This window comes from Gigantopelta aegis, chromosome 8 (genome assembly GCF_016097555.1).
Source record: "Gigantopelta aegis isolate Gae_Host chromosome 8, Gae_host_genome, whole genome shotgun sequence".
Taxonomy (NCBI): domain Eukaryota; kingdom Metazoa; phylum Mollusca; class Gastropoda; order Neomphalida; family Peltospiridae; genus Gigantopelta; species Gigantopelta aegis.
The window spans coordinates 62,407,037-62,463,520 of NC_054706.1; the positions used below are offsets into that span (position 1 = coordinate 62,407,037).

The following is a 56,484-nucleotide window of genomic DNA, read 5'->3' on the forward strand; positions in this document are numbered from 1 at the left end:
TGGAAGAATAGGACACCCATTTTAGTATAAACGTACTCGTCTTGTCTAGCTGGAAAAGCCCTCTATTACTGGGCTCTGATTCTTCTTGTCTCACCCCCCCCCCCCCCCCCCTCCATTGTTTTGCACCTTCCCACCCCTTATTATAAGCTAGGCTCGACCCTGATATTATTAACCATGATATTTAGCGATATTCTGTTTTACGCCTTGATCGTCTAGGTAGCACTATGTTACGTATCTCCCATCTGTGGAGTACTAGTATGGTCCATGTAGCGAAAACGGATTCCACAAGATGTTGTGACGTCACACAATATGTATCGGGATTGTTACCTGCACACGCTGCCTGCAGAATGTACATGACCCCAGCAGAATGCGTCTGTGCTGCGTTCATTACACAAATTTTGTTACAAGCAGCAGCTAACGACTTCACTATCTGTCGCCCAATAAAAATCATTTAAAGTTATTGGCGTAAAAACAACAACCCAGTGACATGTTGAAAGGCCTGGCGCTAGCCCGAGTACTCTGACTGTAAGAGAGCTAGACGGACATTTGGACATAAATACTCTCATGTAATGAGAGCGTATTTATGTCCAAATGTCCGTCTAGCTCTCTTACAGTACTCGGGCTAGCCTGGCGCTTGCGGTCTCTTGTTAGCGCTAAAAAATTAAATGAATATATGTAATAAAATCTGCATATTGTACAGTCCTTTTGAGTAAAAAGGGAACCGATGGATTGGCATGTGACGCAGCCTAGTGGTAAAGTGCCTAATCTAGGATCGATCCCCGTCGGTGGGTCCATTGGGCTATTTCTTGTTCCAGCCAGTGCACTACGACTGGTATATCAAAGGCCGTGGTATGTACCTGTCTGTGAGTTTATAGTTTGTTTTGTTTAATGATACCACTAGAGCACACTGATTTATTAGATGGTGCATATAAAAGATCGCTTGTTACTAATGGAAAAATGTAGCGAGTTTCCTCTCAAAGACTATAAGTCAAAATTACCAAATAACTGACATCCAATAGCCGATGATTAATAAATTAATGTACTCCAGTGATGTCATTAAACAAAACAAACTAAGTAAATATAATGAATGGAGTTAAAATTAATATAAAAACATATTATTACGTTTTAAATAACATTTGTTTGACACACACACAAAAAAAGAGCAAACAAAAACGTTTCTGAACAAATTATCATCAAATTGCACAAGGTTAAATATTAATTTTTTGTAAAGGAACAGGCAAGGTAAACCACAAGCATTTCAACCTTTAGTATCTGTCTATTGCATTATCGATTATTTCAGTAACAAAAAAAGTTTGTTTTTGTTTAACGACACCACTAGAGCACATTGATATATTAATCATCGGCTATTGGATGTCAAACATTTGGTAATTCTGACTCGTAGTCAATAGAGGAAACCCGCTTTATTTTCTTAATGCAGCAAGAGAATCTGATCTTTTATATGCATTTTTCCACAGACAGGAAAGCACATACCACGGCCTTTGACCAGTTGTGGTGCACTAGTTGGAACGAGAAAAACCCCAATCAGTTGAAAGGATCCACTGAGGTGGTTCGATTCTACGATGCAAGCACCTCAAGCGAGTGCTCAATCGACTGAGCTAAATCCCGCCCTATTTCAGTAACAATGCAGATGAGGCTGCACACATTGGCTGTTCCAACATTTTGTCTTCACCCCTCTGTTAAAAATGAGATTTAATCACATAATTTGATGGTAATTTGTTAAGAAACGTTTTATATTTACATACAAAACAAAATTGTTTTGTAAAAAATGTTCAGAGTGTTGGTATGGGTTTAAAACTTAATTATTAATAATGTTTTTATATGAGTTTTAAGCATAAATTAGTATATAGTTATATGCAAATTCAACGGTTCCCATTTGACGTAATCGGACTATGCAAAACAGTTTAATTCTTTGCTAGCGCTAGCCAATCTGGGCCCAATTTCACAAAAGATCGTAAGCCTAGTTTTGCACGTAAACGTAAATCTACGACTAAACCACAATTCTTATTACTATTATAGTTAACAAATATAGTTTGAAGTACACATATTTCATTTTCGTTTGTCCTTAAAATAGTCCAGCTTCCGTAATGATGTAATTTTCCAATCTAATTAAAATTAGCTCCACTATTACATGTGGATCTAACACCAGCCAGTTGGAGCTCATGTCCACCAATCAAAACCTTACTTGCAGAATCCTGCCAATGATTTAAAAATAATTTGAAAACATTCCGAATTATCCTTAGGGTATACGACATGTTTCGTGTGAATTACGAATGCCTTAAAACATGTTTTATTTTATAAAATAAATAATTTGTAATGTAAAACTGAAGATTGATTTAGGTTGTGGTTTTTTTATAAATAAATAAATAATTTTTAATGTAAAATTGAAGACTGATAACCCATCCCGTACGTATTGGTATGGTTCGCTGTACTGCGGCCACTAAAATAGACTCGCCCGATATTTTTAGAATTTGTATGCTCCCAAATAACGTTATAAAAGGCGAAGTGTGATTGGTCAATATTTAAATTATTATTTACAGACAAAATGTTACCTGGACATTGGGGACTACGCAGTGTTGTTAGTTTTAAATCACTGGCAGGATTCTGCAAGTAAGGTTTTGATTGGTGGACATGAGCTCCAACTGGCTGGTGTTAGATCCACATGTAATAGTGGAGCTAATTTTAATTAGATTGGTAATTTTTGTGTAAACGCACAACCGGTGTAAAAGGAACGCAGGTCCTATTGGACCTCCATAGCTTAGAAACCATAGTCATACTTGGACTTTCATTCCTGGTTTATTTTTAAGTTGTTTTTATCCCACCGGACTTAAATTCCTTCTACAGTAGTGACAGAAATACTAGTCCGGCAAATTAGATGTCCGTTTATTATACTCTGCAGTTTGCACGAGCTGCCAGAAAGACACGAGAAAAAAAGTGAGGTTTTGGCAGCCTTCCATCGTAGTGTTATGGATAAGTGTACGAATCTCTTAAGATTACTGTGGGTTCAAATCTCCATTTCAAAAAATATTTTTAAGTTTGAGTATCAACTTTTTTTCCCTTTTTTTTACGTCATAGACTTGTGGATCAGACACGTGAGTGAATTTCTGTAATCGTCTTACATTTTTGTTACAATACTGAAGTAGGACGAATATCTTGTTTTTTTCAAAAGTATATAAAGCAACTACAGATATAAAGTAGTCTATATGTCCATGTGTTCAACACGAAGAAATATAACCCGCCCCCTCCCCCCCCAATATGTAGCCCAAAATTGTTTTAAAAATATATATATGAAAACTGGTAATTAAAAAAACCTAACATTTGGTGAACAACAAAAGACAATTTCTATATGCACCAACATAATTTTTAATAATATGTTTTGTAAATTTATATTTTGACGGTAAGTCACAATCTGATTAATTGTGATTTTCTAATCTTTGTCCGGTCGGACTTCTATTCCTCGGAATCCTAGTCTGTGGGACCTGTATTTCTAGGAATTTAAGTCTGTGGGACGTGCATTTCGAGGAATGTAAGTCCGTGGGACTTTTATTCCTGGTACTCCTAGTCCACATGACTTTCAATCCTAGTATTCCTAGTCCTCTGGAATTTATTTCCGATAGTTTGCTTATTACATATACATGATTCCTGAAAATCCCTGAAATAAAACTTTAAAAACTGTACTTAGTTCTAGTAGTTAGTACTTATAACTAGTACTATAATGACCAGTTACTACAATATAAAATAACAGGAATAATAAGCATGAAAATTTGACTTTTATTGATGAACAATTAAAAATAGCATCAAAACACTTGAAATTAATTATTACTGACTGCCTTATGTAGTTTCGACCATAAAAAGCATAAGATAGAGTCGGGGAAAGGGTCTCTGTATTATTAAACCTGGCCGTTAGGAACATCATAAGCGTTCGAGACTGGGTGGAGGTGTGAGTCGGGGGGGGGGGGGGGGGGGGGGAGGGAGGAGGAGACAATGGACACGTTCGGGCAAAATGAGCTGGCCTAAAATCTTCACCATGCATTTCCATAATTCCCTCACAATATTAGTTGTAATCCATGTAAAAATGCACTGATTTGTTTGGAATCCTATTTGGCATCTTCGACCGCCGAACACCGCTCACCCGAGCAAGAAGATAAGAACAGAAGAGGTTCCGGCCCCGGATGTTCCAGCTTCTCTGCCAACGGAAGAGCCGGAGACGGAGTTCGACATAGAGATCTGTGTCACACCGTACAACCGGCCTCCTGTACCACAACCTTCGCAAGCGCTTCCGGACATGTCGCCGATTAAACCGGCGACACCCGTTGAGGCGCAGGCCCGGAAGGTGGCTGTTGTCAAGAGGAAGGCGACCACTCCCCCGAGTGCCATACCAGCCAAGCCAAGTCGCCCCTCTCAACCGCCGAAGCCAGACGAACAACCAGTGGAGCAGTGGTCACTGCAGGCCAGCCGGCTCCCACAGCGTTTCCAACAACTGGTCAAAACCAACATCCAAGACGAACGCCACCTCATCAGCAGGCCCAAGGCCCTAGCACACCAACCTTTGCCAGACAATCCAGATGAAGGGGAGTTCGCCGTACAACGACTCAAGATGCGGGAGGGACACAACGCAGTTTGCGTCACCATCTGCCGGGGCGGAATATTCAGCCAAGGACTGCTACTATTGGAGATGGACAACCCGACATTACATCGCGTTCTGAAAACCGTCGCGGGGACTCACTACCGTACCATCACCAAGGCCTTAGCAGACTCCGCCTACCGGCAGTTCCTCCCGCAGCTTGAGACCACCGGGTACATCGGATCACCCTAGACGCCAACCTTTGCTAGGACAGGTATCAACCTCCTTTTTGGGCTAGTTGGACTTAAAACATTTCGATGATTGTTCAAAATTCTTATGTTTATTTTTTTATAAATAGTCCGACGCACTTTACTTTGGCGCCCGTTCAATTGCTCACAATCACCTTAAAAACCTTTCGACCGAGCAGTCTCAACTATTTTTGGCTTTAATTTTAGTGTCCAGTCATGCTTTTGGATGCAGTTATTCTCGGTAGTCGTAGTTTGTCAAGTTTTCACCAAGGAATCGAAATTCAGCCAATCACAGCTTGGCTCCACTTGGTGCTACGATTTGGTCCGCGCTTTCGCTGGATTCAAACTGCAGACTTAGACTTTTGACAAGTTTCCCAAGGAATCGAAATTCTGCCAATCACAGCTCGGCCTCACTTGGTGTCTGCTATTTGGTCCGCGTTCTCGCTGGACTCTACTAACTGGCTATTTTCCAAATTCTGCCCACCTCAAATTTACCCCCCCCCCCCCCCCCCCCCCCCCCCTGCTCCGGAGTTAGTCACTGGCGAAGTCAGAGGCTAAATCCGTAGTGGGCGTGCCTGAACCTTCGTGGATAGGGGCACGTAAATATAGTTGCCCATTGCCCATTGATATTTCTATTAATTGATAAACATGAATGAAAACCATTTAAGTCCGGTCGTACACATAAAAATTATTTGTTTATCGATGGTATGATTTGTTGGGACTAAGATATCATAGAGGCTAGAGTCTGATATGTCATATGTTAGACCAAATTAATTTTTAAAATGAGCAAACTGGACAAAGCAGGCACATGTTCAGTAAGCTATGCAGGGGGGAGGTAAAGACATTTGCTTTGAAGAGGGGTGTTTAGAACACGCCACCCCACCCCACACCCTATGTACACGCGCCTGCAACATTAGTGACAGAAAGGCACAAATTTAAAATGTTAACAAGATAATGTATATAACGTAAATATCACATTTTTATAGTTAAATTATTATTAATATTAATATTATTAGTAGTATTATTATTAGTATTATTATTATCAAATACCAATATATAACGTGTAACAAATAAGTGTGTTGGTATATCATATGGGCAAGTTATACTTATTTGCGAGTACTAATATGATTCCAATTATGGTAAATGTTTTTGAGGTACTTTTAAATGTTTAAACATTTATTAGTTGGAACAATACGCAATTAATAAAGACCTTGGTTCTGCTCATGTAATAAGGTCAACAAAATGTGTACAAACTCTTGCAAATTATATAAATGGAAAATATTGGAATAAATAGAAAATATTTAAATAAAGAGAGGCGCTAGTAGCCTATCCTAAGTTAATTAAATAAACCAAAAAGGAAACTGTTTTTCGTTTTGTTTACATTTATAATTTAATTTTTATGTGTACGACCGGACTTAAATTTTGATTGTCCAGGAATGCAAGTCCGGCCCGGACTTGATATCCTGGCAGTCAGACCAGTATTCCTAAGGAACTTAAGTCCTAGACTTGCATTCCTAGGTATATTAGACCTAGGACCTGCATTCCTAGGATTCTAAGTCTGGGCAGACCACTGCTCCTACGGACTTGCATTCCGTTTACACCGGTATAACTGCTAGTAGCAGACGTAAACTTACAATGTTTTAGTGAAATGGGCCCCTGATTCATACACCACAGTATTTAAAAGTACACTGACATATATGATCTATATGGTAATATTTCACAGAACTATCGGGGCGGTACGTAACCGAATGGTAGAGCGCTCGTTTGATGCGGCCGGTTTGGGATCAATCTTCGTCGGTGGGCCCATTGGACTATTTCTCGTTCCAGCCAGTGCACCACTATTGGTATATTAAAGGCCGTGGTATGTGATATCCTGTCTTGCTACTAATGGAAAAATGTAGCGGGTTTCCTCTCTAAAACAAAACTCTTTCACAGAATTATCATGCATAACACGACTCAAAGACAATGTGGGTGGGCCTCCAATATAAAAATTTTGGCTTCACCAGTGTCTACGACTTCAGCGGATCTAATAACAAACCAACCCCCATCCCCCCAAAAAACCCTTCAACAAACAAAACAAAACAAACAAACACCCCACACAAAAAAACAAAAAGAAAAACAACACTGGCGGATCCAGAAAATCCATTTAAGGGGGGCCCCAGTGACATGAGGCCAATGGAACTTTGGGGGAGGTTTGGAGGGGATCGTTAAAAAATGAAAATTAATATATAATAAAATTATAACAGTCGCAAAATTTAGGGAGGCGGGCCCCTGCTCCCCCACCCTCAGATCCGCCTCTGAACAACAACAGCAAACAATCACTTACCTCTGTCGATAAATCCACACAACAGAACATTCCAGCAGTTAGCAGCCGTCATCAGGTAGTATTAGATCCCTGCACATTTTATATTTATGTATACATTTAACATAAATATGATTATTAAATGTCAAACAGCGATTCTGTTCGCACATTTCTAAAGTAGGAGAATGTACGCAGTATCGCTTTAACTTCAATAAGCATATTAAAACCAACGTCAAAGCATTGTTGACGTCACGACAAAGAAATGTTGGCGTTATTAAAGGTAACGTTTCCGGCAATTCTCCTAACTTAACAAAAATGTTGAAATACCATTGTAAACTGAAAATGTGTACGTGGTTGACCAGGCAGGTAAAATAGGTGGAATAAGACTACTTTCATGTTACAGATTATAACTAGATAGAGATCAATAACAGATAGATCAACTGACATAAGTTTTTCGGCTCCATGGTTATAGCAGGGAAAGTGGAAGTAAAAGGATCATTTCCCGACAAAATCATGCACACCAACGTCATTTCACTGCGACAAAATGTCTTTAGGCGAAAGTAGGATTTTTCTAGGGCGGAAATTTGGGGTTCAATTAAAAATATAATAATAATAATTAAACACCAACACCACAATTGTTTTTTAAAAATAATAATAATAAAAAATAATATACACCACAAAACAACAATAAAAAAGACCCTCCCACCCCCCAAAAGAAACCCACGCACCAAACATCGGGCATTACAATTTGGAAATCTAACCCTGGAACACCAAGCGGACAAGGATATTACATGTCCCCCGCTAACAATAAATAAACTTATTGTATCCCTCTCATAAGTGGTACGTGCTATTCTGTCTGTGGGGTGTGCATATATAAAAGTGGGCAGGCGGATGGGGGGGGGGGGGGGGGGGGGGATACATAGCCCAGAGGTAAAGTGCTCGCTTGATGCGCAGTCGGTCTTATATTGATCTCTGTCTGTGGGCCCACGTTCTATTATTCGTTTCAGCCAGTGCACCACGACTGGTATATCAAAGGCAGTGGTATGTGCTGTCGTGTCTGTGGGATGGTGCATGTAAAAGATCCCTTGCTACTAATGAAAACAAAAAGTAGCGGGTTTCGTCTCTAAGACTATGTCCAAATTACCAAGTGTTTGACATCCAATAGCCGATGATAAATAAATCAGTGTGCACTAGTGGTGCCATTAAACAAAAGAAACTTTAACTTTAATTCAGGAAGAGATACGCACACCCAGCACCCTTCCCATGGATCCGCGCCTGTCAGGGAATACACGTAGTATCGCAATAATAATCCATTGTCCGTCACCGGCATGATTGATGAAGCACAAAATATACTGTACATAAAACATAGTCATGCATTGAAATAACAGCCAGTCCTTTGTCAAATTAAAAATATAGCGTTACGTTTTAAGTTGTCGGTAATCCTTATTGGGTGTTTCAATAATATAAAATGAATGACATTATTTGGATGTATTTTGTTTTAGATTTTTTTTGGGGGGGGGGGGGGGGGGGGGGTGAGGTGAGGGTGAAGGAGCGGCCATGTAATTCAAAGTATAATATAATCTTCACAAGAAAAAAACTAATATTTTAGTCATTATTTAAGACTGCCGGTTTAAGTGAGTGTATTTTACAGATGAAATCTCGGAGTTTATATGTATTTTTAAAAAGTTTTTAAAGTTTGTTTTGTTTAACGACACAAATAGAGCACATAATCATTGGATGTGAAGCATCTTGTAGTCTTATGAAGAAACCCGATGCATGTTCCATTAGCAGCAAGGGATCATTTATATGCACTTTATGACAGGACAGCACATACCACAGTATTTGATACACCAGCGATAGGAGGATGTGGTGGTCACGGAACCCCTGCAATTCGCCTTGGATCCGCACCTGCATAATCTCAGAAGCGACATAAGAAATGAACATGAAATATTTGATGAGGTTATTTTAGCATTGGATGAATCACATGCATATAATATTAAACGGAATTAAATTTATAGAGGAATACGAAACAAGAAAAAGAAAGAAACAAAGAAGAAAAAGAATAAACCTATCAAAAATCACAAAAAGACACCAAAAACAAAACGAACAAATTTTTTACAAAAAGGCTACAGCAGCAAACAGAACACCCACTAAGCAAATAAATTCAATAATTTAATTTTATTATATATATATATCACCATTATATATATATATCACCATTATATATATATCACCATTTAATATATATATATATATATATATATATATATATATATATATACATATATATATACATATATATATACATATATATATATATATATATCTATACATATATCTATCTATATCTATATCTATATCTATAGATATATTTTTAATGTATCAATTTCTGGAATATGTATGTCAAATTAAGTATCGACCAAGCAACTGGCGGACGACGTGGCTACATTGTGAACTGAAAGTCTTGGGTAAGCTAATTCCTGCAACAGCTGCTGCCAAACTGCATGCATATTTGACCTTTCGATTTCGGACGGAACTGATTCAATGGAAACCGATAAGATGAACGCATTAAGCAGGTTATGCCAAGCTCCAAATTGTAGTGTTTTGCAATCGGGTAACGTTCGCCATATGATGACGAAACACCGGTGCGCTATGTTTTGCGATCATACAGTTAGTTTGTTTTGTTTTGTTTAACGACACCACTAGAGCACATTGATTAATGAATCATTGGTTATTTAATAATTCTGACACATAGTCTTCATTTAATTTCATTTAGTATTTCAATTAAGGTTCAAACACGCTAATATTGGGCACACCTCAGCTATCTGGGATAGGAGTTAATGGATGTCAGTGGTTAGTGAGAGAAAAACTGATGTAGTGGTCTTAGATCTACCCAGAAAGAGATAGAGATAGAAAGTGAGAGCTAGATAGTGTGTATGTGTGTGAGAGGGAAGGGGGGGGGGGGGGGCGACAGACCGGGGATGGAAAGAGACAGGGAGAGTGGAGAGAGAGAGAGAGAGAGAGAGAGAGAGAGAGAGAGAGAGAGAGAGAGAGAGAGAGAGAGAGAGAGAGAGAGAGAGAGACAGAGACACACACACAGAGAGAGAGAGAGAGAGAGAGAGAGAGAGAGAGAGAGAGAGAGAGAGAGACACGCAGAGAGAGAGAGAGAGAGAGAGAGAGAGAGAGAGAGAGAGGAGAGAGAGAGAGAGAGAGAGAGAGAGAGAGAGAGAGAGAGAGAGAGAGAGAGAGGGGGGGGGGGGGGGAGATGCACTTTAAAACTAAAATAACATATATATGGGTTTTTTCTTTCTGGAGCCATATATTACCTTCCCCCATCCCCTAGTTGCAGCTATGGACTAAGTTAACGGTTCTCAGAAAGATAGGTGGTGCTGGCTTCATATACAAATGGATCTGTTTGAATGTGTGCGAAGCGTTTTCGCTGTTCCTACACCTGGTAAAACATTTCCAGGTAAGCAAGCCAGGTAGTGTTTGTGATACCAGTAAACACGGAGTAGAGCCTGCAGGATCAGCAAGCACTTTGCTATTAAATTACGTGAATTGATCGGCACGCCTACGTACCAGACCACAAGAGCAGAGAATTTGGCAGGTTGCCGTACACCCATTCAAATCCCAGTGGCAAAAATGTTATGGCTTTCCAATAAAACTGACGTAAGCAGCGTTTCAACCTGTTGTTGTTGTTGTTTTTGTGGGCTTTTTCCTCTTTTTTTTCTACTCCGTTTTCTCCTGGGAGAGGAAACCAGCTTTAAAAAATCGCAAGTGATTGGATTCACACACACAAAAAAACCCCAACAATAATAATAAAGAAAAAACCCCCAACAAACAAAAAAACAACAACAACAATAAAACAAAATCCCAACACGCCACCCCCCTCCCGAAAACCAAAACCAAAACATACACACACATATACATGTATATATATTATACAGTGCTGCTGTTCAGTAGTCCTGATATGAATAGGTAATGTGCAGGCAGCGGGTTTCCTTCAGTGTCGAAATAAAAACGTTTGTTTTGTTTAACGACACCACTAGAACACATTGATTTATTAATCATCGGATATTGGATATCAAGCATTTGGTAATTTGTGACATTTGCTACATATTTCCATTAGTAGCAAGGGATCTTTTATATGCATCATCCGACAGACAGGATAGCACATATCACAGCCTTTGTTATACTAGTCGTGTTGCACTGGCTGGAACGAGAAATAGCGCAATGGGTTCCTTAAGTGTCAAACAGCTATAGTTTAAAATATGACAATATGTCATTACACATACCTTTCGAGGCAGAATCTAGCTCAATCGCCCCAGATGCTTGCGTTGTAGGATCGAACCACGTCAGTGGACCCATTTCTTTGATAGTTATTTTTAGTGCTTCACGACTGGTATATCAACGGTCATGGTATGTGTTGACCTGTATATGGTGGGAAAGTTCATATAAAAGATCTCTTGCTGCTAATGAAAAAAAAATGTAGCGGGTTTCCTCTTAAGAGTACGTGTCAAAAATTACCAAAATGTTTGAAATCCAATAGCCAATGATTAATAAAACAATATGCTATAGTGCTCTTAATTTTGTTTTGCATTTAGTCGTTTATATTAGTAAATATATTTAAATATATTTAATGACATATTCAGGCTCAAATCAATGTGTTCTATTGGTGTCATTAAACAAAAAAGAACAAACAAAAAAAGGACCCCCTCCCCCCGAAAAAAACACCACAAAATTAACTTTAAAACCCCCCATCATATATTCCTTTCTTTTAACTTTGTATAGCCTATTAATATTCGTCATCCAAGCATTACTTTGCTCAGCTGCGTGTTATGTTACATAAATGTGTCAAATAAATATGACATTAAAGCATGCGATATACATTAATAAAGGTAACAGCTTACAAGCTGGGTCTTTTCATGATCAATTTAATAAAAAAATTCTACAAATAATGCATTTTAAAATGTTATAGTCGTAGTATCGATTTCAGTTTATAAAGGGAGGTAATTCCATAACCGAACAGGTAGGCAATATACCTGTACTATGTGCAGTTGTCTACTCTTGTGTTATACATAACTATTGAGTGAACAAAGCCATATTATCGCTATTTTTGTCAATTAATTTTGCTTTGCATTTAGTCGTTTATATTAGTAAATATAAATAAATAAATAATAAAAGAAGAAGAAGAAGAAAACCCTCCAAAGCATAAGATTCATAACATCCCCATCAACAATGCATGCGTGTGCAGGAATTTATGCAGATATTGTGAGAGAAAATTATAGTGTGTGCGTGTGTGTGTGTGTGTGTGTGTGGGGGGGGGGGGGGGGGGTCGAGTCATGCTGCCCAGGAAAAAGTATTAAAAAGAAAACGAAGAAAATTTCCTTGAACGTGGTGGGTGGGTGGGTGGCTTCGACCCCCCTAATTCCTGTGTATTTTGGTTCTTTCCAAGTCACGTGCCAATGACGGCCACCCTTTATCGCTTTACATAGATGCCACATCTATACAGATAGCTTACGTGTCTTTTTACGATTTGTCTATATACAGATCAATATTTTCTTAATGAAATAAAACACAACACTAATATTGCATTTAGAAACACAAAGGACTATCCGTATAGATCACGATGGTTGGGATAATGCGCAGTGTGTTGGTACTGTGTTGTGTTTCCGCGGTTCTGTGTCAACAACCCCGCTATGAGACCCTGAAAGATGGCAGACAGAAGATAACACTGAAGAGCGCAAACCTGACGGAGGAGGAGCAACTCAGTCAGCACATGCCGGGCACCCTCAAATGTGACGCCTGCAGAATTATAGCTTTCCAGGTAATAGTATGGAGACCCACCTCGTTTCAGTAAAGATTTTCGGTGGGGTTTTGGGTTTTTTTTTTTTTAATAGTCAGGTCCCAATTCCCAACAGTGTGACGTGTGAGCATTCAAAAGAAGACGATTTAGATCAACATAGATTTTTAACCTAATTTGGGGAATTTCATTTCGTTTCAACTTATTTTCGTGCTTATATTCAGTTAAGGTTCAAGCACGCTATCTGGGCTGTCTGTCCAGGACAGTGGGTTAGTTGTTAGTTGGTTAGTGGTTAGTGAGAGAGAAGAGGGTGTAGTGGCCTTACACCTATCCACTGAGCCCTTAAGAACTCGCTTTGGGTTGGAGCCGGTACCGAGCTGCGAACCCTGTACCTACCAGAATGTAGTCCGATGGCTTAACCACCGCGCCACCCAGGCCGGTATTTGTGGAATATGGTTCCAGGCAGAATCTAAAAACAACCTTTCAAACAGGAAATTAGTTTGTTTAACACTGCTTTCGATTCAGTATGGGGCGTAGGATTTAGCTTGCGTCGCAGGATCGAAACACCTTAGTTGATTAATTCAACTGATTGGGGGTTTTCTCGTTCCAAACAGTACACCATAACTAGTCAAAGGCCGTGGTTTGTGTTTTCCTGTCTGTGGGAAAGTGCATATAAAAGATTAGGAGAAATGTAACGGGTTTCCTTTGATAACTACAAGTTAGAATTACCAAATATTTGACATACAATAGTCGATGTGCTCTAGTGGTGTTGTTAAACAAAACAAATCTTTAACTTTCTGTTCAGTATGAGGCTTTGACATCCTTCTTACAGGTTTGTATGTCCCTAATTTGAATTGCATGAACTACTATTCTAATATGTGCTTGGTTTTTAGTTGTTCCTTATTATTACTATATACACTGCATCTTCTTCATCGAAACTACCCCCACCCAATCCATTTTACGTTTTTTTTTGCATTCAAGGCAGAGTCTTAAAAAAAAGCTTTTCAAAGTTATTTTAACATTGCTTTCTGTTCAATACGAGGCACTGGCATCTTTCTTACAGGTTTGTATATCTATAATATATTCATTTACTCGTTGTTTAAAAGCGTGTTTAAAAACTCGTTGTGAGATAAATGGTATCTAACGGCCACTCATGTATTATTATCTATTGAACTAATGGTTGTCCGCCAACGGCTAAGCCTAACCTTCTGGATAATTCCACGTGTACATTTGGATCTTACTTTTGCTTCAACAATGGGTAGGCCTTATTTGTAATGTGGTACAGATACCAAGTTATGCTTTATGATCATCACCACAATATTTACTTCTGGGCCGGCTTTGTATGCTGTGACTAGTCTGTGCAATATGTTTCATTCAGCTTAAGAATTGTACCCGATTCTACTTGATTGAATTTTGTGTCTCCGGCCTTTTGACTATTAAAATTATGATATAACAATTCGTAAAGGATTTCATGAAGCACCTGATAAACATCTGCATAATAGGCACTACGCCATCGATTGTAGTTCTTGTGATCATATCCAGCACAGGCACGGCGCAAACAAATAGACACTGGGGGTGATGATTGAGATTGAGAGCACAAAACAAAGTTTCAAAGGGGTTTCTAGTATGCTCCCCCGTAAAACTGTTAACATCGAGCGAGCGCTTTACCACTGGGCTACGTCCCGCCCCAGTAGTCCTGAAATGCAATGTCCTGCATTTTACAAGTAAAATTCATATATCCCTCCATCCCCCCCCCCCCTGCGCCGCCGTACCTGTATAAAACCATGGCAACATGTACAAATGCGAGTACATATATTAGCCCCAATGATCACCTCCCCTTGCCTTTGTAAACACAATACGAGAAGCACTGAAACCATTCATCATAATTTGAAATCTGTATAGAAAACAGTATTCCGAATATTGAATTTTGTGAAGTAATTTATGAAATCGTCACCTTAGACAACAGCATTGCTAACATACATACATACATGTTGTCATGCGATTTTTCTTTTTAATCAGTATTTGTCAATAAGCTCTAGTGGTGTTGTTAATTAAATAAAGTTTAACTTTAACTTTCTTCCAATAATACCCTAGCAAAACATTTGATCATCACGCACAGGTGAGGCGGGATTTAGCACAGGCGGTTGAGTGCTAGCCTGAGGTGATTGCGTCGCAGGATCGAACCACCTCTTTGGATCAATTCAACTGATTGGTTTTTTCTCGTTCCAACCAGTGCACCACAACTGGTCAAAGGCCGTGATATGTGCTTTGCTGGCATCTGTAGATGATAATTGAGTGGCGGGATTTAGCTCAGTCGGTTGAGCGCTCGCCTGAGGTGCTTGCGTCGCAGGATCGAACCACCTCAGTGAATCCGTTCAACTGATTGGGTTTTTTCTCTCGATCCAGCCAGTGTACCACAACTGGTCAAAGGCCGTGGTTTGTGTTTTCTTGTCTGTTGGAAAATGCATATAAAAGATCCCTTGCTGCATTAGGCAAAATGTGGCGAGTTTCCTCTGATGACTACGAGTCAGAATTACCAAATGTTTGACATCCAATAGCCGATGATTAATTAATCAATGTGCTCTAGTGGTATCTTTAAACAAAGCAAACTTTTTTCTTCATGCACATGTATCTATAGGAACGGGATCTAGCTCAGTCGGTAGAGCGCTCGCCTGAGGTACTGGCGTTGTAGGATCGAACCACATCAGCGGACCCATTCTCTGATGGGTTTTTTCTCCATCTCAACCAGTGCCCACGACTGGTATATCAAAGGCCGTGGTACGTGCTTTCCTGTCTGTGGGAAGGTGCATTTAAAATATCCCTTGCTGCTAATATAACACCTCTAAGACTACCAGTAATAAAACAATATGCTCTAGTAGTGTCGTTAAACCAAACAAACTTTTCCCAGTGTATTTTCCAGACGAGCATAACTTGACCCCTTATAAACTGAGTTTAACTGTTCACCAATCTAGACACCCCCCCCCCCCCCTTGCTAAATTCCTGGACACGCGCCTGGCATGGTTTTACATGAATGTGTCAAATATGACATTGAAGCATGCGATATTCAATAATATAGGCAACAGCTTATATTACAAACTGGATATATTCATGATCGCATGGGGGCGGGACGTAGCCCAGTGGTAAAGCGTTCGCTTGATGCGCGGTCGGTCTGGGATCGATCCCCGTTGGTGGGCCCATTGGGCTATTTCTCACCACTGCCCGTTCACCACAACTGGTATATCGAAGGTATGTACTATCCTGTCTGCATGTAAAACATCCCTTCCTGCTAATCGAAAAGAGTAGCCCACGAAGTGACGACAGCGGGTTTCCTCTCTCAATATCCGTGTGGTCCTTAAAGGCATACTGTCACGGATTTAAGGACCTTATTTCTCTAAAAATGAATAATAAATACAAATTACATTAATTGTTGGAAACGAAATCTAGCTATCGCATCACCTTAACTGAACCAGGATGGAGTGAACTCCATGTCATCCCTCTCAGTAATTTTAGTTTTTAAATTATGGACCATTACCATAATTCAATTATTTTTACAAAATAAAGGAGTACGGTGGTTATGAAGATGGTTGAATAAAGTACATTTAAGGACAAATCAAAACATTTGTTTTCAGGTAATACTTTGTTAGACCATTAAATAGGTCAGTGGTCTGTAACAATATGCGTTTAACATATGTCCGACGCCATATAACCTTAAATAAAACATTTCCTTCATGATCGCGTGATAATTTTGCATTTTTAAATTCGATAGTCGTAGTGTCAATTTCAATTTATGAAGGGAGATAATTTCATAACCGAACAGGTAGACAATATAGGTTGGACTATACCAATTCAAATCCCATAGGCGACCATGTTAACGTTTGTGTTTAAAAACACTATATGCAATATATCAACCAAACTGTGACCCATAAATATCAGTACTACAACCCCTACCTCAAAGTATTAACTGCAGAAAATGGTACCTTTCATGGCTCATTTTCGGTATAACCAGATGTTTCTGCAACACCCCTAGTTTCGCACAAAATTTGAGTACTTTTTTTTACAGGTACCCCATACATGTTCCAAGCACAAGGCTACTTGACACGGTGGTACTACATCAAATAAAATTGCATACATTTTTAGCCCAGATGAAACTAATTTTTTTTTACAACCAACACACTCACATTTATAAACAATCACAGGACTTGTGGTGTTAACTTCTCTATCAAAAGTTCGGTGCACCTCGAACTTCGACCCAGCCGGAAATTAATTGGTATAGTGCAACCTATACCAACAGTATGTGCAGTTGTCTACTCTTGTGAGATACATCATCGGAAAGTTAAAGTTTGTTTAACGACACCACTAGAACACATTGATTAATTAATCATCGGTTATTGGATGTCAAACATTTGGTAATTCTGACACTTCGTCTTTTTAAAGGTACATATCAAATAAATAAATAAATAAATAAAAGAAAGAAAAAAAAGACGACGAAAAAATAACCATCGGAATAATACACGGCCCCAGTGTTAATAGCCATAACCGGAACCTTTTTGTTCTCTCTCAGTCACGTGACAGTGACGTATATAAGCTACCCTCCGTCGCGGTCAATTTTTCCGAATTAAACAGAACACAATCTACTAATATTGCACCGAGAAACATCAAGGCTCTTCGTAGACCACGATGGTTAGACTAATATATAGCGTGTTGGTATTGTGCTGTGTTTCCGTGGTTCTGTGTCAAGAAACCCATTATGAGACCATGGAAGATGGCATGCAGAAAATATCAATGCAGAGCCCATCACTAACCGAGGAAGAACGTCACAGCATGCACATGCCGGACACACTCCAGTGTGACGCCTGCAGAGTTATAGCTTCCCAGGTTTGTTTGTTTGCTTCCCAGGTAATAGATCTAGTCTATAAGTCCACCTCCACGTTCCGGCAAACATTTTAAGTGCTATTTTTATTTCATTTTATTTTATTTAAAAAAAAAGAAGTTTACATTTATAATTATATACTCGTACCCTGTTGAGTCGCGGTCTCTATTAAGTCATTAGGTGAACGCAGTTTGGGACGTCGATGGTACGTAAGCAAAAAAACAAACAACAAAAACAGTTTAAAGCGGGAAACGTGGCTATTATTGAATGTAACGGTAAAAAAACAAATCGGCAAAATGGCAGCCGGCACAAATTATACATTTTTGTCCAGTGCGATCTCAGCGAAGTCGATATAGATGACATGTAAAGTTCAACCTGACAAATTTCTTCACTTCTCCCCAAACGAATAACCCTCTAATACTTTTCAATCCCTGCCCCCCCCCACCCCTAAATGAATTTAGTAGGGAAAAAAGAGTTGAATTTTTGGGGGGCCACAAAAGCGCGCCAATTGAGTGACGTCATATGTGAAACGTCACTGCTGGCATTGCGTTCGGATGTGCTCGGAAAGATCTTACAGGGGCGGCACAGTGTAAAGAAATAGTGGCACGCTCGTGGTTGCCAGACTCGCCTTTCAAATTACTTGTGAGAACAGTTTTACATATATAGCAACTATAACCCGAACACACACACACACACACACACACACACACACACACACACACACACACACACACACAAAAGTGGTACGGCCATGCCATACCTCTTTGAAAAGTGGTACGGCCTTTTCAAACCGTAATTGCCGAGACTAATAATTATACTGTTCATGTGTAGTTCATTTGGTTTCGAATTTCACTTTATAAATAAATAAATTAATTAATTTTAAAAAAGCCCTAAAAAAAACCCCCCAAAACTCACGAACTTTTTGACACTTCCATTTTAGACTTGGACCGCATTTATAAGTGTTTTACCCCCACGCCTCCTTCCGCGGGAGAAATGATAACATTTTTAGACGGTCCCCCTTACTGGCCATTACATGCTATTAGATGTAAGTAAAGATAACTTTTCATGCAGTGAATAGCAAAAACCGGCAGAGATCCCCAAACAATAATTATTGCATCATCAGAATCTGATGTTCAACCTTCAAGTAGCAAGTATGGTAGACCAAATGAGACATGTCAATAACTGGCTTTCCTGAAAATCATAACTAACGTGGAAAAAAATGACGATGAGCAAAACACATAGATAGGCCTAAATATCTCCAGGGGTCGCGTTAAGATGTGTCCATACGTCCCTGAACGTTTTTCTACGGTTCAATCAGTGTTCCATACAGACCATGTAGGTCATAACCTTTAGGAAGACCACGTCTTGAAAGGTGTTTTGGTTTGTCAGAATTGCTAGTTAAAGGGTGACCATTGATCTTGTTTTGGGGAGATCTATGCCAGTCCTCAAGTTGACACTGCAGATGTTGTGGTAAAAAAAACCTCTGTTGTTTCTTGTCAGTAGTCTGCTTACTCATAGATCATTTCTACTCAAACATTTCTCCATGATTTTTTTTCTTGGAACTCCATAGTAACTAGTATGAGTGTGTGTCCCCTGTGATGTTGATAATGTTAGCCTGCCCACAACATGGACAACTGATTTCGAAACTGAATGGAAGCTTTGCAGAACGCAGCATTGACTTGCCATGCTGATCACTGGCAATGCATCATCCAGCCAGTGCACAACGACTGGTATATTAAAGGCCGTGGTATGTGATATCCTGTCTGTGGGATGATGCATATAAAAAATCCCTTGCTACTATAATAGAAAAATTAAACGGGTTTCCTCTCTAAAACTGTCAAAATTACCAAATGTTTGACATCCATTAGCCGATGATTAATAAATCAATGTGCTCTAATGCACCATGTGACCGCCATTTAGAGGAACTCTTGGTTGTTGTAGTTGTAGTTGATTTTTGTATGAACCTAACAGACAATTGTGTTAGAAATGATGATGTAGTAATCGACGCATTCACTTTTAATGTATGCATATTACAAACACATATATACCATTTGATTAAAACACATGTTTGTAATAAGCATAGGTAGCAGTATACAGTTAGCTCCATTGAGTTCGCTTGTGGTTTTGCACATATCCATGTTTGAAGGCTAATTATTTGGAATTGGAAATAAATTCTTAAGCATGGCGATAGCCAAGGAGTTATTATTTAAAATGACAATTGTTTGTCACCAGCAGTGATTTTGGAATTGCAGTGCAAACGGTTTAGCGGTAATGAGGCTCATTTTGGGTAATTTTCAAACAAGCTGATTTTCTGAAAAATTGAATAGCTAAACCTTTATTCAAATGATAGTTTCTGTAAGGTTTGATGAGCAAAGTTTCTATATGTATAATATCCGCAAACTCCCGCTTGGGTGTGGTTTGAATGGGTGTGAACATTGTCAAAAATGCACCCAAAATCATGCAGTTTGGACACATTATGAATAAAAGTAACAAATATTTAACTAAAAATATTTAAAATAAGTTCACTTTATAATTATGACCCTTTTTGTAATTTCCTTGAGACTAAAAATACCTGTATCTTTCTTTATTTTTAAATCATAGGTGGGCATTTAGGATGCCATGGGCTGGTGTGGATAAATCTCAGTTGAAGATTCACAAATATTATTTGTGTGGTCTGCTACCATACATTAAATAGAATACGTCATAAATATTTATACTTTTTAAATTTGAAAAAAAAAACCCACAACAAAAAACAACAAACAAACAAACAAACAAACAAACACAAACAATTAAAGAATTGTAACGTGTATGTGTGTAGTTGTGTCTCTACTAAAAATTACAAAAATGTATTAATTTTCAAGATACGTATCTATACCCTTCGTACCCTCTGGCAGAAACTGTCTGTGTGCGCGCGCACGCGTGCGTGTACATGATGCGTGTGTGCGTGTGCGCGCGCCTGTGTCGCTAGCCTGTGAATGTAAGTTTTGTATTGTTTGTGTATGTGGTATGTGCTTATGCTAAAAGTGTTTGTTTTTTTAGCTAATGATAATTTGAACATTTATTCAGGGCTTCAGATTTCACCAAGGCTGAGGTGATAAAGGATGTGAGCCCCAAATAAGTATACCCACAATAAGCAAGCCTAAATTAAGTACAAACATGTTAACCTCAAAACATTTAACCTCAAAATCAATGGAATGTTAAACTGTAATTAGATTAAAATAACTTGAAATACATTTCTGAATATGTACATGTCTTTAACAGCTATTAATAACATTACTGCATTAAAAATACCTTAGACGGGACGTAGCCCAGTGGTGAAGCACACGCTTGATGCGCGGTCAGTCTGGGATCGATCCCCGTCGGTGGGCCCATTAGGCTACATTTCTCGTGTACCACGACTGGACCTGGTTTATCAAAGGCCGTAGTATGTATATTCCTGTCTGTGGGATGATGCACATAAAACATCCCTTGCTACTAATGGAAAAATGTAGCGGGTTTCCTCTCTATTACCGTGTCAAAAATTATGTTTGACATCCAGTAGCCGATGATTAATACATCAATGTGCTTCAGTGGTGTCGTTAAACAAAACATTAAAAAAAAAAAAATCTTGATGTGCTCAGAACAGACAAAAAACCTGTTGTGCCCTGCAATTGAACATGAATATGCAGATATTTGAAAATGAAACACATTCCACTTCAGCTGATGACGAGGTTCAACACAGAACACAAGAAGAGAAAGAGTGTCATTGCGAAACGAGGTCGCTTGGCTGAGTCTGATGTGCTTGACATCATTGAATCGATCTGCAAAGACGATAACGAGGTTTTTGATAAGTAAGACATTTTATTACATACCTGTGAGAGATATCGGAGTTTAATAACAAAATCGTACGTCACGTTGTGAGATACCGTTTTCACGTTGTGAGATGCCGTTTTCCTTGACAAAGCTGGGATATAAACGCTAAAGCGATTGGCCAACAGCGCATTAAGGGAGAATGGGTGTCGACACAATGTGACGTAAGATTTTGTACATTTCTTACTGAAAGCAGTACAGTTCAGCCAGACCGAGCAGAGAAACGTCCGGCAAACTGGTTTATGCGTTTCGTGTTAAAAAGAATGACCATTTCGGAAACCAGTCAAAATTGCTCGTAAACGTTAGCGAAAAACGGCTGGCTGAACTTTTTAGTTTTAAAAGCTCCGTCGAATAAACTATTTGTGAAATCAAAATCTGGGTCGTTAACCTCGATTGTGGGCGGGGCCTATGCTGACAATCGAAAACCAGCTGCTCTGAATGTTTACTTTTGTTTTATGAATTCTAAGCAATAATTATAGGTAGGTAATAAATAAAATACCACACTCCTTTCAGTTTAATACCATTTTTATACATTACAAAAAGCTTTTGCTCGCTAGATAACATTTTCTAATGTACTTGTTCATAAAAATGATATTAAAAAGTCGTGTAATGTTTTCTATATATTACCGCCACTCCCTCCCCTCCTACCCTCATCGGCCAAAAAGCTATTTTTCTACTTGCTGCAGAAACCCCAGTTGTTATGTCATAATATTGTTATATTTCACCAATGACAATTTTTGTTTTGTTTTACTGAAAAACAATGCCAAAACAAAATATTAACGAAGAAAGGCTAACTAAAGAGGCATAACAATGCATAAACATCCATGTATTTACAAAATCCAATTTTTTCAGACTATTTTAATTGTAATACTGGACTAATGCAAGGAGAAGCGTTATCACCATTTTTGTTTTCTATGTATATTAATGATTTTGAAAATGAGCTAATTAGTGGCTTATGTGAGCCAATGTATTTACACGATATTTCGTTGTTTCTTGTAATGTATGCTGATGACACTGTTCTTTTATTAGAGACAGTAGAAGGTCTTCAGAAGATGCTTGATGTGCTCTATGCATATAGTACAAAATGGAACATCAGTGTTAATATAGATAAAACAAAAATTGTTGTATTCAGAAATAGAGGTAAAATAACGGTTAAAGAATCATGGATATATAACGATGACCTAATTGAAATTGTTGATTGTTTTAATTACCTTGGATTGACATTGAATTTTAATGGAAAGTTTACTATATCACAAAGGGTAATTGCTTCACAGGGCAGAAAATGTATGAATCACATTTCAAGAATATGTAATAATCTATGCCTTAATAAGGACACGAAGTTGCACGTTTTCGATACCTATGTTTCTAGTGTTTTAAATTATGGATGCGAAATATGGGGTTTTGATCCTGCTCATGATATTGAACATGTACATATGGATTTTTGTAAACGAATTTTGAATGTCAAGAAATGCACCACAAATGTAGTTGTTTTGACAGAACTTGGAAGTGTTCCTTTAAGTATTATGCGAAAAATTAGAATAGTTAAATATTGGTTGAAATTACTACAAACCAGAAATTGTATCTTAAAATCGTTATATGAAGATATGTTAGAACACATGAATCCCTCTAATTGGCTATACCAGGTAAGATATTTACTACTATCAATAGGTTTCGGAGATGTTTGTTGTAGTCAGCATGTAGATAGTGCTAACTCATTTTTTAAATGTTTAGAAATACGTCTAACGGACCAGTTTATTCAAGAGAAAGATGCTACAATAGACAAATCTCCAAAATGTACATTATATAAACTGCTGATAGACACTTTTTGTTTGCAATATTATCTTAGAATATCAATTCCTGAATGTTATGCCACGCTTATTACAAAATTTCGTGTATCTTCCCATCAATTGCTCATTGAACAAGGAAGATATTATGGTATAGAAAGATCGGAAAGAAAATGTAAATTGTGCAATAAGGACAATATAGAAGACGAATATCATTTTATTCTGATATGTCCATTGTATACAGGTTTACGAATTACTTACATAAAAAAATATTATTGGTTCAAACCATCTATGTTTAAAATTGTACAATTATTATCAGTTCAAAACAGAAAAGAACTATGTAATCTCGGTAAATTTCTCAAACATGCAACCTTTTTACGTTCTAAGCATATATAACTGTCCATCCTCCAATTACACAATCACCCATTGTATATATTATCTGTTTGTATCATTGTTTATTGAATGTATATGTATATGCCTATGAGCCGTAAGGCTTAAAGCTAATAAACTATACTATACTATACTATACTATACAAAATCCAATCAGTGAATTACAAAAGACACGGGACAATGGTAAGAATATATTTAGCTGGTTACATCCATAAAGACACGCAGCAGTACTGTTTTCAAATACGATTCGGTTTTTAAAATTTAAAACACACTACTCTATTAAATTTAGGCCCCAAGTAGGTTAGGAGGAAAGGTTGGCCCAAGCCCTTGCTTCAAGTATGTATGGCTTAATGAGATATAATATACTCAGTACTATATAACTGTGTTTTCTTTGTTCTAGCGGTATTCCACGTGACAGGTACATCACATACTATGGAATTATGTTATTCCCTATGTGCTGATAAATACACCACGTAGCCCAGTGGTATAAAGCGCTCGACTTGCGTGCGATCTGTTTAGATTAATCCCCGCCGGTGGGCCCATCGTGCTATTTCTCGTTCCAGCCAGTGCACCACGACTGGTATAGGCCTATCAAAAGCCGTGGTATGTGCTATCCTGTCTGTGGTATAAACTGTATTGTGCATATAACGATCCCTTGCTATTGATAAAAACATGTAGCGGGTTTTCTCTCTAAAAGCGCATATAGACTGGATGCGGCTCGTGCGTGCGGTTCGGATAAAAAAGAAAATCGAAATAAATAATTAGTTTCAGTGAGAGCGTATAGACTGGATGCGTGTGATGCGTGCGATGCGTGCGTCTGTAAAACGGATGGGGTCAGCCGCAATGAAACAATCGTATATGGTTTATAATACCCAAAACGTAAGCCGCAGACTCATCAGACGCAAAGGTCGGACCGCACGCACGCGACGCATTCAGTCTATATGAGGCCGTCAAAGTTAGCAAATGTTTGACATCCAATAGCCACTGCTTAATAAATTGCTCTAGTGTTGTCGTTAAACAAAACAAACTTTAACTTTGCAGCTAGATTTTATTCTCCAACACCCTGCGCTAGGTGCCAGAACAGTGTTTCTGCCAGAAAGAAATTTTTGGGCACGGCCTTATGGAATTGAATGCAACCACAGTCAACAGGGGGGTATTGGGGGCCTCCCCCAGAAAGAAAATGGGTCAAGTTTAGGGTTAGGGTTAAGAAAATCATACAGTAATGATAAAGTAATTAATTTTGTCAAAGGGTTAACTTTAAAAAAAAAAGAAGCCTGTACGATTTCCATTATATTTGACAACAGCCGGCGATTATAACTGTGCTGAATTGAGGTAAACCTGCCTGCAATGAATGATTAAACAAAAGTGGCATGTCACAAATTTACTTGTATGAAATTGCTCCTTGTACCCAAAGAATGGTACATGTACCCTAGTGCACCCACATTGTTTATACTTTTATGTAAATATCGGAGGGGAATCATATACCGTTACATGATTCCACATAATATGTACAAACATGTATTCTATACTCTACCAGCTGTTTGATGGATTTAACTTGAACAATTTCATGCAGCATGGCACTGATGAAGGAAATATGGTGCTAGACAATTGAGGTGTGGTGCCGAACCAATCAAAATCAATATTTCTTTCTTTCTTTCTTTTTTATCTAGTGTTGGCGTTAAAGCAATCAACGGTCAGACTCATCTGTCAGGGCCAGGCCTGGAGACGGAGAACTTTCCAGGCATGATGCAGGGCGGCGGTAAATGGCCTGGCAGGTAAAGTCCAAGGGGAGCGCCTCTAACCCACCCTCACCCCCACCCCCAAACTCGCATGAGGCCGTGATACGCGGTTCTTTGATAAATGTTGGCCATGTATGATGTATATATATTTTTAAAAATAGCGATAAAACATGATAATATATCTTTATTAGGTAAGGACATTTTCGTCAGATTGTATAAGTTAAAACCTATATATTCATCTGATAAAATAATTGCACTAGTTTGCCCATCCCCACACCCTCAGGCTTTAAAAGTTGTAATATGTTGTTTATGGATGGTTTGTTCGTTTTGTTTGTTTGTTTTTTGTTTTGTTTTGTTGTTGGTTTTTTTTTTTTTTTTTTTTGGTTTGTTTTGTGGGACTTGTTACAATTATTATCGACTCATTCCCAATAGTTTATGGACTCATTCATTATAGTCATTTTGTTTATTACGGACTCATGCTTTATAGTTGTTTTGTTTCAGGCTGAAGGAGATGTGTTCCATGTACACAGGCGATATAGGAGAAGAAGAGATTTATAAAGCGTTTCTGAAACGCATAAATCTAGAAGATTTTCTGTGTTGGGGAATTGATGAAATGGCATACTGTAATACAGTGAAGAAGCAAATGAAATTAAATAAAAAAGGAAAAAACGAACTATGATCCATAAAATCCTCCAACTTTTTATAATTTGAAAAGCAGAAACAGATTAAAATTAAAAAACCGAAAAAAAGAAAGAAAAAAAAAGAAAGGTTAAAAAAAAGGGGGAAATAATAAAAGAAACATAAAAAGATAGAGAAGAAAAAATGAAATTAGTGTTTTTGGTCTAAGGCCTATTTTTATCACACATTTGTTGTTGAACGTTTTGCATATTTTGGTTGTTATTGTTGTTAGTTAGTTTTATAATTATAATATTGTTGGAGCCATTCTACAATTATGTAACTAAAAATCTAGCATTTTGTAAACATCTTTCATATAAAATTTTATAATGCGGACAACACCTCTTTCCCTTTAAGCCAGTGCAGCATGACTGGTATATCAAAGACCATGGTATGCACTATCCTGTCTGTGGATATATAAAATATCCCTTGCTACTAATGGAAAAATGCAACAGGGACCGCACCCCATAAATTTTGCGATAGTTATGATTTTATTATATATTAACTTTAATTTTTTACGATCCCCCTCCAAACCTCGGCGTTTCTGAAACGCATAAATCTAGAAGACTTTCTGTGTTGGGGAATTGATGAAATGGCATACTGTAATACAGTGAAGAAGCAAATGAAATCAAATAAAAAAGGAAATGACGAACTATGATCCATAAAATCCTCCAACTCATAAATGTTTTTTTTTAACAATTTGAAAAGCAGTAACACAAACCATTAGATTAAAAAAAAATAAAAAATGGGGGAAAAAAAAAGATGGGTTAAAAAAAGAGGGAAAAAGAAAAGACATAAAAAAAAAATAGAAAAATAAAACTAGTTTTTTTTTTTTTTTTTTTTTTAATCTAAGGCCTATTTTTATCACATGTTTGTTATTGAAAGTTTTGCATATTTTGGTTGTTATTGTTGTTCGTTAGTTTTATAATTATAATATTGTTGGAGCCATTCTACAATTATGTAACAAAAAATCTAGCATTTTGTAAACATCTTCCATATAAAATTTTATAATGCTGACAGAACATCTTTCCCCTTTAAGCCAGGTGCACCATGACTGGTATGTCAAAGGCCATGGTATGCACTATCCTGTATGTGGATATATAAAATATCCCTTGCTACTAATGGAAAAATGCAACATGTTTCCTCTCTAAGACATTATGTCAAAATTACCAAATGTTTGACATCCAATAGCCAATGATTAATCAATGTGCTCTAGTGGTGTCGTTAAACAAAACAAACTCTTCCCCTCTACAGTATGCATCCACCTTTGACCTGCTTATTGGACGTATTTTTGCTTTGTTTTTATTTGGTCATAAATACTATAATAAAAATAATGTATTCAGGACTAAACTGGCTGCATTTTACTTTATGACTGAAAAAAGGGGTATTTGAAAACGTTATATACCTCTTGACAGATCAGGTCAAAGCGTTTTACGTGCACATTAAGAGCAAGCTGTTGTGGCACACGCCTGGCATGAGCGCAAGTGTCGGGTTCCTCCGGTTCCTCCGTCCAGGACAGGATTGCGTTCAGCCAGCACGAGCAGAAAAACGTTCACTAGACTGGTTTATGCGCTTCACGGTAAACCAAATGACCACGTCGGGAACCAATCAAATAGTTCGCGAGGGTTAGCGAAACGTTTGTCGGCTGAACTTGAAGTAGTCTTGATAGATATCCCCTTAACCCCCTTTATAGCTCATTCCATGAACACCACCCCCTGTCCCGAGCGTTACGTAATTGTTGAACGGCAGTAGTTTTTCTTCGCGTTCCAAAAGGATCAACATTCTAACACATTACTGTTATGTTAAATAAATGTTCTGACGTTTTATAATATTGAAAACTATTATGTGAAACATGCTAATACATGATACTTTTTCTCAACCTTCTATGCAGGTTCCGTTTAATATATACTGAAAAACAAAAGAAAAACAGAAAAGGGTTATGGTTATAATTTGTAATTAGAATATATTTACTTCATTAGAAACGCTCGATTCTGTAAAATGAGAAACTGTATATCAAACCAGAAGCGGATCTGGAGATGGGATGGGGGGGGGGGGGGAGCAGGGGCCCGCACCCCCATAAATTTTGCGATAGTTATAATTTTATTATATATTAACTTTAAGTTTTTACGATCCCCCTCCAAAGCTCCCCCAAAGTTCCCTTGGCCTCATGTCATTGCATCCCACTTCCCAAATGGATTTTTCTGATCCGCCACTGCAAACTGTAATTCTCCCGAATCTAACTTCAATACGTGTTAATCCCTTAATAATTATTATTATCATTTTTTTTTTTCAATTTAATGTTCATCTGAAAATTATATTCACATTTCTTTCGAAGTTCAGTATATATGTATTGTATTAAAACATATTATATGACCTGAATCAATTAGTTAAATTGCATGTTTTAAATTCATTACGGATGTTTCATGTTATGTTTTTCAAGTTTGGGTAAGTCTTTCTATGGCTTGTAGGATAATCATAACACTGTGTCTACAGGCGCGTGTGCAAGGTGGGGTTGGGGGAGGGTTGGGGGGGAGCGGTTGTGTGTCGATCCCTACTCGGGCGAATTTTCTTTTTGTTTTTAAATGAAATTTCTGGGGGAACATGATTCGACCACAGTCTAGACCCCCCCCCCCCCCTCCCCCGCATTAATGCCGGCATATGCGCCTGATCTATGATATTCGGAATAAAACTTCAAAAACCACAGGTACCCCACCCACCATTCCAAACATTAACCCTGACGTGGTGGGGTATACACAGCAGGCACGGCGGAAGCAAGTACATGGGGGGATGAGGGGGGGGGGCTGACAGATCGAGAGCGCTAAGTAGTTTCGGTGGTGGGGGGGGGGGGGGTATTCACTCGTAAAATTTTGAAATCTAGATGTCCTGAAATGCAATTTCCTGCATTTTACAAGTAAAATTAATCTCTGCCTTAATTATTACCAATAATATTTTTTATTCAGAATTATTGAGGAGGGCGAGGCTAGAGCCTCCAGTCTCCCTCCTGTTCCGCCGTGCCTGCACAGTATTATACTCACGGGTTTCTGTTTTGAGGTAACTCTTACAACCCTATTAGTAACAAAGACAGACTATTTGTAAAGAATTTAAACCAGTATTACGGGTTTTATTACTGTAAAAAATCACAAAACCCCCCAGCAACATCGTTTCGTAATAAAGTGTCATTCTTTTAGATTTCTTCTTTATTTTTTGTTGTGCTGACTGCAGGCCCGTAGGAACGATATCGGGAGTGAGGGGCACAACCTCTAGTGAGTTTGGGGATGAGGCCGGTGACGGAGAAGGGTGGGGGTGGGGGGCGCACAAACCATATTTTTACCTTTATTTATATATAGGACACAAACCAACCCGTTCATTTTCGTCCTTGTGTAGGGAGGGGGTGATGTGCCACCCCGGCTTCCTGGTTCCTATTGGCCTGAACTGGGTGTGTTGATACACAGCTTTTTATTAATATGTCCACAGCTTTATAAACAAACCATCTTGAATTTGCTTCCATCATGTATATGGGGCGTTACGTAGCCCAGTGGTATAGCGCTCGCCTGATGCGCGGTCAGTTTGGGATCGACTTCGGTCGGTGGGCCTATTGGGCTATATCTCGCACTACGACTGGTATATCCATGGCCGTGGTATGTGTTATCCTGTCTGCGGGATGGTGCATATAAAAGACCCCTTGCTACTAGTGGAAAACTGTAGCGGGTTTTCTCTCTAAGACTGTATGTCAAAATTACCAACTCTTTAACATCCAGTAGCCGATGATTCATAAATCAATGTGCTCTAGTGGTGTCGTTAAATAAAACAAACTTGTTTCCATCATGTATACGTGTTTCCGTCAAATAGCATTTTTTAACGACTAAAAGTAGGCTTACTTGTTCAGTGCTCTACAAAGCAAGTTAAAATTTACTCTTCCCTGGCCAGTAAAGTATAATATTTTAGTCGCCAGCCACATATTTAGTAGCCAGTTAATATATACTTGTCATTAAATTGATTCATCTGCCATTTTACGGCACATTACTAATGCTGTAATTGTTATTTGGACCGCATTCGAATGAACTCGTGAAGTGGGTAATTCCTAGTTGTTAAATAGTAATTACAAGTTACTGTCTGTGTCCAGTTCCACTAAAACAGTGAACGACTATTAACTATCATTATCAGATTCCGTACCCAATAATTGTATTAAACGAATTTTAGCGAATTACTAGTTTAATGGCACTGCTAAAATATGCATTTAAATTGTAATATTCATTAAAAGTTAAATAAAAGCATTATAATAATATCTACCAGGCTTCAACGTGTTACTAGTAGTTACCAATCGGCTACCTTACTTTTGGTTTAAATATTTATTTTCGTCACATACTGCCTTGTAAATCCAAAAATACTATTTTGTAGATAGTTGTGTCTTTAAAGCCGTCTAAAGTCGAGGCATGAAAACAGAAACATGTTTTCATCCTCCACTGGTGAACATAACTTCCGACGTGATTAAAATGACATTCACGACTTGAGACGTCGTCATCGTGAAGGGACCCGTTATCACGATAAGCACAAGACGACTGGAGCGCAGCATAACACATATACAAGTCAACATTTAAAATAATTAATATTGGAGTTTCAAACAAACAAGTAAAGACACACGGTGACTCGACAATCTCATTTTAATACATAAATAAAACCTGGCTCTAAATGGGACAGGACTGACTTGGTCCAAAACAGAACTGGGCCGAATTATTTCCACGCGCTCGATATTCAAGTTAAGGGAAATAACATAACGAAGTATTACAATGTACCTCACACTTAACGTCACCGTGTTTACTCTTGAATACTGGAAAATCGTTATTCATAGTATGATTAACATGTCTCAAACTTTTATTTTTCAAACAAATTACCGATAGAAAACACGTTTTATGGAAGATAAATTGCTACTGCTCCACAGCGTTTTCCGATGTCCAGTTTTGTTTTCAGATTAAAGTAAAATTATTGGAAAGTCGCCAACTGGCAAATGTGATTTTCTTTTGTAGAAACCATGGAATGTTTTTAGTCGCCATGGCGAGTATTTTACTCGCTTTGTAGAGCACTGTTGTTTAACGTCCCAGTGAGTGTCTGTATTCAGTGTTTTGGTCGTTTTAATATTTAAAAAAAAAAACCCCAAAACGTCCAAACTGGAGTTACCCAACCCAACCCTTACCTACCACCCACCCACTCGAAAAGACAAACCCAAAAAACCGCTCACAACAACACAACCCCCTTCAATCCCCCCCCCCCCCCCCCCCCACACACACACACACCATCAACAACAACAGCAAGAAACAAAACAACGCTGTCACCACATACAGGGCCGTACCACTTTATTTTCTGGGTTATATACTAAAAGGCAAAAGTTATTGTGACATGGATTGTTTGGAGTAATAAATTTGTGAATGGATTTTATGGATGTAAACCAGAGAAAATGTACATAAAACAGCTCAAAGAAAGAAATGTTTTATTTAACGACGCACTCAACACATTGTATTTACAGTATTATGGCGTCAGATATATGGTTAAGGGCCACAGAGATATTGAGAGAGAAAAACGGCTGTCGCAACTTCATGGGCTACTCTTTTCGATTAGCAGCACGGGATCTTTTATATGCACCATCCCACAGACAGGGTAGTACATACCACGGCTTTTGATATACCAGTCGTGGTGTACTGGCTGGAACGAGAAACAGCCCAATGGCAGCTCAAAGAAATGCAACCAAACAGTTGTTGCAGCGATTGCATGCTTTGTGCAAGAAACATAGAATATTCGGAAGAAATCCTGTCCAGTGTTCACCATAAAAGGCCAGACATTCAGTCGCAAATCTTTGCCACTCTGTGCAGCCTTCAGAAGTCCAGAAGTCAGAAAAACAACATTAGTGAACTGTTTCATGCAATTTCGTCATGCCATGCCTCAATGAAAATGACAGATCTAGGACCTCGCAGCGTGACGTCGCACGTCAATTCAACGTCCATATGGCACTTATGGCAACAATATCAACAAAACAAACCATGTCTGGGATGAAATGGAGAGACGCTTGCGACATCTTCCAAATCCTCCAACAACACTGCAGGAACTCCGGCTGATCCTTCCTCAGATCTGGAATGGCATTCCCAGGAACGTTCTCCAGCGTTTAGTGGCCTCGATGAGACGACGATGCCAGGCCTGTACCAATGCTCAAGGTGGACGCACTCGCTACTGACTGTGTGAACTTCGCTCTGGACCCCCTCTAGTGATGTGGCTCATTTACATATGGCAGGTGCGCCATTTTTCGTGGACTTGCTCGTTTCCATACCTTCGGACATTTCTCTTTCCATGTTACAACGTTTCATACACGGCAGTAACAACTTATCATCATTTGTCTTTGTATTTTGTGTGTCACAATAATTTTTGCCTTTTAGTCTATTTGTTGTATCTTTGAAAAGTCATTCACATGTAATTTGAAAGTAGTCTTGCAGTTCGAGCCGTACCACTATTATTTTTTTTACAGTGTGCCGCCCCTAATACAGGCTACTCATAACGATAAAACGAGGGGTCTTTTATTACTTTCCCATAGACTGGACAACACATACCACGGCGACGTGGAATGGGGTGTTCACGTTGCACCCTCGTACTACCAGTCCACCCACTCTATAGCCTGAGTGTCCTCTAGCCCTAACTGACAACATACAAACATGAGAGGGTTAGAGGACACCCGAGATACCCACTCTAGAGAATCAGAAAATGTTAACATTATCGGCAGTGATAATTTATTTGGTCTACCAAACGTATACAGTAAGCTTAGAACTACAATCATAATGAATATGCAAAACCAAAATAAAAACAACCCGAAAACAAACAAAACAAAAATCCCAACCCCGCCGATATTATCGAAATTACACCACCACCACCACCCCATAATAGAGTCATGGCTACGTTCAGCCAGCCCGAGCAGAAAAAACACCCCCATCCGCTAGAATGGTTTGTGCGCTTCAGGGTAAACCAAATGGCCATGTCGGAAACCAATCAAATAGTTCGCGAACGTTAGCGAAACGTTTGCTGGCTGAACATGGGGCAGGATCCATCCAAAATTACTTAGGTCTCGCTACACAGATCACTTCCGGCTGAGAGTTGATTGATCGTGAACGCTATAGTAACAGTTCCTAATTGTGACACACGTTATGGTTCACATATTCACTTCTAGAAAATGGTGAAGAATTAAAACAATATGTATGTTTAATGGTAAGCCTTCTGGCTGTATTTTGCCCGCCGGAGTGAATCGGTTAATGAACCACCTGTTCGGACCGGTACTACAGCCAGATGCGGTTATAAAGCAAAAAACTGAGTCGGAAATGTTTTCAATTTTGGAGTGAAAATAAATGCTTATATAATGTATGTTCGCAATGGTGTATGTTGTTAGTGCCAACGAGAACCCGTTCTATTGGCAATCTTCGTTTGAAGTTGAGCAATTTAACATGGGTTTCAATGGCAGATGACATCTGTGTAGTGAGACCTTAAGCAAGTCTGTTTTGACGTCTTCCGGTGTGGTCAGCGTACTTGTGCTTACGTGTCTGTCTGCCATTTGCCGCACGAAATACGAAAAGAAGGGATAGACAACAATAAACATGACGTTCGGAAACACCTGAGTGGTTTTATAACTTTCAGTATTAGACATCTTCAAGCACCACGAGTAAAGACAAGTCCATAAATTATGGCTGTTACTGTTAGAGGGACAATTCTCACAGTTTTGCTGTGTTCTTGTGTTCTGTTGGTCGGGTGTTCGCTCCCCGGTGTGGTGGACAACGAAGATGGGACGGGGACCATCACAATGACTGCCAATGTGGGCGAGGAAGATGCACACAGTCCCTTTCTGCCCGACAGCCTAAGATGTGATGCGTGTAGAATCATCGCTCATATGGTTTGTTTATAACTATTAATGCCCCTAATTCCGTTATGCTTCAACACTTGACAACAGGTTTGAAAGAGTAGCCCATGAAGTGACGACAGCGGGTTTCCTCTCAAAATCTGTGTGGTCCTTAACCATATGTTTGACGCCATATAACCGTAAATAAAATGTGTTGAGTGCGTCGTTAAATAAAACATTTCTTTCAACAGCCTTGAATTTTTTTTGGGGGGGGGGGGGGGGTTACCCTGTACAGTGAGCATCAGATTGGTTGTCTGCTGTTTATTTCAATTTTGTAAGCTATGTCTTGACAATAAAGAAGCATTTTCATCACCAATAAAGTGAAAAATGCAAAGTTTACAACTCCTTTGAACAATTATTTTATAAAAAGTTGGGGGTGGGGTGGGGTAAGTACTTAGCCCAGTGTTAAAAGTGCTAATCAGATGGCTGTTTGGTCTAGGATAGTTCCTCATTGGGCCCACTAATGCATCGAAGTCAAGGTGATAAACATTCTGCCCAAAATATGGTTATATGGTGTCGGACCACACACAGATATTGAGAGAGGAAACCCGCTGTCACCACTTCATGGGCTACTCTTTTCAATTAGCAGCAAGGGATATTTTATATGCACTATCCCACAGACACAATAGTACATACCACGCTCTTTGTTACACCAGTTGTGGAGCACTGGCTGGACCGAGCATCCAAAATGAAAATAATCGTAGTACACTGATTGATGTTGTCCACAGCTGTTGCAATTTACTTGTAGTGTAGTATCATTAATCAATTTACATACCGGTACAGTAATGTTTTTACATAAATTCGCATAATGTAATAATTTTAATTTTAATTCATACATGACATACATTTTCTTTTAAATATATATTCAGTAGCACTCAGGCACAAAATATATTTATGTCAGATGAATATCAGTTATTCTGTGCATACATACTGATACACATATGTTTGGTAATATGTATGTATTTTCTTGTCAGTTGAATTAATTACTGACATGCACATGTGCTGTGTTCACATCGATTTTAACTTGTTTAACACATAAATGTTCTGTATTTAGGCCTGTTTATACTACAGAGCTTATATAACTGTTGAAAACAGTTTTAGCTACAACATTGGGCATGAATTATTTTTGCACAATACAATGAAAATACATTGAACCATAGAAACAATTGAACCATAGAAATGCGAGTGCGAATAATTTTTACATGCTCATATACCACTAGAGTTTTGAGCATGTCCGTCCCGGGGCCTGTCTCTGGATAGCCAGGGGCTTGTCCTGGGACAGAAAACAATTAAGCGGACAATTTTGAAATTTACATCCAAAAATTAAATAGTGGGCCTTTAAAATTTTGATACACATCTCTAATATAATTAATAAAGAAAATTCTACTCATTAAATTTGGTTGCTAGATTAGATTGGGTGGTCAAAAAGAATAGATAAGATGGAAGGGTGGGGGGTGGGTGGGGGGGGGGCTAGAGTTGAGAATGGGCAGAATTTTGAAAATAGCAATTAGTAAAAAAGTTAATAGAATTTAAAAAAAAAGTCACAAGCCAAAAATAAAAAGAATTGACTGCTCGGTCGAATATAAAAATTTATATAATTTGGAGCATTTTAGAAGGACAGTCCAAAAATAAATAACAGAAAGAAGAGAGGATCGGACTATTTAATAATATTAAAAAAAGAAAGTAATTTCGACATAAACTTTTGAATGAAGGCCTCGTTAAGGCCGTTAGGGTGCACAGCTTGTAGGGACGAGATGGGTTGCATCCCGTCAAGAAAACCCCTAGATTAACAGTCAATAGACGTTGAAGGTGTAGTGCTGTGCTGAAATACAGATCTTGAGAAGCCGGATCCATCTGAACGAGAGAGAGAATCAGACTAGGGCATAATCCAGTCGTCATGGGTTGGTATTGTGGTGCTGATGGGCCCGACTCTGGAGGATATGAGATGGTATCACAATAAAACAAAGTAAAGTCTAGAAAAGAGTAGTAGGGGCTGACCCCGCTTCCTATTTATTCTTAGAGTGGGGTGGTCAATCTTCCAGTGCTGCTAGGACAGGATCGGACATGTAGAAACTAAATGCGAACAACCGTGGCGTTCTGCAGAATGGCCGTCATACGAGTCACGAAAAAAGAAAGTCAGCATAGTCAGACGGAGAAATGACGTGGAGGCAAGGAATCTCGCTAAAAAAGAATCCAACCTGGTTGTGCAGACTGTTGGAACAAGAAGCGTTCCAGCGTTCAATCAGTTCCAATGGCCGCATACATCCCAGTAGAAAACCTCACTTCGCTGATAAAAACAACAAAAGTGAAGGATCCCCAAGTCGAGCCGCGAAAGCATGTGCAGTGTGCACAAACATGTCTTACCGCGACGAGCTTCAAACTGGGAATGCATAGAAATGCACTGATTTTGTACATGTACAGTTTAACAAAGACATCACTTTATAACAATTTCAGTCTAAAGAGCTTGAAAGGTAGTGAAAACACATTGCATAATGATATCGATTTAATCAAACATTGATATGAAAAAAGAAATTAAGGGGAGTAATTAAAATCAGGTCTAGCTCTGGGTTAGCAGACATTTTTTGTTAAATTACCTACTAAACTTCAAAAATGGCAAAAACCCAGTTATTTTATAACAAAATAACATTTATTTCATGAAATTATTTTGCCAAATCAGAATAATATTTGCCAGTTGTATTTGAAATTCACAATTGGCGAATTTGGCGAGTGCCCAGAAAAAAATAGCTTAGGGTTAAGAAAATCATACAGTAATGATAAAGAGTCATTAATTTTGTCAAAAGGTTAACGTAAAAAAAAAAAATCTCCCAAAATATTTGGGTATGGCACCATACCCGTTTTACCATCTGGCAGAAATCCTGTCTAGTAGGAGAAATAGAACTTAGTCACTTGCTAAAACCACCCGAAAATGCAGGTCATTTAGGGCTTCTATAAAATTTATTAGCCACGATAATAATTTCACTAGTCCTACTTCTAGTTAATACAATTGTACTAAATAATAGTAATAATCGGATATGTCACCTATAGGGTGTATACTACCAAATCAAATCCCATAGACGACAATAGTAACATATGTGGTTAAAACTCCTACCTGCAGTGTATCAATTGACATAAATGCCACGGATATAAATACTACCACCCCTCACACTTAAAGTGAATCAGAAAAAATTGGGGGTCAAGCTGCTCGTTTCTGAAATAATGGGTAGCGTCTATGATTACCCTAGTTCCGCACAAAATTCGAGTACTTTTTTTTTACAGGTACCCCATACATGTTTCAAGCACACGGCTACTTGACACATTGGTACTAGATGAAATAAAATTGGATATTTTTTTTACCCAGATGAAACTATTATTTTTTACAACCAACACACTTACATTTATAACCAATCACAGGACTTGTGGTGTTCACTTCTCTATCAAAAGTTGGGTGCACCTCAAACTTTAACCCAGCCTGAAGTTATTTGGTTTAGTACTACCTATAGAGGGAGATAGAGCTTAAAAATTCTAACACTGAGAGGTTGGGTGGGGGCAGGCTATTCATATTTACAAAATAGACATAACTGCAACATTTGATAAAAAAAATTGCTAGCTGTCGGGTACGGCAATAGTAGTTATTTACTAGCACAACATTGAATATTACTAGTCATGGGAGTGGGGCTACCATAATCTAGAAGCCCTGTCATTTTTCAAGAGATGTTTGTACGATTATCTCATCTTCTATTTAGCTTATGATTATGTTATATTTTATTTCTGTAATGCTCTAAAATGCATCTCAGAGGTTCTAATTTTACACACGTTATCCCAAACCCTCCCCAACACCGTGCTGTCTTATTTCTGGCAGGCCATATATATATATTTTTCTTAGCGGGCCATATTTCTTTTGTCGGGGCGAGACATAGCTCAGTGGTAAAGCAGTTGCCTGATTCACGGTCGGTTATTAGCATTCATTCTGAACATTATTGTAATATAATGTATGATTTTGATCTTTCAGCTGTACATACGATTTGACAAACAACACAACAAAATGAAGTCATTGATTGAAAAAGTTGGACGTTTGAGAGAATCTGATGTGATGGATATCATTGACTCAGTCTGTGAAGATAGTTTTGAATCGTAAGAATGCTTTAATGAAATTCCATGGGTCAAATGTACAACACTTGTTTTGTTTTACACACCTGTAACTTCATAGATTTACTGTGCTTAAACACCTTTGTTTAAGAGAAACAGGCTTCTTAAATTCGGCTTAAAGTTGGAGTGGTTGGTAAGATATACTGATGGAGACCTAAAGTTGGAGTGGTTGTTAAGATCTACTGACAGAGACCTGAAGTTAGAGTGGTTGGTAAGATCTACTGATTGAGACCTAAATTTGGAGTGGTTGGCAAGATCTACTGACAGAGACCTGAAGTTGGAGAGGTTGGTAAGATCTACTGACTGAGACCTAAAGTTGGTGTGGTTAGTAAGATCTACTGACTCAGACCTAAAGTTGGGAGTGGTTGGTAAGATCTACTGACAGAGACCTAAAGTTGGAGTGGTTGGTAAGATCTACTGGCAGAGACCTAAAGTTGGAGTGGTTGGTAAGATCTACTGACTGAGACCTAAAGTTGGAGTGGTTGGTAAGATCTACTGACAGAGTCCTAAAGTTAGAGTGGTTGGTAAGATCTACTAACAGAGACCTGAAGTTGGAGTGGTTGGTAAGATCTACTGATTGAGACCTAAAGTTGGAGTGGTTGGTAAGATCTACCGACAGAGACCTAAAGTTAGAGTAGTTGATAAGATCTCATTTCAGTTGGTGGCCCTCATCCCGGTGCTTAGATATTTTGCTTTACTTACATTTTCACCTGAAGTCACGTCTGTCATATAAATATTGTTGTTTGTTTGTAGTATCGGGGTGAAGGAAGTTAATGGACGAAAGCGACTGTCTGGTCCGGGTTTGGAGACTAAAGACATTCCAGGCGTGATGCAAGGTGGTGGCAAGTGGCCGTACAGGTGAAATATTTAACTTAATACAGTAAAACTTGTTTTAATCAGCCACCTCAATACATGTACAAAGTGGCCTTATTTAAGACAGAAGGGGCTGATTTAGCCGAGTCAGTTAAGTGCTCACTTGAGGTGCTTGTGTCACAGGATTGAACCACCTTGGTGCATTCTTTCAGCTGATTGGGTTTTTTGGCTGTGGTATGTGCTTTCCTGTCTGGGGGAAAGTGCATATATCAAAGATCCCTTGCTGTATTAGGAAAAATGTAGCGGGTTTCCTCTGATGACTACAAGTCAGAATTTCCAAATGTTTGACATCCAGTAACCATGATTAATCAATCAATGTGCTCCAATGGATTTTGTTAAGGAGATTAATAAGATAATATGTAAATATATTTTCCTAATAAGAGTTGGTTACTTCAGGAAGCAGTATTTTATGTTGGATTTTGCTATTTAAAGACAAAAAAGAAGTTTGTTTTGTTTAACGACACCACTAGAGCACATTGATTATTAATCATCTCCTGTTGGATGTCAAACATTTGGTAATTTTGACATATAGTCTTTAAGAGGAAACCCACTACATTTTTTCAGTATTAGCAAGGGATCTTTTACAAGGTTCGCACATGCTTGAAAAGGCCCTAAATTTGAAGGGTTGCCCTAAAAAGTCACTATTTTGATGATCTAGCCCTAAAAAGCCCTATATTTTACAGGCAAGTTCACAAAAGACCCTAAATTGGGCCATATAAGCCCTGAAATCGATAAAACATTTTTCTTCTTCCGGAAACATTAAATAAATCGCCAAAAATATATCGATATCTACATTCATTTGTTGATATCTGTGCTCGCTCGAATGTTGGTGTGTAAACAATGCCAAAATGATACCAACGATTCATTCGTAAAACATCGTCAGTGTTCGGTATTGTTTGTAGAAGGATTCATTCGTAACGTTTGGGGAGCGCATGATTGGTCATTCTAAAACGAAACACGTTTCTAAAATACTAATCAACAGTCTTAATCTCAGTGCAAACTAAAAAAAAACCCCAGAATATTCTAAAATTATCTGAACTGAATCAGACATTTATGCCTTTGTGGATTCTACGTATTTGTTTATGAATGTTTATGACAGCCCGCTCGAACACAGCTCCCATTATTTTGTCACGTTCGTAGGTCATTGCAAATGGTGGAAAGCATAGTTTTAGTCCCTACATTTTACTTATATTGACCCTAAAAGTCCCTAAAAAGCCCCTGAATTTAGGTTTGAAATTTCTGCATGAACCATGTTTTATATGCACCATCCCATAGACAGAATAGCACATACCATGGCCTTTGATATACCAGTCGTGGTGCACTACCTGAAATGAGAAATAGTTCAATGGGCCCATAAACGGGGATTGATCTCAAACCAACCGGAGATCAAGCAAGCACTTTACTCTTTTGAAGACATCATTAACATGACATCAGCAATGGAAATTTTGAACACCCTAACTTACAATTACATAATTGATACCATAGGCACAATATCTTGCCTTTACACCTTTAATTTGTTTTATGTTATGTGGTGGTTATTGTAAAATAAATAAATAAATTCTAAAAGATATTTTGTAACTTTACAATTTAATATTCTAAACATTTTCATTAAAGTTTGTAGGACTCTTTTATTTTTAATATCATGTATCATTAAGTTCAGTTAGTTCACCACTGATTAAACATCACAGTTCTTCAAGTATAGTTACAAACTTCCCACCGTTATACGATTTACTCTGTTCTGATTGGATGTCACTTAAAAACTGAATGGTATCCTTCGATTAAACCTCGGAAGATCATGTCATTACGTCAAATGGGATGTCATTACGTAAAACAGTTCAAGGAAAGGATGTTAGAAACTAATTGTTGTGTATTTGTTAACTAAATAGAAGTGTTGTTTTGTAATTATAAAAAAGTTTGGTGAATTTATTGATGTCACAAATTTAGCTTTGCTACTTTACACAATTTTATAAAAAATAGTTTACTATTATACCTCGATAAATTCACACAAAAAAAACCCAAACAATTCTTGTGTAACCTCTATGGTTTTATAAAATGTTAATTTAGGACATACTAATATATTCCTCCATTTTGTTTTGGACTCATGAATTGTAGTTTATTCAGGGTTTTATCACCCATGTTTTTAGACTGCGATAGCCAGCATCATTCCCCACCATTCACTAAAGACTATGTCGTTTTTCATTCCCAATTGTGGACTAAAACACTCCCAATCTGAATGTACATATTCCTTCTGTTTATTATTATATACAGATATACATGTAGTTTGAAATCGATACGTAACACTTGACAAACACCCCTTTCCTCGCCCATAACATTTTATAATGCAAAATAGATATATTAACTTGAATAAACAAGTACATGTATATAATATGTATAGTATTATTCTTAAAGTATAACTTGGTTTAATAAGATGAAAATTCCCTCTTCTGTTTTGTAAAACGACACGGAAATTCCCAAAATCAAAGCCATGGGCGTCAAGTCAAATTTTAGAAATAAAACCCTGTTATTTGTTTCAGACTGCGGTCAATGTGTGGCACGTACACTGGTGACGTCGGAGAGGAGGAGATTTATTCAGCGTATTTAGAGCACAGGGAGAACCTGGTTGACTTTCTGTGTCGAGGAACGGGTGTGCGGGCAGATTGTGTCAAGGAAAATCAGAAATCAAACGAGTCGAAAAGTGAAGAGAAGGAAGAACTTTGATATAAAACTTTGCCGAAAAATATTTAGCTTAATAGTTTTCTCAAAATTTCATCAAATGAAGTGAGTTGAAAAGTGAAGTATGGAAGGATAGAGTGAAAACAGGGAAGAAATTTATGTCATAAAAAAACTTGCCAAAATATTTAGCTTAGTAGTTTTATAAACAGAATTTCCATCAGTTGAAAAATTATGAAAATGAAGAAAAAACTGAAGACATGGAAGAAATGTGATGTCATAAAATATTTTTCCAAAATATTTATTTTAGTAACTTAGTAAAATGACTTAAAAAGTGAAGAAAAGATACATGTATCTTAAAATCTTGCCAAAATATTTAGCTTACTGTAATAGTTTTATCAAAAATTTATGATGTCAGATTGTGTTATTGATAATCTACAATTGTGAAGTGTTTAACAAATAACGGTTTCTTCCCTTAATTTTCAAGGATAGAACAGGGTATAATATGATAAATGTACATATCATTTGCATATTTGTAAAATTAATATCTATGTTAAATATGCAACATTCAACACAATGTGCTAAAATCTATGATGGGGAATAGCACTATCAAAACACCATAGGCCGAATTTATGAAGACTATTTTTCATAAACGCAGGTGTTTAAGCATTGTAAATGTATGTTACACACGTGCCAGACATAAACAGGCTTTGTAAATTCAGCCCTATGATTTTAAATTGAATAATAAGAAGCCAAAAGCACATAAACTGCCTTTTATTAGTTTTAAACATAATTATACATTATGCACAATATATAAAACTATTTTATTTCCAAATAATTTTTTCACATTACTCCATTGCAGCTATAAAAAGTAATATGTAATGAATGCTTAGATCTTAAAATACTCGTATATATGTTTTAATAGTAGTATCCAAATGTTAAAATCTACTGTGTGCTATGGAATTTTGAAAGTCGCGGAGTATTAATCCAAAGAGAATTGGTGCAAATTTTTTAGAAGAAAGTTAGGCCAATTTTGAATGGTCCGCCAAAAAATAAAGAAGGGAGCTACCTATAGTTTTGAAAGATTAGTAAGCCGAGAGTAGCTCGTTAAGAGGACCTAGATTGCATTGAATTGCCTCCCTAGGTTGCCCATAGGGGCCCTTTAAAGGGACGTCACCTCCCTTTAGCATGTCAATTTATACTCAACACAATTTAGGGCCAGGAGACTTTTGGTAATTCATTGGAAGTGTCAAATTATTTTAGCAAGTTGATGACTTCTTCACATTGTTTCAGTAAAATCTGAAGCATGATACAAGACAACATCTTATTTGTGAAACCTACTGAATTGCACATTTGGTTAGGATTCGTTACATGTTAGCTCATAACAATATTTGTCATTTTGTGTGCTCTAAATTGTTGTCTAAATCTAAACGGAAGAATTTGGTTTTTTTTCTCTATATTTAAAGCAAAATAGTGAATATATCTACTGCCTCTCAATTAATTTTGTTGAGTATATACGGTGTCAGTATGATAATATCTTAAATGTTGTCCCATAAGCAATTAAAGGCATAGTCACGGATTTAAGACCTTATTTCTCTAAAAATGGATAATAAATAAAAATTGCATTAATTGTTGGAAACCAAATCTAGCTGTCGCATCTCCGTAACTGAACCATGATGGAGGGAAATCCATGTCATCCCTCTCGGCAATTTTAGTTTTTGAATTATGGACCATTGCCATAATTCAATTATTTTTTTACAAGCTGTCATTAATAAATGGAATGTGGTGGATATAAAGATGGTTGAATAAAGTACATTTAGGGACAAATCAAATTATTTTCGTTCAGGTAATACTTTGTTAGACCATTAAATAGGTCAGTGGTCTGTGACAATTTTGTTTTCACAGCAAGGTCTGCATAGCCCATTTTCATGTAAAATAATCCACCATTACTAGGATTACTGAAAATAGACCAATATAAAAAACGATCAAGACTATATTTTGACATCCTTTCAACTTACAAAATCAATGCAAATAAGATTTCACTTAATGGATCACCTACCGAAATGAATGTTTTTTTTTGTGTTTTTTTAAACATTTTTTGTGTGTTATATGATGAAGATATTACAGTAAGAATGTTACTACCTTGTCTTTGTTGAATATATTTGTTGGTCATAATTTATTTTTGTGATACAGTCGTTCAGTTAATGTCGAGTTCGTGATACGAAGACTAATTTTTATTATTCATTACATGAAATAGTATTGTTTTAAAAACGTTCTTTGCATTAATTAAAAGAATTTGTATTTTTGTAATAAAATATAATTTCACATTAATTTTGTGTATATGAATCATGTTCATTACTTTGTATTGGTCATATATTTTTAGTCCCCAACTGATCCAACTGGAGGGGACTATAGGGGTCTATCTCCATTCTGTCTGTCTGTCCATCTGTTCCACATATAATTTTCTGGATGTTTTTGTCCCCAATGCCTCAAGATATTGAGGTGAAATTTTATGTATACTGTTATCATATACAATTACAGATAAAGTTTGACTTTCATGATGATTCACCTGTTTTTGACAGAATTATAGCTCTTGAACTTTGGAGATACGAAAATGTGATTTTCTGACCACCACCCTCTTCCCCCAAACGTCTCACAGTATTGAGGTGGAATTTTGTGTATAGCTTTATCAAGTACTATTACAGATCATGACTTATGACGATTTATAGTTTTCACAGAGTTATGGTCCTTGAAATTTGTTTTCTGAACTTTTTTTGCAATGCCTCAAGATATTGAGCTGAAATTTTGTACATTTATTATGTACTGGTACAGATCAAGTTTAACTTTCATGGCAATTTCCATTGGAAGATACTAAAATGTGTTGGGCCTGGTAGAGGACATGTATTGCTTTAGCAGCACTCAGAATGCTTGTTATATCTAGTAGCCACTAGAAGGAACCAGTTCTGCATGACTGGTACATCAAAGGATGTGGTATGTATTGTCCTGCCTTTGGGAAGTTGCATATAATGGATCTCTTGGTGTTTTTTCTGTATCATCTTGTGTGGTGGCAGCAAAATAACTTAGTTGAAACTAAATGGTCAGAGTTTATAATGTGCCAACATCATTAATCAAATAGGGGTCGGGATGTAGCCCAGTGGTAAAACATTTGCCTGATGCGTAGTCAGTCTAGGATCGATCCCTGACTATTGGACCCATTGGGTTATTTCCAGCCAGTGCACCACAACTGGTATATCAAAGACTGTGGTATGCACTATCCTGTCATTGGGATGGTATGTATATATATATATATACAGTCAAACTTCAGTATCTCGATGTTGAAGGGACTGAACCACCAAGCTCGAGATATCCGTGGCTCGAGATAAACATAATAGTCGATGATATAAATTATGCCAAACATATGTGTTTGCAAACTTAACAGTAGTCAACGATATAGTCAGGGGCGATTCGAATATGAACTGTTTTGTCGATATTTTCTCTGGACATTTTTGTGAATAGCCTGATATTGCATTGTTTGTTCGAACCACCACTCTCCCTCCCCATTATGGGAAAGAAAGGAATGGAGGATTAGGGAGAAATAAAAAGATGGACAGATGGACGGAGGAACAAACTGACAGACAGACAGATTGACAGATGTATGGATGGATGGGTTGATGGATTGATAGATAGATCCTACCGGTACTGTACAACAAAGAATATTTTAAATTAATTTTCGCTTTCATATGCCAGTCGTAAAGCACTGGTTGACCAAAGAAAGGGAGAGGGGGAAGGGAGAAAAAAGAAGAAAGAAAGAAGAAAAAAAACCCCAACTCTTTGTCATCTGCACATCAAACATTACTTAAGTGTCACGAGTCTTTACGTCGAGTGTTGCGACATCACCCGATCAATTGGTGGGGGTGCGGTCCACAAACGGTTCGGGATGAACATTAAACAATACCACATGGCCGCCTGGCCCACAATGCCAGGTATTTCAATGCATGCATATCTGACGAACCTGGAACAAAATACGACCATACGGACTAAGAACACACAAAGTCTTTATTTTCTTAATACCCCTGGCCTGCTCGGATGTGGGTATAAAGTATAAATGACAGGTACAAGATAGCGAAGTAAGTTGTGTCGTATCACCAACATACACCGGGGTTTCAGTATCGTAATACGAAAGTTTTGTGTACATATATCATATCACACTAATACAGACGTGAGTGTACATATACACACACACACACACACACATGCCACACACGTACGCACGCACACATATACAATGGCAAATAAAAGCAATAGTCAAAGCAGGCAATTTTTGTTATACTTCGAGAAAACCCCAACAAAGTGTACCTAGGGACACCAAAATGTGCTCGACATAAGCCTGGTACTCGGTTAGCGTGCTCAAGATAACAGTCTCGATTTGGTAACATTACATAGGGAAAATGCCAGGACCGGAAATGGACCTCGAGATATGTTGGTACTCGAGGTTACCGAGGTTGAGATACCGACGTTTTGACTATATATATGTATATATAAAAAATCCCTTGCTACTAATGGAAAAATGTATTGTTTCCTCTAAGACTGTCAAAATTACCAAATGACTGACATAAACAGCCAATGATTAATATATCAATGTGCTCTAGTGGTGCCATTAAACAAAACAACTTCTATCTATAAGGTTAAATGAGCTTGTAATAAAATGAAAAGAAAAAAAAAATCAACAATTCAAATTTAAATGTACGACAAATGTCGGTCATTAACTGATTTTTCATATTTAATTGATGTGAATGAACAAGGTATCAATATTTTCTTCAGAGTGCAAATATCTACTAAACCTTTATGGTTGGGTATATAACACTGAAGATTATAATATGACCTCCAGACACAGCTGCTTAAGAAAGGTGGATTGTTGTGCAGGTTCGACTTGGATAATTATTTTGACTTTTGTTTTGACCACTGTACAACTGCACCAACTACGGCTTCTGCAGAATCCAAACATCCATCAAACCTTGGAAACTGTGAGAACGCATCACCAGCAAGAATAACGAGAGGGTGTTGGTTTAAAACAATACTGCCTGGATGACCATCATAGCCTTTAAACACCTGTGGAGAAACAAAACACTTTTAGTGTATTGTACCGACATGTAAAATAATTATTTACATACATTAACATGACCTCTTAACTTGTGAATTCAAACGGCCATCAATCTTTGGAAACTGTGACAGTACATCAACAGAAAGAATAACAAGGGTGTTGATTTAAAGCAATACAGCCCGAATGACCATCACAACCTTTAAACACCTGTGGGGAAAAAAAATGACGTTAACATAACGGATAAAACAATTATTTGCATACATTAACATGATAGATTCTCTTGAGTTACAAGTGCATGAGAAAAGGAAGATGTAGTCACATATCCAGAAATGAGAAGCCTCTGACAAAATGAAATGTTGTTGCCATCCGATTGGCTATTGTGTGGAACTGCCCATGGGTATGGAAGCGGGAAGGGACCGGTAATGCATTTGTTGACAAAATCAAGAAATGAATATTCATAGAAAAATTAGTACATTTTTAATATCAATTTCATGTCCTGGACCTGTGTAGTGTCTCCACGAGTACTTGAGTACTCGGGCACGGGTCCAGTCCAGCAAGACAGAATTTAAGTCCTTTCACAGGACTCCAGTACCCGTGCAAGGAAGAACACTCATTTAATTATATTCGTTTACGTTATTTTGCCATATGCTTGCCGCCGGTTACATTATGAGACATGGAGGAAAAACAAAAGTCGAATGTGTGGGATGCAATACAATGGCATGATTTGGCATCCATGTTCAGCATTAAAATTAAGATGCAAAATGCTATTTTACTTTATTCCTTAGTCTCATTATTATCTTGTGTTGGGTACTCGGGTCTGGGTCGAGTTTGTACTCGAGTCCAATATTTTATACTCATGGAGGCCCTAGACCTGTGCTTATAAAACTTTAAAGTCTAGATTCAATTCTTTAACGAGGTCACACGCATACAATTTGCATGACATTGCCAAGTCTCAGACTCTAAGAGTCTCGATTCTAAACTAAAAGTTTTATAAGCCAGGACACACTCTGGATTTAAAAAGAAAGGCTATATCTGATTTGACTACTAGCCATCGATAGATATCAGTAAATTGTCCCACACTACAGGATGAACCATACCTGTGAATATTTCCACAAGTGAGGTATCACTGCGTCAGGTTCTGGTAACTGTGGCATGAGACCCTGGAGGTGATTTACGATAACAGACTGGACACTCTCCACATCCTCCTCCACGTGCTGCAGACTGAACGGAACACTTGTGTGGATCAGAACCGAGGGAGAAACATCTGAAAGAAAAATATCATAGCAACACCAAGCTTTATGAAATATTCCTATAGGTAGTACTGAACCAAAGAACTTCCGGCTGGGTCAAAATTTGAGGTGCATCAAACTTTTGATAGAAAAGTGATTGGGTGATAAATTAATTTTTCTTCGTTTTTCTTCCCATCTTTTTTCAGTATAATGTACCCCTCTTTGCCTCAAACCTTAAGCAAAAAATAAATGCCCATTGACCTTTAAACTACTCACTTGTTTGTTGTCTTTTTCTGTTGTCAAAGCTAACAAATCTAATGCATGGTCCATCAAAGAAGTACTTGGCTGTCCATGAATACGGCAAGTCTATCTGCTGCTTGTAGAACAAGCCGAGACAAAACCTTGAGGAGTATGTGACACTCTGTAGTCTGTCCTTAACATCAGGCTGACTTGCTGAAAGATTACAATGATGATAGTAGTCGACTTTAGTATGGTGCCATACCTACATGTAGTCTAAAACAACAAGAACGGTGGCAGTTAAACATTATTATTATTAATTTTTTTTTTTTTTTAAAGTATAGGGTTTTCTCTTGAACTCCAGCTAGACAGAAAGAACCCTTTTTTCTTCTCTTTTTTTTTTTTGGGTGCGGGGTGGGTGGGCAGCCAACTGCTTCACCAACTGATTATGCATGGCCCTGTGCAACTTATTTATACTCAGTCAGTTGAGTGTTCGCTTGAGGTGCTTGCGTCGCAGGATCGAACCACCTCGATGGATCCATTCAGCTGATTGGATTTTTTCTCGTTCCAACCAGTGCACCACAACTGGACAAAGGCCTTGGTATGTGCTTTCCTGTCTAGGGGAAAGTGCATATAAAAGATCCCTTGCTGCATTAGAGAAAATGTAACGGGTTTCCACTAATGACTACGAGTCAAAATTACCAAATGTTTGACATTCAATAGCCGATGATTAATTAATCAATGTGCTCCAGTGGTGTCGTTAAACAAAAATCCCCAGTAGTGTCGTGGTTAAGCCACCAGACGTTAGGCTGGTAGGAACGGGGTTCGCAGCCCAGTACCATCTCCCACCCAGAGCAAGTTTTCCACTTTGACAGATGTAATACCTATACTTACTGATACAGTCTTGGATTGAACCCGTGAGGTGTAGAATCTGGGAATACAACACAGTAACCACTTGGCCACTTTGACAGATATACCTATACTTACTGATACAGTCTTGGATTGAACCCGTGAGATGTAGAATCTGGGAGAACAAGACAGTAACCACTTGTCCACTTTGACAGATATACCTATACTTACTAATACAGTCTTGGATTGAACCCGTGAGATGTAGAATCTGGGAATACAACACAGTAACCACTTGGCCACTTTGACAGATATACCTATACTTACTGATACAGTCTTGGATTGAACCCGTGAGATGTAGAATCTGGGAGAACAACACAGTAACCACTTGGCCACTTTGACAGATATACCTATACTTACTGATACAGTCTTGGATTGAACCCGTGAGATGTAGAATCTGGGAATACAACACAGTAACCACTTGGCCACTTTGACAGATATACCTATACTTACTGATAGTCTTGGATTGAACCCGTGAGATGTAGAATCTGGGAATACAACACAGTAACCACTTGGCCACTTTGACAGATATACCTATATTTACTGATACAGTCTTGGATTGAACCCGTGAGATGTAGAATCTGGGAGAACAACACAGTAACCACTTGTCCACTTTGACAGATATACCTATACTTACTGATACAGTCTTGGATTGAACCCGTGAGCTGTAGAATCTGGGAATAAAACACAGTAACCACTTGGCCACTTTGACAGATATACCTATACTTACTGATACAGTCTTGGATTGAACCCGTGAGCTGTAGAATCGGGGAATACAACACAGTAACCACTTGGCCACTTTGACAGATATACCTATACTTACTGATACAGTCTTGGATTGAATCCGTGAGATGTAGAATCTGGGAGAACAACACAGTAACCACTTGTCCACTTTGACAGATATACCTATACTTACTGATACAGTCATGGATTGAACCCGTGCGGTGTAGAATCTGGGAATACAACACAGTAACCACTTGGCCACTTTGACAGATATACCTATACTTACTGATACAGTCTTGGATTGAACCCGTGAGCTGTAGAATCTAGGAATACAACACAGTAACCACTTGGCCACTTTGACAGATATACCTATACTTACTGATACAGTCTTGGATTGAATCCGTGAGATGTAGAATCTGGGAATACAACACAGTAACCACTTGGCCACTTTGACAGATATACCTATACTTACTGATACAGTCTTGGATTGAACCCGTGAGGTGTAGAATCTGGGAATACAACACAGTAACCACTTGGCCACTTTGACAGATATACCTATACTTACTGATACAGTCTTGGATTGAACCCGTGAGGTGTAGAATCTGGGAATACAACACAGTAACCACTTGGCCACTTTGACAGATATACCTATACTTACTGATACAGTCTTGGATTGAACCCGTGAGGTGTAGAATCTGGGAATACAACACAGTAACCACTTGGCCACTTTGACAGATATACCTATACTTACTGATACAGTCTTGGATTGAACCCGTGAGCTGTAGAATCTGGGAATACAACACAGTAACCACTTGGCCACTTTGACAGATATACCTATACTTACTGATACAGTCATGGATTGAACCCGTGAGGTGTAGAATGTGGGAATACAACAAAATAACCATGTGGCCACTTTAACAGATATACCTATACTTACTGATACAGTCGTGGATTGAACCCGTGAGCTGTAGAATCTAGGAATACAACAAAGTAACCATGTGGCCACTTTGACAGATATACCTATACTTACAGATACAGTCTTGGATTGAATCTGTGAGATGTAGAATGTGGGAATACAACACAGTAACCACTTGGCCACTTTGACAGATATACCTATACTTACTGATACAGTCTTGGATTGAACCTGTGAGATGTAGAATGTGGGAATACAACACAGTAACCACTTGGCCACTTTGACAGATATACCTATACTTACTGATACAGTCTTGGATTGAACCCGTGAGATGTAGAATGTGGGAATACAACACAGTAACCACTTGGCCACTTTGACAGATATACCTATACTTACTGATACAGTCTTGGATTGAACCCGTGAGCTGTAGAATGTGGGAATACAACACAGTAACCACTTGGCCACTTTGACAGATATACCTATACTTACTGATACAGTCTTGGATTGAACCCGTGAGGTGTAGAATGTGGGAATACAACAAAGTAACCACTTGGCCACTTTGACAGATATACCTATACTTACTGATACAGTCTTGGATTGAACCCGTGAGCTGTAGAATCTGGGAATACATCAAAGTAACCATGTGGCCACTTTGACAGATATACCTATACTTACTGATACAGTCTTGGATTGAATCTATGAGATGAAGAATCTGGGAATACAACACAGTAACCACTTGGCCACTTTGACAGATATACCTATACTTACTGATACAGTCTTGGATTGAACCTGTGAGGTGTAGAATGTGGGAATACAACACAGTAACCACTTGGCCACTTTGACAGATATACCTATACTTACTGATACAGTCTTGGATTGAACCCGTGAGATGTAGAATCTGGGAATACAACACAGTAACCACTTGGCCACTTTGACAGATATACCTATACTTACTGATACAGTCTTGGATTGAACCCGTGAGATGTAGAATCTGGGAATACAACACAGTAACCACTTGGCCACTTTGACAGATATACCTATACTTACTGATACAGTCTTGGATTGAACCCGTGAGATGTAGAATCTGGGAATACAACACAGTAACCACTTGGCCACTTTGACAGATATACCTATACTTACTGATACAGTCTTGGATTGAACCCGTGAGATGTAGAATCTGGGAATACAACACAGTAACCACTTGGCCACTTTGACATACCTATACTTACTGATACAGTCTTGGATTGAACCCGTGAGATGTAGAATCTGGGAATACAACACAACACAGTAACCACTTGTCCACTTTGACAGATATACCTATACTTACTGATACAGTCTTGGATTGAACCCGTGAACCCGTGTAGAATCTGGGAATACAACACAGTAACCACTTGGCCACTTTGACAGATATACCTATACTTACTGATACAGTCTTGGATTGAACCCGTGATTGAATGTAGAATCTGGGAATACAACACAGTAACCACTTGGCCACTTTGACAGATATACCTATACTTACTGATACAGTCTTGGATTGAATCCGTGAGATGTAGAATCTTGGAGAACAACACAGTAACCACTTGTCCACTTTGACAGATATACCTATACTTACTGATACATTGGATTGAACCCGTGAGGTGTAGAATCTGGGAATACAACACAGTAACCACTTGGCCACTTTGACAGATATACCTATACTTACTGATACAGTCTTGGATTGAACCCGTGAGCTGTAGAATCTGGGAATACAACACAGTAACCACTTGGCCACTTTGACAGATATCCTATACTTACTGATACAGTCTTGGATTGAATCCGTGAGATGTAGAATCTGGGAATACAACACAGTAACCACTTGGCCACTTTGACAGATATACCTATACTTACTGATACAGTCTTGGATTGAACCCGTGAGGTGTAGAATCTGGGAATACAACACAGTAACCACTTGGCCACTTTGACAGATATACCTATACTTACTGATACAGTCTTGGATTGAACCCGTGAGGTGTAGAATCTGGGAATACAACACAGTAACCACTTGGCCACTTTGACAGATATACCTATACTTACTGATACAGTCTTGGATTGAACCCGTGAGGTGTAGAATCTGGGAATACAACACAGTAACCACTTGGCCACTTTGACAGATATACCTATACTTACTGATACAGTCTTGGATTGAACCCGTGAGCTGTAGAATCTGGGAATACAACACAGTAACCATGTGGCCACTTTGACAGATATACCTATACTTACTGATACAGTCTTGGATTGAACCCGTGAGATGTAGAAGAATGTGGGAATACAACACAGTAACCATGTGGCCACTTTGACAGATATACCTATACTTACTGATACAGTCTTGGATTGAACCTGTGAGATGTAGAATGTGGGAATACAACACAGTAACCACTTGGCCACTTTGACAGATATACCTATACTTACTGATACAGTCTTGGATTGAATCTGTGAGATGTAGAATGTGGGAATACAACACAGTAACCACTTTGACAGATATACCTATGGCCACTTTGAGATGTAGATGGGAATACACTACCACTTACTGATGACAGATATCTATGGATTGAACAGTCTTGGATTGAATCTGTGAGATGTAGAATGTGGGAATACAACACAGTAACCACTTGGCCACTTTGACAGATATACCTATACTTACTGATACAGTCTTGGATTGAACCCGTGAGCTGTAGAATGTGGGGGGAATACAACACAGTAACCACTTGGCCACTTTGACAGATATACCTATACTTACTGATACAGTCTTGGATTGAACCCGTGAGCTGTAGAATCTAGGAATACAACAAAGTAACCACTTGGCCACTTTGACAGATATACCTATACTTACTGATACAGTCTTGGATTGAACCCGTGAGGTGTAGAATGTGGGAATACAACAAAATAACCATGTGGCCACTTTAACAGATATACCTATACTTACTGATACAGTCTTGGATTGAACCCGTGAGCTGTAGAATCTAGGAATACAACAAGTAACCATGTGGCCACTTTGACAGATATACCTATACTTACAGATACAGTCTTGGATTGAATCTGTGAGATGTAGAATCTGGGAATACAACACAGTAACCACTTGGCCACTTTGACAGATATACCTATACTTACTGATACAGTCATGGATTGAAACCTGTCAGGTGTAGAATGTGGGAATACAACAAAGTAACCATGTGGCCACTTTGACAGATATACCTATACTTACTGATACAGTCTTGGATTGAATCTATGAGATGTAGAATCTGGGAATACAACACAGTAACCACTTGGCCACTTTGACAGATATACCTATACTTACTGATACAGTCTTGGATTGAATCTGTGAGGTGTAGAATGTGGGAATACAAAAGTAACCATGTGGCCACTTTGACAGATATACCTATACTTACTGATACAGTCATGGATTGAACCCGTGAGGTGTAGAATGTGGGAATACAACAAAATAACCATGTGGCCACTTTGACAGATATACCTATACTTACTGATACAGTCTTGGATTGAATCTGTGAGGTGTAGAATGTGGGAATACAACAAAGTAACCATGTGGCCACTTTGACAGATATACCTATACTTACTGATACAGTCATGGATTGAACCCGTGAGGTGTAGAATGTGGGAATACAACAAAATAACCATGTGGCCACTTTGACAGATATACCTATACTTACTGATACAGTCTTGGATTGAACCCGTGAGCTGTAGAATCTAGGAATACAACACAGTAACCATGTGGCCACTTTGACAGATATACCTATACTTACTGATACAGTCTTGGATTGAATCTGTGAGAACAACACAGTAACCACTTGGCCACTTTGACAGATATACCTATACTTACTGATACAGTCTTGGATTGAATCTGTGAGGTGTAGAATGTGGGAATACAACAAAATAACCATGTGGCCACTTTAACAGATATACCTATACTTACTGATACAGTCGTGGATTGAACCCGTGAGCTGTAGAATCTAGGAATACAACAAAGTAACCATGTGGCCACTTTGACAGATATACCTATACTTACAGATACAGTCTTGGATTGAATCTGTGAGATGTAGAATGTGGGAATACAACACAGTAACCACTTGGCCACTTTGACAGATATACCTATACTTACTGATACAGTCTTGGATTGAACCTGTGAGATGTAGAATGTGGGAATACAACACAGTAACCACTTGGCCACTTTGACAGATATACCTATACTTACTGATACAGTCTTGGATTGAATCTGTGAGATGTAGAATGTGGGAATACAACACAGTAACCAATTGACCACTTTGACAGATATACCTATACTTACTGATACAGTCTTGGATTGAACCCGTGAGCTGTAGAAATGTGGGGAATACAACACAGTAACCACTTGGCCACTTTGACAGATATACCTATACTTACTGATACAGTCTTGGATTGAACCCGTGAGCTGTAGAATCTAGGAATACAACAAAGTAACCACTTGGCCACTTTGACAGATATACCTATACTTACTGATACAGTCTTGGATTGAACCCGTGAGGTGTAGAATGTGGGAATACAACAAAATAACCATGTGGCCACTTTAACAGATATACCTATACTTACTGATACAGTCTTGGATTGAACCCGTGAGCTGTAGAATCTAGGAATACAACAAAGTAACCATGTGGCCACTTTGACAGATATACCTATACTTACAGATACAGTCTTGGATTGAATCTGTGAGATGTAGAATCTGGGAATACAACACAGTAACCACTTGGCCACTTTGACAGATATACCTATACTTACTGATAAAGTCATGGATTGAACCTGTCAGGTGTAGAATGTGGGAATACATCAAAGTAACCATGTGGCCACTTTGACAGATATACCTATACTTACTGATACAGTCTTGGATTGAATCTATGAGATGAAGAATCTGGGAATACAACACAGTAACCACTTGGCCACTTTGACAGATATACCTATACTTACTGATACAGTCTTGGATTGAATCTGTGAGGTGTAGAATGTGGGAATACAACAAAGTAACCATGTGGCCACTTTGACAGATATACCTATACTTACTGATACAGTCATGGATTGAACCCGTGAGGTGTAGAATGTGGGAATACAACAAAATAACCATGTGGCCACTTTGACAGATATACCTATACTTACTGATACAGTCTTGGATTGAATCTGTGAGGTGTAGAATGTGGGAATACAACAAAGTAACCATGTGGCCACTTTGACAGATATACCTATACTTACTGATACAGTCATGGATTGAACCCGTGAGGTGTAGAATGTGGGAATACAACAAAATAACCATGTGGCCACTTTGACAGATATACCTATACTTACTGATACAGTCTTGGATTGAACCCGTGAGCTGTAGAATCTAGGAATACAACACAGTAACCATGTGGCCACTTTGACAGATATACCTATACTTACTGATACAGTCTTGGATTGAATCTGTGAGAACAACACAGTAACCACTTGGCCACTTTGACAGAT

At 38.2% G+C, this 56,484-nt stretch overlaps 3 protein-coding genes across 5 annotated transcripts in view; 2 read left to right on the plus strand and 1 right to left on the minus strand.

Annotated features, from left to right (window-relative positions):
- The first annotated feature begins 12,723 nt into the window (after positions 1–12,723).
- Positions 12,724–29,429, plus strand: LOC121379049 (marginal zone B- and B1-cell-specific protein-like). 2 transcript variants are annotated; one of them, XM_041507496.1, is made up of 4 exons: positions 12,724–12,959; positions 21,505–21,635; positions 25,499–25,603; positions 26,069–29,429. In XM_041507496.1, exons 1-4 carry the CDS (start codon positions 12,762–12,764, stop codon positions 26,244–26,246), a joined length of 612 nt encoding a protein of 203 aa, XP_041363430.1. In that variant the 5' UTR covers positions 12,724–12,761; the 3' UTR covers positions 26,247–29,429. The 2 variants fall into 2 exon arrangements, with proteins under 2 accessions (XP_041363430.1, XP_041363431.1); XM_041507497.1 differs by lacking the exon at positions 12,724–12,959 and adding an exon at positions 17,500–17,810.
- Positions 29,430–33,766: 4,337 nt separating this feature from the next.
- LOC121378923 (marginal zone B- and B1-cell-specific protein-like) lies at positions 33,767–43,564 on the plus strand. The gene is made up of 4 exons (XM_041507309.1): positions 33,767–34,160; positions 38,176–38,297; positions 39,066–39,170; positions 41,720–43,564. The coding sequence occupies exons 1-4, from the start codon at positions 33,954–33,956 to the stop codon at positions 41,901–41,903; spliced, it is 618 nt and encodes a 205-aa protein (XP_041363243.1). The 5' UTR covers positions 33,767–33,953; the 3' UTR covers positions 41,904–43,564.
- A 2,329-nt stretch (positions 43,565–45,893) lies between these two features.
- Positions 45,894–56,484, minus strand: part of LOC121380022 (renalase-like) — a 15,755-nt gene continuing 5,164 nt past the window's right edge. For both annotated transcript variants that reach the window (XM_041508738.1, XM_041508739.1), the window contains 3 exons: positions 48,462–48,638; positions 48,054–48,220; positions 45,894–46,964 (listed from right to left, as the gene is read on the minus strand). In XM_041508738.1, coding sequence (XP_041364672.1) covers positions 46,794–46,964; positions 48,054–48,220; positions 48,462–48,638 — 515 coding nt within the window. In that variant the 3' untranslated portion in view covers positions 45,894–46,793. The remainder of the gene's footprint in view (positions 46,965–48,053; positions 48,221–48,461; positions 48,639–56,484) is intronic.

Coding starts and splice junctions, on each gene's coding strand:
- LOC121379049 (XM_041507496.1), top strand. CDS start 12,762: ATGGTTGGGATAATGCGCAGTGTGTTGGTACTGTGTTGTGTTTCCGCG. Junction 21,636..25,498: donor GATAACGAGGTTTTTGATAA/GTAAGACATTTT, acceptor TTTTTTATCTAG/TGTTGGCGTTAAAGCAATCA. Junction 25,604..26,068: donor GGCGGTAAATGGCCTGGCAG/GTAAAGTCCAAG, acceptor GTTTTGTTTCAG/GCTGAAGGAGATGTGTTCCA.
- LOC121378923 (XM_041507309.1), top strand. CDS start 33,954: ATGGCTGTTACTGTTAGAGGGACAATTCTCACAGTTTTGCTGTGTTCT. Junction 38,298..39,065: donor TGTGAAGATAGTTTTGAATC/GTAAGAATGCTT, acceptor GTTTGTTTGTAG/TATCGGGGTGAAGGAAGTTA. Junction 39,171..41,719: donor GGTGGCAAGTGGCCGTACAG/GTGAAATATTTA, acceptor TATTTGTTTCAG/ACTGCGGTCAATGTGTGGCA.